The 72,089-nt window shown below is 40.2% G+C and overlaps 1 long non-coding RNA gene across 1 annotated transcript; it reads left to right on the forward strand.

The window, feature by feature from the left end:
- On the forward strand, positions 27,800-54,009 carry LOC110397067. Its single transcript, XR_002437516.1, has 3 exons — positions 27,800-27,866; positions 29,364-29,405; positions 52,833-54,009. It is a non-coding gene; the product is annotated as an uncharacterized LOC110397067 (long non-coding RNA).

Raw genomic sequence — 72,089 nt, forward strand, 5'->3', positions numbered from 1 at the left:
ATTAATATTTTTCTGAGCTTCAGAAGTAAGCTCTGATCTGATGCTCTTTTGTGTCAGTCCCAACATGGAAGAAGCACTGTAGACGACGATGCAGGCTTTTGTTTCTAATGGAAAATCTAATTTGATTTCCCTCTTTAGGTAATGCAGCTGGGGATAATTACATATTTCTGTCACATACTCTCGAATGCTCCCTGCTCTGTGGGAGGGTAGGAGGTGCGAATGCAGAAGCTTGACCACTCTGATGGAATATTAAAACCCAGGGAAAAACAGCCACTAACTCCTGGCTGGTGACTGTATTGTGGACTCTGACCGTTTCATCCTTTCTCTTGCGTTTGTTTAAATAAAGACCAAAGTGCTAGTCCTGACAAAGTCTGTCAGGTCTCTCACAGAGAAAAACAGCAATATTTATTTTGAGGTATCTTGTACGTGCTTGGAGAAGGAGGTGAAAAATGGCAGAATACAAGAGGGAAAATTTCCTAAAATAAGTGAGAATGGGAAGAGGGAGAGAGAAGTGACTGGACTGCCAACAATCTGGTTGCTGATGAGGTAGATGACCCTGCTGGGCAGGTTGAAAGCTCTGTGGCCAAGGATATCTTCTCATACCTGCTGCTCTGCAGCCTCTGCCAACCTTACAGCCTTCTCACCACTTCCTGCACCTTTGTGGGGAAGGTGCACCTTTGGTGCTGAGCACTACCTTTCCACAGGTAGCCCTGTCTACCTCCACTACCACTCAACCCTCTGCAAGCCCTGAGTGCCCTTGCCCTTCTCTGCACAATACTCTTCTGAATTTCAGATCACTCCTTTTCTTAAGCTTCTCAAAGAGCTATGAATTTGAATACTAGTGGTTAATAGATGTAGTATCACAGAATCGTTTGAGTTGGAAGAGACCCTAGAAGGTCATCTTGTCCAACTCCCCTGCAGTGAAAAGGGACACCTACAGCTGGGTCAGGTTGCTCAGAGCCCTGTCCAGCCTGACCCTGAGTGTCTTCAGGGATGGGGCATCCATCACCTCTCTGGGCAACCTGTGCCAGCGCCTCACTACTCTTATCATAAAGAAGTTTTTCATTATATCCGGTCTAAATCTCTCCTCATTTGGTTTAAGACCATTTGTCTTTGTCCTATCACAGCAGACCCTGCTAAAGAGTCTGTCCCCTTCTTTCTCAAAGCTCCCATTTAGATGCTGAAAGGCCACTATCATGTCAACTCGAAGCCTTCTCTTCTCCAGGCTGAGCAGCCCCACCTCTCTCAGCCTGTCCTCATAGCAGGGGTGTTCCATCCTTTGGATCATTTTTGAGGCCCTCCTCTGGATGCACTCCAAAAGGTCCACATCTCTCCTGTACTGACAACTGTACACATCTGGACACATTACTTTAGGTGAGGCCACACCAGCACAGAGCAGAGGGGCAGGATCACCTTCCTCGATCTGCTGACCATACCTCTTTTGATGCAGCCCAGTATATAGTTGTCTTTCTGGGCTGTGAGGGCACATTGCTGGCTCATGTCCAGCTTGCCATCCACCAGTACCCCCACATCCTTTCTAGGCAGGGCTGTGCTCTATCCTTTCATCCCCCAGCTTGTATTGGTAGTGGGGGTTGCCATGACCTAGGTACAGGACCTTGCACTTGGATTTGTTGAACCTCATGAGGTTCTCCTGGCCCCACTGCTCAAGCCTGTCTTGGTCTCACACACCACACAGCTGGGTGTCATCCTCAAACTTGCTGATGGTACACTCAATCCCACTGTCAATATCATTGATGAAAATATGAAAGAGTATAGGTTCCAATTCAGACTCCTGAGGGACACTACTCATCACTGATCTCCATCCAGACATTGATAGACCAGTACCTTCTGGGTACATATACTCATATGAATGTATATATTTACCAATCACCACATTTAACTGGTGTGTTTGCTTTATGTATAATGCAACATGGCTAAAGTTTTTACATTCAAAGTTTAGCATCTTGAATAAGTCAGCAAAATGTCCACCTGTACTGCACATTGTGGCTCATGGAAATGGCCTCTCTTAGTCCATCTTCTCATGTGTAGTAATAACATAAAAATCCCTACATATAGGTACATTAAATCCAGTCATAAAACAAAACAGACTTCTTGTGTGTGCCTGAGCGTAAGCACAGAAAATTCAGTAGTCGTGCTTACAATCATCAGCACACTTCTAAACATGACCTTGGTGGATCATTGAATTTGCGCTTTGGTACATCAAGTGTGTTTCTTGAAAATTTTCTCCAGCTATTCAGGAAAAGCCTCTCTACCCGCATCTTTCTCTTACAAAACACTGAAGCTGTATAAAAGAGTTAGTGATCTGCCGCAGGGGCATGTGTTTCCAACTTCAGCAGATACTTCCATGTTTCTTCTTCACAGTATTCTGTGCCGTTGTATTCCCACTATGCAGCGACTCAGGAGTTCTAATACCACATTAGTTTCCTACAGGCTGCTGTCAAAACAGTATATTAAAAGAGGGAAAAAAATAGGTAAGCAAAGTATTGCAGATGGACTGAAGAAATAGCAATGCCATTTTCACTTATAAAGACCAGGAAATTAGATTACCTTGGGTGAAAAAGAAAGGCAAGGCTTACAAAACCCTGGTGTCATTGTAATGGGTAAAAATTCTGCTCATTTGGATTTTGTGCAGAGGATAAATTACAGGCACTCAAGTCATACTTATGGCACTATCCAATATACTTGGAAGCTGTAACTATACCTACCCTTGAATAAAATTTCATATGTTTACTCTTCTAAATAAATAAGACTGCACATTTCCAAAGGCAGCATATGCCCTTTTTTCACCAGAGAGCTGATCAGCTATTGATAGCAATGAGCAGATGAGCTTTCAGCCTTCAGTAGTTGTAGATACGTCATTATAAGGTGAAAGGATTATTGTGTAAACCTACTACCAGTGTGAGGTAACCTATTACTCCAGGTGAGGCCATTCTTCACATCGGGAAAATGATCAGCTGACATCTCCATACCCTGATGTCATTTCTAGTCATGTCAGATACATAGCACGGGTTTGGACTACTGGTCAGTGACAGTTGGTTGAGTTTTCCAAAAGCAAGGCTAACTTGATTGAACATAGACTGGAAAGCAAAAAACAAAAACAAAAAAAAACAAAACAAAACCAAAAAAAACGCATAAAACAAGGAGAATATCTGTGAGCTTTTAAGCTCCTCACTCTCTTCAAATATAAGTAATGTTCCAAAACCAAAGTCAGGACATAGCAAAATATGACTGCAACAATCTGGTCATATTCTATGGGAATTACTAAGTCACAGCCTGAACCAATGATTGAGCACCTGGTGAAGGAATACAGCCAGCCCTGGGAGCACAGGTGAAAGAAATTCACTTGTGCAACTGGAAAGGGTGGTACCAGCTTCCTCCCACCCCTCATTTAAGGGGTGGCTGTGGGAGAGGTTCTTCCTTTTAGAGTATTCAGCAAGCCACCATTTTTGGGGCAGGTAAGCAAATCTATTTTTCTTTAACTGGGTTGTGGCTGTCATCCTTTTTTGGGTAATTTAGAATTGTTTATCTGCTATTGCATTTCCCTACATCATATTCTTAGAAAGACTACTGGGTTATCTGTCAGAAAAATACTGTGGCAATATTTAGATTTGCAGAAAGCATCAAATATAAGTAACTTTCACTTGTATTGTTTTTTTTCCTCAGTGAGTATCTCTGTTTTGAGGTATTCACCACCTTCTAGGGTAAGTTTATGCCATTTAATTTTCAGGATTTCTATTTCAATTCCTAGGCTTGAACACAAAAGCAGTTGATTGGCTATGGTGTTGATATAGATTGTTCTAAATCTAAAAAAGATCTGGCTAAGAAATGGAGTGTGACAGCATTTGGCAGTGAATAAAATAAAGTTTCCTTATGATCTTCAGGACTAATGTCATTCTGATTGCCTTTCTCAGAGAAAACAGGACTACTCTTATTTTGCTACTCATCATCAAACTATAACTGAAATCATTCTTTTAATCTGGAATAGGAACTGTCTGTGTAAGCCAGAAGAAGATTTCATTTGCGAGATACACTTCTATTTTATATTTTTGATGGTAAATAGATGAATATTTACTTCAGAGAAAGAATGAGGTTCATAGAGTCAATGAAGGAAGGAAAGCAGTTTAGCACACATACGCTGCTCTTATTTTTCAGTAGGAAGTATATGGAAAATGGAAACTGAGCAGTTCATGGCCAGAAGCACACACCTACTGACAACTGCAAAAATTTTTTCCTCTTTTTTTCCCCTTCTTCTCTACTAAAAACTCATTCCAGAGTAAATATTAGATTAAGTTGATCTCAGCTCTTCATAGGATCATTCAGTGTGGAAAAGACCTCTAAGATCAACTAGTCCAACTGTCAACTCAACCCTACCATGCCCAATAACCATGTCCCTCAGTGCCACACCCACATTTCTTGTATGGTGACCCCACCACCTCCTTGGGCAGCCTGTTCCAATGTCTCATGAGCTCAGTGATTCCCAGCAAGTCTGCTGGCACTGGCAGGTTTGCCGTCACCAGCTGAGTCACAGGCTGATTGTACAAGAGAAATCAGCTGCGCTGCAACACTTACACAGATTCAATTTCCATATTGTGGGTCTTAAATGGGAAACAGACTGAAACCAGATCCCTCATGATATTTTGATGTTTGCCTGCCAGTGACTTTGGACTGAGCTCCACTGGGAGTAGAGATAGCCATACTGCACCATCATACCATGTCATCAGGAAATCCTACTGCAGGACTCAGAGGTCTGGGGCTTGTAGCCTCCTTCATTGTAGCCACCTCCAACTGCAACTCATTAAGTTTCCTGATACAAGTGAGAAGTCTATGAATATGTATGGTTGCCTTCTGACATGACTGTCTCAAAGTCACAGAGGACATGCATCACATAACAGAAAGCTCATTTTATTCAAACCACAGGGTCATCTGTGATGCTTATACCACCTCTGCCAACAGCACAGTCCCCTGAGTGAGTGCATGCCTGCAGCAGCCCCTCCACAGCCAGCCCTGCCCTGCCCTGAGGGTTCCTGTCCCCACCACTGAACTGGTGCCTGTCTGCTGCTGTCCCTCCCACCGTGGCTGTGCAAATGCAGACTGAGCCCCATGCCCTTGCCAGGGCTGCACTTCAAACTGGCTGGCTCTGGCAGAGGAGTAATAAACAACTGTAAGAGCTTTTAAGGTACATTGACTTTCAGAACTGGTAGATGCAGGCCTGTTTCATTTATTTATTTATTTGGTGCGCATAGTAAGGAACTTCTTCTCTCCTTTTTCTGGCAACATTGCAGAGTAAATTAATAATATATTATTGATAGGAGACTTTTTCAGTTTTGTTAAAGCAAAACAAACAAAAAAATCAACAGTGCATGAAAGTGAATTAGAAAATACACAGATTGGAGGGTTGATCTTTTTCCTGGTGGAAGATGATATCTGAAGCCCCCATATAAACACATTCTCTTTGAGGACATTTGCATCTTTAGACAGGGACAAAGCACTGAATTGAATAAAACTAAATTCAAGGGCAGTTTTGAAAATCTGGCACAAAAAAGAAGTCTGTCTACTTACCCTATAGCTGAGCAGCTTTTGAGCCTTTATTTGAATATATTCAGAGAAATACTTTGGCAGTGAAAATTAAAATGAAACTTAAGAAAAAATAATCTAAGTCTACAGGGCTGAGCATTGTGTGTGGATAGATTAGAGTTAAGGCTCATTTGCTATAGAATAGCTAGCATAATGTTTGCAATGAAAAGAATAGAGAGGATCTTGCCCCACTCATTTTTTTGAATAGAGGTAGTTTGGGGAAAATTTCTAATGAATCCTATCCAACCATAAAATCATGTAGAAAATGAATTGTATCTTACAATAAAATAAAAGTGAACCAAATTACAAGGTTCCTATATTCACAGGACAAATTAATTTCATGTTTAGAATACTAATTGTCCACCACAGCGCCTGTAGCTATTTATTGTCAATGTTTTGTTTGTTGCCGGAAGATCTTTTGCACACAGCAAATGACATGGTTTTGGCTCTAGCATCAAAGAGAAAGGAAGAAAGTCTCTTGGGACAGAAGGGAGAGCTTCCTGTGTGCTACCTGGTCTGCTCCCTGGGACAATTCATATAGAAAAGCTTTTGAAGGGTAGAAAGAAAGGGAGCCTTGATGGGGACAGTACTTGGCCCTCAAAGACACCATCTGACATGTGTCCTCCAACATCCTCATGAAAGGGAGAAGAGCCATGGCCAATGAGCCACATGTCTCAAAGGAGCGCAGTTGTCTCCCTGAGGATAGTGCATGCTGAAAATCTAAGAGGTATTTGTCATTTGACATGTCTTCAAGGACTAACAGCTCTTTAGTGCCTGAAGGAATACTCCAAAGAGGGCTCAAAGGAGATGACATGAGAGAAAAAAGTGTTTGCACCATGCTGAAACATAGGCAAAAAATACAAATAAATAGAACACCTTCTCCCAAACCAGGATTAAAAAGCAGCAACAAAAAAGAAGTAAATATTTGCATAATGATGTGAATGCTGTATATACATATAGTGAAACAAACAAACCTAAATTAACAGCAATTTAAAGAACTGATAATTCAGTATCTGAGACTGAATGCTGAATTCCATAAGAAGTTATATTAATATCACTGTTTATAGGAGAGAGAAATAAGAAGTTACTGTACCAGTAGGGAGTTTAGAGCAGCTGTTCTTCCTGAAGAGAGCTTATTTTGAAATGCAAGGCTTTTCCTGAGTTGCCAGTGGCTCACTCTGTCTCCTGAACTCTGGGCATATTGTTGACTGATGAGTTTAACTGCTTTTGCTTGATACCAAAGCCATCTGATATTTGAAATTAGTTCTGAGTTGCATGACTGACTCTATCCTCCCCAGGACCTTTTAGATGTACAGTCTCCACTCTTGATGATTTCTCCTCTGAGTTAAAGAATGACCTCCAGCAGACAGAACTGTTTGGGGTCCCTATAACATTGTTAGTGTGACTGGACAACAGTGCTGAAAATGAAATTAATGGCAGAGGCTCCCCCTTTCCAGAATCTTTGTCCTGGCACTACATTCTCCCTGTACTGAAACAAAGGGAGTGATGCCAGGCAGCCTCTCAGATGGGACAAGTGAGACCTGAAAGAGCTGAAGCAGAGGGCTGTGCCTAGGCTCCCAGCAGAACAGGAGGTGTGCTTATCCATCTGCATGCTCTCTGGGAAAAAAAGAGGGTCCAAACAGAAGGAGGATGTGGACTGAACAAAGAAGCTATAGTCATCTGTGGAGGGCTGAATGCTGCAACCGTCATCCAAGGATAGTCTGGTGCTCCTCTTTCTGAGGGGGAGAAATTAGATATTTTGGTGTCTAGAGGGGAGTGCATGGCAACAGTTTTACTTGAAGACAAAATTATGGGAAAATCTCTGAACTATGTGGCAGTTAGATGCAGAGGGGACTCTTTATCAGGCTAGAGGGAAACATCGGCATGTCATGACCTATTTCATTTCAGTTCCTTCACATTTGTCTATCTTTTATTTTCCATCTTTTCTTTACCCTGCTAAGATCATATTTGAGAGGGTTTGGACCAGCTCCAAAGCTGTCTCACATCAGAGGAATGTTTTTTTACTACTGACTGAGATGAAGGTTTCACTGAGAGAGTGCATATGCCTCTTGCATTTTCCTCTTGCTTGCCTTTTGCCTGAATCCACGGCTTGTTCCATGTGATATACCGATGCGTTATGAACTTACTCACTCATCCCCCGATCCCTTTCTTCTAGGTATTTAAACTGCTGCTCTCACTCTATGAAAAACCAATTTTAGACACTTTAACAGGATTTCCTACAACTTACAAGGTTTTGTGTTTAAAACATGTGTCTGTCAAGGAGGCTTAGTTCTACTGTAGTGGGATCTGTAGCCTTATAGTAGCCACTCAGTCCTTCTGACACAGTATTGCCCCTCACCATGCATGCAGATCTGCTTGTATGGCATGCAGGCAACTCCAAGGCACCTCGTGCAGCTGAATCCATCCAGCATGCTTCTTGACTTGGAAGTCAATTCATCTGGAGGGACCTTCCCTGATACTTTGAAGTCATGCAAAAAAAAGAAGTGAGTTTTCATAAAAACAGGTCTTAAACAGATGAGAGAGAGCTCCTTCTGAAATGATAACAAGGATTGCAGAAGTAATGGAAGACTACTGAGGAAAATAACTACTGTAATCCCTAGAAAATGTTGAATGATTACAGTGGGATCATTTCTGAATAAATGGCGTGAACAGATCAAAGCTAAATGGGAAGGAGAAGTGGGATGGGTGCAAGAGAGACTTGTTATATGCAGGAGTGATGGCTTCCTGCATTTTGTTCCAAAGGATTTGACCCTCCCTACCTGATGCATTTAGGCTCTGAAAATTTTCTTAAAGAAAAAGGATAATCTGCCTTCACCTTCAGAAAGCAGAATAGCAAAATCTCTTTTATACCTGCGCTGAAGAAGAATACAGTACTTCTCCTCAATTCTTCTGTCTTTACAGGAATAGCACAATCTAGAGGGTTTGCCAGGTGTGAAAAGATGGATGTACAAGGAGAGACAAGACCTTTTTAGGAGGATACATTGCTGCACATTTTCAGAAAAGAGTAGAAGCTTTAGAGTGGAAAAGAACAGGAAGGGAAGCAAAAAAAAATAAAAATCAGGACTTTGTTTGAAGAGGCTTCACCCAAGGTTTCATTAAGAGTGAAAAGGAATTTATCCTTCAAAATATTCAGGCATACGTTAAAGTGTTACCTGTGCTCTATGGTCCCACTACAGTGGGAATTAATAATTCTCTTTGAACTCTGATTTCTGCTTTTTTTCTGAGTGGAGATACCATTTACTCAGCAAAAACAAACAAACAAAAAATACAACAAGTAAACAACTGTCACTTTGGAGATAAAATAATTTAACTTAGGTAGAGGCAGCCTAGTTCCCCAGTCCAGCTATGCCCAGAACTCAGCAGGAACCAACACATGCTCTGTGAGGTGGTGGTGATGGTGTGGGCACATGTTTTGGGTGACATGAATTAAGAGCACAAAACTCATAGCTTACTTTCTGGCAGCTTTTTATGACTAACACTTTACATCTAAAATGATGTAGGAGAAAGCTGCACAACCTTATTCAGCCAGTCTCTCTGTAAAAACATGTTTATGCAGCAAGACCCACAAGAAAACATACTACAAGCATTCAACAAGATGAACTCAAGACCTTTATAGAAAATTAAGGAACTGTAATCTCAGAACTCCTATTTTACCATGATAATAATAATTGTGCCCTGTATGTTTGAGGTTACAAAAGAGGGAAAATATCAGATTCGGTTGAAACATTGCATCTTGAAACACAGTGCAACTAAAAAGGAATTTTATAACATAATTACATTCCCATTAATATGTTAATCTCTTATACACAGACATAGGGAAGCAAATACATTACTTTCAATAATTAACTCTGTAGTGAGTTTTATTGCTGGAAAAAAGATTTCTCTATGGCAGGGTATTTAACACTTTAATTAAACTCCTTTTGATAGATGTTTACAGTTGCTTCTATTTTTGCTGAAAACAAACCCATTCGATTAGGAGAAAATGTAATTCAATCAGGAGAAAGAAACGATGCCCTTCTGAAGGAAGAACTAAGGTTCCTTCTCCTTTGCTGTCTCAGTCAGTGTAAGGCGATGATACAGCATGTTTTAAGAGACCTGCATCTCTTATAAACAGATTCCATTTTTCTTTTTTTTTTTCCATAATTTCTTTTTGTGCCAATGAACCTTGTCATTGTATTTGACCTCCTATTAGAAGGTTGCTTATGTTTTAGTGAGAAGAAGTGACTCAGAAAGGATGCACAAAACATTTAAACGCTTAGGTAAAATCTGCTAAAGGAAGCAACAGTAATGGGAAAAGTTTTGACGTACATTTTGAAAAAGGATAAAAGTCCCATAGATAGCTAATGTAGGACTCCCTTTCTACAAGTTATCTAGATGACACATGTATGAGATCTGTGCTGGATTATTTACATGGGAAAATGGCTTTCTGTCACTTGAAACAGCTCTGGATTCTTCAGCAGCAATGAGAGATGAGAAGTGAGGCTATTTGCCTTAAAAGAAATAAAATAATTTCAGAAAAAGCTCTCTTTCACTTGCATTAAAAGTGTTTTATTGGAAAAGTAAATAAAGCCAGAAGTCTAGGCTATGCTGTCCGCTCGCTAATAAGGATTTTAAGTGCTGGGAAATATACAGATGTTAAAGCAAATACCCCTAGCCCCAGCAGAGTCATCCTGTGGAAAATTACAGTGTTCTGAAGCCTGTCTCTGATTCCGGGACATCTTGGGTGGGGATATGGGCCAGCTTGGTTACCACTAGGCAAGAATCTCTTGGTTACCACTAGGCAGTGAATATGCAGATCCTGTGGCATTGGCAAATATGATGATTATCACACAGAGACTAGAAATCATAGACTACAAGTCCACCTCCTGAGGCTGGACAAGCTTGAGTGCTGTGACACAAACACAGGCAGGAAATTTCTGGATGTAATTCTAATGCACATGCTGATGAGTTGAATGGATGGGAAGAGAGAAGATGGGAAATCTGGGAGGATAACCCTTCATTCCAAAGAGAAACAACAAAATCGGTAAACACAAAAAAATTTATTTCTGAGTCCACCATTAAGGAGGGGGTGAAAGAAGAAGTGGTGAATTTGGGTGAGCCTGTAGAGGGGACGGTCATTGCCAATAATCAGTGATAAACTGGTACAGTGGAAGAAGGGCTGTAAGTGACACTGTCCATGCAGCTGCATGTCAAGCTGTGGTTTTCAGTTCTTTTCTGAAAGAGACAGCATGCAGAGGGTCTCAGGAGATAGTCTTCAGGTTTCAATGGTATTCCCCTGTGGTACCTGTTCCATTCTGATCTGGAAGTCACACACTCAGATTGGTGTGGTCTGCGTTACATGCTAGTGTTATCTGTCATTGTGTCTGTTCTTGAGGCAGAGCAGACATGATCCCAGGGCCACCAAAACACTGCCACAAGCTGAAGTCAACATAATGGGAAAAATGACAACAAGGCAGTTGCCTTGTTGCCAGGTGCTCTTTTTCCTGACAAAGCAAACCTGAAAATGAAAGCTTTGATCAGTGAGACTGACCACTCATCTACAAAGACAACAAGACTAAACTAAAAAGTGACCAGAAGTCCAATGGTACCTGTTCTTTCTGGGGTCTGTTCCATAGCTATGACCTACTGATCAGCTCTAGGTGATTCTGTGTCTTTGTCTCCATGTGCTCTTCCACTGCTTATTCAAGGTAGCTTTGCCCATCCTTACTCCTATAGTACCTTGCTGCAATTGGATATTAGGAAAAATTTCTTACCTGAAAGAGTTGTGAGGCATTGGCATGGATTGCCCAGGGAGGTGGTGGAATCACCATCCCTGGAGGTGTTCAAGAACCGTGGGGATGTGGCACTGAGGGACATGCCTAGTGGGGAAATATTGGTGGTGATGAGTTGATGGTTGGACTAGATGATCTTAGTGCTTTTATCCAGCTTTAATGTTTCTATGATTCTACGATTCTATGAACTTCAGTGGGATTCCTTGTGGATGTAGGATGCTGGTCTGTATCATAACTGTATGTTTCATTTCTCTGTTTTCTTATTTTCTCTTCTGGATGTCATGATGAGGAATTCATACACCCATGAGTAGTATGAAACTTCAAATTCCTGTTTTAATTTTACAGGATGTTCTGTATCTTTATTTATATCTGCAGGCGTAACACAGAAAACTGCAAACACTTTTTTTCTGAAGAAAGCTAGGCAAAAGTTGTATTTCACTGCCAGGATGCTTTTAACCAATTCCTGTGGAATTTCCTTTGCCTGTAATAAGATCCTCAATAAGGAAAGAATAAGGTGATTATCTGAAAATAAGATAGGCTTTTACTTTGGACTTGGAGGGTACAAAACCAAGAACAAACAAAAGCCAAATCACCACAAAAAGAGCAGTGTGTCTTCTCTGTGGGAGAAGGAGGAAAGGAGAGGGGGAAATGGCAGCTAGCAGGCATTTCAGTGATCTTGGGGTAAAATGCAAGTTAAAAAATCCAATGATCCGGACATCACAGCAAGTAAGGTTGTCCTTTGTTCTTTCACACCAACCCTAAGTACCACTGAGGACAGGCACTGCAAAAGCCTTCTCAGTTGTAAAGTCCGGCAGCCATCCATGCTGAGGTGCTGCTGCCTCTGCCTAAGATCCCGCATGCTCCCCATGCCTCGCTGTAAGCAGCACTGCCAACTGGACTGTCCATGTTGTGTGCCAGCTTAGAAGCTTGAGGAGAAAGTGGAAGTTATACCACAGGCAGCATGGAGGGAGGAGGGACACAATATTTGCTTTCCTCAAAGCAAGAGCTGCGACCCTTCATATTCCCCCCTTGTACTTCTTCGTCTGCCTCCTCCTTTCTGAAGGGCAATTAAAGCCCTCCCTGAGGAATTTTAACACAGCCGCTGCGCCCCCTGCTGTGAAAGTGCCATGAAAGAAAGTTCAAAAGGCCCCTGTGGCCTCGAAAACAGCTGAAGAGACGGAGAAGTTTTAGCATCGTTCAGCTCTGTTCATAAGGGCAACTCTTTGTGAGTGCTTTGCCATTGCAATGGAATGTCATTAAACACATTTTAAATAAATCCTAGCAAATCTTTGTGATAGAGAATAACAAAAGTGAAAACCCACTGGTATGATGAATTCTGATTTATCAAAGATAACCATGGGTGTTTTTTCAAGAAAGGCCAAGTGACTATTTTTATTACGTAGGAGGAGGAAAATGGGCAAAGAGGTGCTGTTCCTAAACATCATCTGGACAAATGATGGAAGGAGGTCTTATTCTGGAAGTGAAGCATCCTAGTCAGAAACTACATTGAAAAGAAAAAAAAAAGCATTCAGTTGCAGTGCATCTGCAGAGTAATAAGCAATTAGTATCATTAGCAACATAACCCTGGCTCTCTTAGTGGCACTCCTAGGCTTCCACAGCTTTGGCTACATCATATCAGCTATATCCCAACTCTCCCACCACTAAAATGAGAACAGACTAGTAGCAGTACCACTGCTGGACACAAGTGAATGTTCCTGAAGCTCTCCAAGAGCTTCAGATGCAAGAAGAGGACTGAAGTGCAAAGTTGCTAATTATTTTAAAACCCCTTATTGTCAATATTAATCAAAGTATTGAGTTGATTCTCTATAATCTAACCAAAGACAATTGAGTTTTTGTGGTGGGAAATGCTTTAAAGTTCACTGTGCTTGCATGACAAATTTACTGTATGCTTCCTGCCTGCTGGCTCTGTGCGTACATGGGTGAATTTCTTTTGCTGTTTCTACTAATTGTTAGAACTACTCCCAGTGGCTTTGAACAAATGTTGTCTCAATCCTGCTGTGACTTCTTAATGCTGAATGTTTGATATTGCAGTTTACTAGGAGACACGGATACAGGAATAAAATGCTATTTGAGAACCTGCCTGATTGGTACAGAGTGGGACTACAAAGACAGAGGCTGACGTAGAAAATGTATTAATAGAATCATAGATTATCCCAGGTTGGAAGGGACCCATAAGAATCATTGAGTCCAAATCCTGCCTCCACATAGGGCCACCCAAAAATCAGACCCAATGTCTGAGAGTGCTGTCCAAATGCTCCTTGAATTCTGGCAGCTTGGGACGGTGCCCACCACCCTCTGGTGCAGTCCCTTTTCCTAGCCCCCATCCGCCCCTTCCCTGACACAGCTCCATGCCATTCCCTTGGGCTCTGTTGCTGTCATGAAGAGCAGAACTCAGTGCTGCCCCTCTGTTCCCTGTAAGGAGCTGTAGGCCACCATGAGGCCTCCCCTCAGCCTCCTCTTCTCCAATATTGAACAGACCAAAAGGGAAGCTTTTAAAAATTGTACAAATAGATTTATAAGCAGATCTAGAATACGCATCTGTTGGAAACAAAACAAAATATTCCTAGAGAGAATGAGCTAACTCCTGGGAAAACATTGCTTGTTTCATAATCTTCCATGGATGCTTTGATTTTACTTCAGAAAAAATTCAGTGCGAAAGTAAATAAGTCTACATTTCATTCAAACGTTGTCAGTGGAACAAATGATTTGATGAGAACTGACAAAAGCCAGCGGATTCAAATGCCTTGACTCTGCTCTCACTCCTAAGTTCATTTGTGTGGCAGCAGGCAGCATGTGGACTGTCAGCCACAAGGCGATGTTTCCTTGGTACTTTATCATTTTGATCACGTCTTACATTTCTGGGAATGACTTGAGCCAAAGCTCTAGCCTCAGACAGCCACACACAGAGCCTTCCCCGCTACCTCTCTGTCAGCACGGCCTGTCACTGGTTGTGCTGGGCAGCTACAGAAGGACCAGGCCTGTGCTGAGCAAGGGGCGGCCTGAAGGAGGAGATGGGTTTGGAAATCACAAAGCACAAGGCTCCACAGTACTGCAAGAGTGATCCCACTTGGTGAAAGTTCCTGACTTTTTGGAAGTTGGCATCTGGAAACATCCAGATCCAAGAGCAGAGATGTTGACACTGATTTCATTTTCTATGCCAGCTTCTAAAAAAAAAAAAACACCAAAAAAACCCATTCCTGTCATTTATTTCTAGTAGAAAATCATCAATATTATTTAAGAGAGAAAGCCACAGACCACAAAATAGTATGGGTGAAAAAAGTTGTGATGATAAAATGTTTTTCATTTTAAAAACAGCCTATTGCTTTTATTCATTCCTGTCTCCCACTCAATGTCACTTTTTTGGGAGAGAATAATAAAACCATACGCACATTTCTCACCGCTATTTAAAATTTTGACACTGTATTGGTCCATGAGCTAATATTTTTAAAGCTATCTAGTGAACACAGCCTCAAGCATCCCTAGGAAATCTAATCTTATGGGCTCACTTTGTTATTCAGATGCAAAATGTTGATTGGCTAAATCAAATTGTAAGGACTCCAAAGTTCTGTCACTTTATTTTAAGTTCCCACCTATCTCACGTTCAGCTGGTTGGTCCAGCTGCAGAGGATGCTTTGTTTTCCAGGCTGTCAGCCTGGCTCATTGCACTGTCACTGAATTTCTTTAGTGACAAAGAAGCAACAGCGACAAAAGGTCTGTGATTTGTTATGAACTGAGCCCTGTCTCTGATGTAAGACTTCCTAGAAAATGGCAGGCTCCTTAAGTGAATCTAAGAACTCTCTGACGTTTGCTTCTGGCAGTGCATCAGAGATATTTTGGGGATAAAATCAAGAGATGGATGGTACAAAGTTTGTCATCCAGGTCAAGAGACCAAGTAAGATTGAGGTATTGACCTAAGTTACCTAGAAAGCTTTTTGAAGCTCCTAAGAACCAACGGTAGAAGTGAGCTGATTTATTTCAGGAAAAATAGATGGTTCTGTGTGTTTCCATCCAGGAAGTAGTGTGAATCTCTCCATGGCACAATGGAGCCCAGAGGCAAACCTATGCCTGCCTCCCATGACCTCTGAAGGATGAGAAAGGCCATGCTGCTGCAGGACAAAGGGATGCTCAGCAGCCTGCAGGTGGTTGTGAGGGGGTCAGTGATGGCTGGAAGGATGAGGGACAGATCCCTGCACCTCTTTCCAGCTCTGCTGACACCTCTCTAGCAGAGCTCGTGGAGATCAGAAACACCTCTTCACAGAACAGGAAAAAATACATTCCTACACGGTAAATGTTTTAGTGAATTATTTTCCCCAAACATTTCCTGCTGGAGTTTCTGCTGGTAGAAGAATGCTGAAGTTTGGGAAAATACAAAGAGCTATGTAATTCAAACAGCTCTGCTCTTTCCATGACTGGACTTGGCCTGGAAATTTCTTTGCTGTTTGCTTGCTATTCTTGTTATATTTCCATTGTGATCATTGCAAACTGAGAGAATGACTTCCCATGAAAGAAAAAAAAAAAAAAAGATAAAAGAAACCCCCAGATTCTGTTGCAGAGCAATGGATGGTGCAGAGAGGTTTAAGGGCAGTATTTAAACCAATAATCTCTGATGAATTTCTGTTCTGTTTCATAGTATGTGATTTAGGCTGTATTTTTTCCCTGTATTTTTCCATTGCTTCAAAGCTGAGTATTTCACCCTACATTCTCCCAGTCTATCCACTTAGTTCAGGGCTGAGTCTGGTGCATATAGATACTGTGTCCATGGCAGTCTCTCTTGTGTATCTCTGCTCTCTGGTGGAGCACTTGTCTTTCCATGGCTGTTTACAAATTCATATTCCTTGGTACAGGCTTCTCTATGAAATGAATGGAGCAGATCCCCAAGAAAGCAGGTCAAAAGATTACAAACTATAATTTGAGATATGAAAGCAGAAAAATAACTGTTGTGTGATGTATTTTTTCTTGTCTAGTAGTGTCCCTGTAGTGAGACACTACTTTACAAAGAACATCTAAATAAAGCCAAAAGATCAAGTCAGGTGTTTGCTATTGGAATCAGTAATCATCAAAAAATGTCCACTGAGACATGACTTCTGATCTACAGTTTGAAATAGCCACAGGTTAAACTGAGACCTTAGATCAGATCATGCCTGGAATGTAGGCTTTTCAGAAACAGAATTCAGCCTTGCAAGTAAAGAATATCACTAACAGATAACTGTAAAGTCAGAAAGAACCTCATCAAAGAATAAATATATGTCTATTCAGTTAATGCTACAGTGTTAAGTAAAAACAATGCATGAGCAGGTGTTTCTCCTATCTCTGGATTTTTATAGCCCATGGAAGTTAGGTGACACTTTGTATTAACTGCCGAATCACTTGTCCTTCAGTGGTACTCAGAACAGCAACATTAATCATGATAAGTTCTTTGTCAATGCTTGCATGAATGTAGTGGGCAGCTGAGTGGGAAATGCATTCCTTTCCAGCTATCACTGGTGTTCAAAGCCTAGAAGGATTCGTGGACAGTTCAGAACTATCTCTGTTATAAACAGCTCCCACTCATGCACAGAGATCAGATGATGAGAGTAGATGTTGCTGCTCTGGCAAACTAAAGTTAATAAAATCAGCCCGTCTCTGTTGTGTGGGCTTGGGAGGAAGATGCAGGAACGCCATCCAGAGGGATCTGGACACACTTGCAAGGTGGGCACACGAGAATCTAATGAAGTTTAACAAGACCAAGTGCAAGGTGTTGCACTTGGGTCGAGCTAATCCCAGATGCGAGTACAGACTGGGAGAAGAACTGAGAGCAATGCTGCAGAGAAGGACTTGGGGGACCTGATGGACTAAAGGCTGAACATGTAATTGGTAATCACACCAGGTTAACAGTGATAATCAATAGATTCATCCTGGTGATCTGAAACCCTGAGAACACTTGCATAGGCAGTAAGGCCCTTATTTGCCCCCTTATTTTGGAAAATACTGTGTAAAGCCAGAAGTGAGATAATGGATAGATGGACTCAGTACTGCACTGGGAGCAGACAAAATCAGTTTGGTATTGCTGGTGAGATATACATGACATCTGCTGATCCTGATCTCTTCAGTCTGAGTGAAATTAACCCCTCTTCAGACTATCAGCTCAAAGCCTTTGGATTACTTATAATATCAGAGATAAGGCTTAACTGAATATTTGAATGATTTGCAAATCTTATGTGTGTGCTGTGCACAGCAGTGAATTTCCTCTCAAGGACTAGTTTGCCTATCTATGGATGTTCCGTTCTGGCTCTCACTGTAGTAGGAGTCTCTCTTATCAGCTCTCTTCCCAATAAGTAGGAAGAAACTACTCCTCGCCAAGTACTATTCATTAGCACATTTTTTCAAGCATCGAATATCAACGCTGTGTGAAAAGATAGGGATAGAGTATGTTTTTAAATTGCCTCTCCCCTGTTTTGCAGAGGCTCCTGTGGAGGCTTTTGAAATGGCAGGATGGATCTCATTGGAAACTCAAAGCAGCTCATCAGTACAATTCTTTAGACAATTATGAGCCTGCACCATTCTACAGTTACAATGGGGAGAGGTTTTGTAATCTCAGCTATAACGTTTTCCTTGTAAAGCCATGCAACCTGGTTGGATATAAACTCCAAAAGAGAATTTAAATGTTTCTTAGGAGTGAAATGAAACATCTGTCCAAATCTAAAGCATTTACAAATGTGTATATATATATTAAAGTAAAATATAAGGCTGAAAGTTATTTTTCATGAGAAAAACAAAATTTAAATTCTTTAGAAAGTGCCAGATTTATAACATTTATCTCTCTGCATGATTCTCTCCCTCTCCCCATTCCACAAATAGAGAATTTGGTGTAACAAATTGAGTCAAAGCGTAACATCAGTATTTTCAGATCTTTTCCAAAAAGTACTTACATTGAAGAAGTTTGACCAGTTTTGCTGTTACGAAAATTTTATTAGAAAAATGGGTCAGGTGCAAACTGAACATAGTAAGCAGTGATTCACATAAATAAAGATAAATTATTTAATTATATTAGAACTATGTGAGTAATTTAATTCACTTAAATGAAAAGCGCTTAGTGCATCCTAGTGTTAACCTTTGTACAGAATCTGGTAATTTCCTATCAGGCTCTTATGAACAAAGATACAGGGTGATATCCCAATCCTTTTTGGGGTGGATAGTAGGTTGTCTTTGTGACACAGCATACTGCTTAGGTAGGAAAGGAATTTTTTATTGTGAAAGATGTATGTAAAACCCTTCCTGCATTACATGTCTGAAGTTCTTCAATGCTAGTAAACGGAGTTGATATATCTCAATGAATTTATGTAGGTGCTAATTATTAACTAAAGTAGTAATCAACAGTAAAATTGGTGTCACTAATTAGCTCTTATGTATGTTTTTCCCATTTCCCAACCTCTTTAAAAATCTTTGGAGTAATGAGCCTCACAATACTTCTAATAGGTATGTTAAGATTTTGTTGTTCTGTCTAAATGATAGAAAGGAAAACAACAGCACAAGGGCATCTAACGGCTCATTCAAGGTCATAAAGTTCTTGTCTGAACTAGGTTACTATATGTGAGTTTTTATTTCCTGTTCCCATCTTCACCACAAAACGGGACAGTTTCCCCAAAGCAGCATACTGTGTGATACTGGTACATCAAAACGATAAGGCAGATAAGAGGTTACTGAAAACAGGAAAGCAACGAAGTGAGAAAGGATGAAATGAGGCTTGCAAGTCCAACAAGAAATTGGCTAGGGAACTTTTCATCCCAGAGCAGCAGGGCTACCCATTGTGTAAAAGTAAATCTTTAGTGAAATCATTATGAGCAAGCACAGGGAGGCAACAGTATGTAGACTGCCAGGTATTCACAGCTGGTCACTCATCCAAAGTGCTGAGAGACCTAAATCAGCTTAGCTTCTAAACAGAGATGAAATCAGGCACCTGTCGACTGTTTACTTTCTGTCAGACAAGTGGGTTTCTGTCTGTCACTCCTGGCAAACGCTGGCTGCTCAAGTGTTAGATATTTGTCACACTGAGGGGCAAATCAGTCAGAGCAGAAGGCCAAAGAGGAGCTGTCCATCTTCCCTGGCTAAAGACCACCTCCACACCTAGCTGGGGTTCTTGTGGTCCTGGCTGCAGTCCTAGCTAGCATCTAGGACTGAGGTCTCAAAAACAGCAAATGCATTAGGACACGAGGAAGACCTCCAGAACCCTGGCTGCTGGGATACTTTACTATGCTACCAGGAAAGAAGGTTGTGCACATCATTTCTTTTCATGCTACATTTCCAAGTACATATAACTGGACTGAAGGTCTTAATAACCAATTCTGAACTTTTTCCAGGCTAGAAAAAAAAATGGACTGCCTGGGTGGAGCTGTCTGTCACAATTTCAGCCCAAGCTGGGGCAGGATGATGCTACATTTGATGTGCATACAAACAGAGTGAACTGCGGGATTAAATGGGATGGGTGGTGCCTGCGAGCACCAAGGGAGGAATCGGGGAGTCACAGCGGGTGGTGCCTGCGAGCACCTGGGAGGAGCAGGGGGGGTCACGGGTATACAGGGCAGTCACGTGTATAAGTAGCCTTGTTGCGCAGCATTAAATTGGCATTTTGGCGCTACATACTGTGTATGTGTCCCATATAACCCTGCACACGGAGGTGCGGACAGAAGGGAAGCCTTAGTACGTTGCCGCAGGCAACGGAAGACCAAAGATGCCAGATAATTCTGATATTTCATGATTTTGAAGTGGGTCACTAAGATGTATTTATATCTATTAAGAAGGCTATTGAATTCTATACACATTTTATTAGTATTACTGTGCTATTGCTAATAGGCAATACCCTGATAAAAGATTTTTGTTCAGCGTCTGTGAACATGTCATTTCCTAGTTTACACTGTACAAAGAAGTTTCATTTACTGAAAATTGAAAAACTGAGGAAAAAAAAAACTCGCTCCTGTAATATGGGGACTTTTCAACTTTAAAGCAAGACTGTTGTCCACAGCCTGACAAAGAGCTTTACCTGACTTAAAAAGCATCTTAAAGGGTTGCAGGCTCATCCTTCTTTTTCTTCCAAAAGACAGCACCTTTAACAGCATAGTGCTTATAACAGTGGCTTGGTGCTGATTCAAAGGGAGGATTGGGACCCACTGAATCCCTACATCTACCACCCCATTGCTTTCAGAATTCTTTCAAATGAGCATTCATCTAGCTCAGTTTAAGAGTGCTGCCAAAACAAAAAAAAAAAAACAAAAAAAAACCAAAACAACCAAACAAAAGAAACACTGCTAAGGTCTGAGGTAAATACAGGAAAACAGTTGCATTTATCTATCGCCAAAATAATCTTCCTGGTTATATACCAAATAGATGAATAAATGAATAAGTAAAAGTACATAATTCCATAAGAAGCAGTGTTGTTGAGGGCTATAGAAATAAACGGAAATGATTTCAAAGCATCATTCAAGGCATAAAATGAAATACCAGAAGTCAAACTGCAGGGCTGATTTAAGGTAATCATAATGGAGTTTTCAAATATATTTGCAGTTGGAGTAAAAAAAAATAATAAAAAATTGGACCACTTAGAAATAATAATAGCAGTGGATTGGGAATTGGATGCGGAAGCAGCAGACTTGTGAAAAAGATTCTTTATTCTTTGCTTCTATCTCTTCTCATCAGGAAGGAGGTGTTTAGCCATGACCGGGAGCAGATCCCACTGCCTGATAGAAGAGGCTTTAGAAAGTGTGTAGAGAATTAATGCCAAGTAGAAAGATGAAGTCTGAGATTCCTTAGAGTCTTGCATACCAATGCTTTATCTCAAAATTCACAATGTGAAAATAACAGGACATATCTAATGATGAATCTCTTCTGGCAGCTAGCATGGTAAAAAGTCCCAGCAGCATAGCACTTTTCTGGGAACCACTTCAGCTAGCTGTGATGAATACCAAAAGCTTTAGAGAACAAACCAAGCCACTTGGAAGGAGTGGATCTATTCCTCTTTACTTGCATCCGAAAAGAAGCACCAGTACAGGTAGCTTACATGGCACTTATGTAAAAATGTATCTATGGGAAATACCAAGGACCAGCTGAAAATAACCCCCAAGGGAGGTCATACTTGTATTCGAGATGAGAGGCTCCTTGAGTGTGGCAGTTAGTCACCTTTCATCTTGGAGGTTACATGAGCACTGATCTCTCTCAGGGCTCTCCTTTCACAGAGATTTATTTCCTATTTTACCTCATTATCTGTGATCCTCGTATGCTTAGATCAAATCACAGCTTAAAACTTCTCACATATGTCTGGAGTGGAGGTGACTGGTTGCAGGGAAGGCTATGTGCAATTTGAGCCTTCAAGTTATGTGCTTTTCCCTCCATTAAAACCCTCCAAAACCATTCTGTATGCAGACCAAGAGGTCAGGTAGGCATACCAGTCTTTGGACCTGCTCTTCTGGCATCTTACATCCTGCTTTTTGCCTTCACTTGCCTCCAGTGCACTAGGAGATGCTGTGATGGGTATACAGAGTCCAAGAGCCAGAGAGGCAGCAGCTCTTCACTTACTTACGTTTGCAGAATGTGCTGCTAGAAGCAATATGGAGATTTTAGTAATTTGGTGTCTGTAAGAAAGGTTAAGAACATGAGAACAGACATTACTGAGTCAGTGCAAAAATCAGCCTAGCACGGCATCCATTCTCCAACACTGGTTAATAGTAGAAGGCTGAGGAGGAATAAGAACCAAAATAGAAGATTATCAAGAATTCTGTTCCCTTTACTGTCCCACTCTCATACTTTTCAGGTTAGAGTCTTACTGATCTGAGAAAAATGTGTTTTCTACATATTTATTTAGCCTCAGTAGGTTTCTTTTCCAAACAATTTCCAGTTTCCCCTTGAAGTCATATGACCACCCTTTAGCAAGGAGCGTTAGAAGTCCACTGTTTTTTGGAATAATTTTTTTGTTTGCTTTAAATTTTACTACAACTAACACTACTAAACACCTCTAGCTCTTGCTTTGATACAGACAGCCAGAAGATAATTCATTTTTTCCCCTCTTTGTGTCACTCACGATAGATTGCTAGTTACCTCCTTTTCAACATCTCTTCTCCAGATTAGAAAGTTCCATCATACTCAGGTATTCCTCATGAGGAAGCGTTCCAATGCCTTTTACAGTATTTTGCAGATGCTCCTTTTATGCAAATTTGAAATGCAAACTATATTCTACATGTGGCTAAACTATGGATTCATATAATGATAAAACAGTGTTCTCTGTTTTGCTTCCTAATGTTCTCCTAGTACTGTATGGTTTTCTTTTTCTTCTTCTTTTGTTTGTTTGTTTTGGCTAATTTACATTGAGTTAGGGTTTTAATAAAACTACCTGTTGTGACACTAAAATCCTGAGATATAACTCTCCTGGACATGGATGATGACATTTTTCTGCACCAAATTTCCCTTGCTGTTTTATTGCTCAGTCATTCATCCTTGTAAGGTCGCTCAGCAAGACTGAGTGGCTCGTGATATAGTAGTAGAAGTTATGATCAAAGCAGAAGTAAAAGCCAGCAGAGACTTTCCCCAAAGGGGTGACTGCTTTTGGATTCCTGCATTGCTGTGTGGGTAGAGTTCAACCCAGTGCTTTTTTTAGTTTAAATATTAAATAAGAGGTTCTAGTATTGAGTAATAAGCTACACACATTCCTCCTTTCAAACATCTAATGCAGGGAAGAGAAGCAAGGTGAAAGTATCCAGAACATCATTTTTTTCTGGACTCATGATTTCAGGTTTTGAACCATATCCTTTCATTTCTAGAAAGATTATCCAATCATTCATTTTGATTGTTCTTTTCCCTCATTTTCAGTGAAGCCAACGAGCAAAAAAATAGCACTTAGGCAACCTTAAGTGGTTACTCTGATATTTCTCGGTATGCTCAGATATTTGATTTGAGAAACAACCTCACTGAGACACAGTGGCATACTTTTTGTGGTTTTTTTTTCTCTTTTTTTTCTTTTTTCCTTGGGTCTTTCCCTGAAGTAGCACTGGAACCTGTGGGCAGTAGACATAAAATATTGCATTCCTTTAGCTTTATAACCAAATAATGACAGAAAACTGAATGCTACTGACCCCCGTAATTGAAAGCGAGGGATAGAGAAGTCCTCTTTCTACCATTTTCTGATTTTCTTCACTCAGTCAAACAGGAAACATGACTGCTCCATGCAGTGTTTGCAGAGTGCTAATACTGAGCCATTTGATGATCAGTGACAAGTGTTTCCATCAGTCCTGTCAAACTCCCTTCTTCCTATCTCATGGTCCTGACAAGTCATAGATCAAGGTTGATGCCTCCAGCAGCTCAGCACTCTGAGCCCTGAGCACCCAACAAAGGTGGCTGCAAGGTATGAGAATGGATTGTACGAGGATGGATCCACCAACAGCCTTCAGTCACCTTGCCTGAAATGGAGATAATTTCCTGTGACCCCAGTGAGCTTTGGTTCTGCGCCTCTCCTGCCATGCAATTTCATAGCAGTGAGAGAAAAGCAACATTTCACCTTCACAGGAAATCAAATTTGTCCATTTCCAATGGAGACATGTTTCTATATCTGAGATTTCATAGTGGGAAAATGGATGGTTTTGCATCTCTGGACATTGCATCCACATCTCATCATAATTCAGCATGCAGGCAGTTTATCTCAGCAAACAGCATAGAAACTCCTCCACCTGATCTATAGTTTCATAGGAAGATTTCCATATGCCCTTCCCCCACCCCTTCCCTTTCAAAGCAGGTAATTAGAAGTATCAAAGGGAAGTATCAATGTCTCATTACATTCTTCATTTATATGAATATAATACACCAGGAAATTATTCAAAGCATGAAAGAAACAGGAAAAGCAGCCTAGCAGTAGTCTAATCCAGTGCTGCAATTTTGTAGATAAGAGAATGGATACCTAACTCTTAATAAATAATAAAAAAAATCATTAATGTAAGTAAAGAATTAAAATAATGGATACATTACATATATTTCTACGATTAACTGGTTGTGTAACATTTTTTTCAGTAGGAATAAATTAAGGACCTCAATAGTATGAGCATTTATAGCTGTTTATAGCTTGCAGTACCTTGAATCAGAGTCTTGTCCTAATAATTACTCATTTTTCAATGTTGAAGTCACTTAATAACACTTTTGTCAAATTAGAAGTTTAATGTAAAAGGAAGCTTATTATCAGCGAGCCAGCACTTGTTTCCAAAAATGCTTGCTTGTGTGTTTTACTGAGGCAATACACTAGAACAGCTAATGGGAAAGAAAGAAGAGACAAAAAATTGCTTGTAATTGGACAGCGTGTCTGGGAGTCAAACCCAGGTCTTCTGCTTCTTGTAGCTCTGTTGCCAGCTTCCTTTCGAATGCAGGATTTTCTGTTTGTAAAATAGGGATACCATTGCTTAAACACATGCAGGGAAATGGACTATTTGTAGGAGTGTTTAACACTCATGAGCAGTTCCGCCGATATCAACACACCACCACATTTGGTGAGCTAAACCTAAGAATTGCTCTGAGAACTTAAATGCATAGATTTTATCAGCATTGTTTAAAAGGTATTAAATGCTTTAAATCTGCTGTGTGTATTAACTACAGAAAAAGGCCACGATGAAGGAAAACGAAGGAAACGAACAAAGGAAAGCCATCTAATTAATAAAGACTGTCCCAAGCTAGGCAAGAAAAGCAACAACTCAGCACAGAAACCTTATGCTGGGAAGCACTTCAAAATGACAGCTCTTTTCATTCACCTGTGTCAAAGATGCCAAGTTGCCAAGTTTAAAGAGAAACTGAAATTATATGGCTAAAACTGCATTTATTATAATATTATAGGCAAAAATAACACAAACAGAGCAGAATGTACCCAAAGTGCTTGTACTTAAAGTAATGTTCTGCCACTACTAATTGCAAAAGTTTTTATGCTCTATTTTGAAGTTGGCTTCTTAGAGATTAAATGGCATGATCTCAATAATGTAAAATGATGATAGATCAGAAAAAGCAGACAATCAAGCCTCTTGCCCTCCTTTCAGTTCTTGAGGAGACAGCTAGAGAAAAAAAGGATGACAGAAAAAATAGCAAAAAATAAAGGAGACTTTTAAAATGCAGTTTCAGGTTTAATGATTGAGTGTTATCTCAAGAAAGGATCTATGCATGTAATTTTGAATCACATTTAATTAACTAATGGTTTCACAGACCTTATATATTTTCAGAGGAAAGTGTAAATTCTTCAAGTATGGTTGACTGAAGCATTACAACAGCCTCCAGGAGTCAATCACAGGAGCAAAGGCAGGACTTGGACTGTCCTACAGAGGGCCGCTCTGACTGGAAGACTGGAACACCCAAATGCAAAGCTGCACAAATGCCCAGGAATGCAGAGTCCACCTCCATGCTTGACACAAGCCAAACTGGTCCACACTGGGACCTGAGGTGCAGACATGAGTCTGCTCCCAGGGAGGTACTTAAATGTGGAAGGGAATGCATGACAAGAGAACTATAAATCCCCATAGGACTACAGGTAACCATTCACAAGTATTTTCACATCTCATTACAGTGGATTCCCTAGTATTTATAGACCTGGTATGACAAAGGCAGGTATGGTAGGACCTTGCTAAATGAAATGGAATATGATGGACTTAAGACCTGGGGAATTTGTCCTCCCTGGTCTGTTTGCTGTTGTTTTCTTTTGCAGATCTGACCTATGCACTTCCAGAATAGAGAGCAAAGTTACATGGAGAATAGAAATAGGATTTAAGGAGCCAACAGGACAGACCGAATACAGAGGGCTTGAAGACTAATGCACTGACCTATATCTAAGTTATGACCAGTCACTTTGTTCCTCTCCTTTTTCCTACACAAATTCATCCTAGCCCACCTTAGTGTCTTCCTTTCCAGCCCTTGTTCTTCCCCTAAATATCTCAGACTGAGGATTGAGCAGACTCACAGCCACCCCTAATATAGATAATGTTTTGTTTTTCCACCATGATCCCTAAATATCTAACTTAACCTCTCCAAGGTTAAATAAGTACAGTCACTAAAAAGTTATCCTCACACTCTGGGTGTCCTTGTTGTCCATACATGCTTGCAGACCTCACTTCCCAGTGGTGGAATACGGTCAAAGAACCTGAAGACTCTATTTTATCTGATGGCTGGCAATGAAGTGCACACTGATCGCAGAGAAAAAAGCTGCCATATCATAGTGACAAAGACAGAGTAAATTCATTAAGAAGCTGCTCAATAGGTTTAGTATGTTACATTTTAAGCCACTGCATATTATTGAGGAAAAATTGACATAATATTATGCATAGTTCATTAGAAATTATTGCTGTCTGAACTATTGTAGGGTGGGAAGCCTATAACAGTGCTGTGTTAGGTAGAAAGATTGTTATTTTTTCTGACACGCAATATTGAACAGGGCCATTAATTAAAGTATGACAGGGTATGTGTGGAACTATTTGCATACTCCTTTGAAAAGTGAAATAGCTCTACACTGAATTTCCACCATCTGGAAAAACAGAAAAATGTCAGTATTATCAGTATTGTCAAACCACCGTAGAAAGGATTACAGAGATGGGAGTGATGGAGGAAGCACTGTTATCACTCGCTGGGGAGCTTTGTTCCAAAGCAGAAAAAAAGAGATGGTTCACCTACAGGAGGAACTACTGGACAAAGAGTCTCTGCTTATACAAAGCTAGTAAAGTGAGGCAGGAGGAATAAAACAGGAAAAAACATTGACACAGCCTAAATCATCAGTGTGGCAGGAACTCTATAGCAGTGGTATCAGGTAGACCTGAAGAATAGTAATTCATTGCCCTGTTGAGACTTTTGTTGTTGCTTTCATTGTACACAGAAGACTATCACAACGCGCAAGGGAATTCACAACAGACAGAAGATTTTCTATCCTTTCAATAGTTACATTAGACAGGGCTAGGGAACTTTCTTCTACTGGCACTTCCTCCTCTTAGTCATAAAACACTTCTTGGAACCACACAAGAACACAAATGATCATAATGCAAAAGAAGTAACACAGCCAATATTTTTTTACCACTTTACTTGTGTTACAAGAATTTCAGGCATACTAATTAAGATATTCTACAGAGAAACTATAAAACAACCCAACGCACTTTACAGCCTGGTTTATTGCAATGTATATAGCGGGTCAATCAGACAATAAACAAAGAAAAAAGTCAATTGTAGCTGCCAGGCATATTGGATAAGAGTTACATTCATGCTTGGACAAAGTTTTGGAGTTATAACACTTTTTTTTTAGGAAGTTGTTAGGCTAAGTTCCCAGGGAGGGTGAGTTGATCACCTCTACTGAAATCAGCTGAGTTGCATCAGTAGCAGCCAATGAGAACTGAAGTTGCCAAAATATATTGAGCCTTCAATGCTGCTGTGCTTCTAAGCATTGGAATTGAGAGCATGTTGTTGGAGATGGTGTCATGGTTCAGTAGGATGCCTGTAAGTAATGTATTAGCTATTAATTTTTCTACTCTAGGCAGTCAGATGGTCAGAAATAGTGTAGTGCTGTTTGTGTTTGTCTTGACTCCTGCTATATTGTAGAAATGCCTGAGGACCTGGGGAAGGAGGTGAGGGTGCAATTAGTATTGCATATACACATCTAGGCACTGTATTTAGCTGGAGAAGTGTTACAGGCCCCTATCAAAAGGGTAAAATTGCTAGTGTACTCTCTAGAAACTTGCATAAAAACTGTAAGATAAATTAATCAACTTCTTAATAGGATAAGAAGAACATTTGTTTTCCCGATAGAACATATGGCACTAGCTGAGTTCTCAAGGAAACAAGACTCAAGACATTTCCACTGAAAATGAGCTCAGTTTGCTTATGTGACTTTAAGTCTCTAAGGGAGGGAGGAGTATGGTGTGGAGTAGGCTTGAGGTCTTAAACTAATAGTTCTTATTACAAGTATTTTGTCAGATTGGATGACCAGGCAGGTGAGAGACTTCACTTATGTTACTAAATGCCTGTTTTCAAACATGCTTAGAGCATGGGAGAAATATCTCCCTCAATAGAGCTGCCTCTTAAAACACCAGCGTCATGTGCAGGACAGTCATCTGAAAGAGACAAGGTTTTGTTCACCCCAGGGCTCCTGGGATGACTTTATGTATCTGTTAATGAAGTAATTGCTGGAAACTTAACTGGAATCATTTTAGGGTTTATGAACAGGCAGAATACAGAAGGCTTTTCTTTTTGGGTTGCTTCACACTGAAACCTTCTATTTTAATACTTTTTACAGCTTTACATTTGTCCCATGAAGATGAGTGTGGGGGGGAGGGCAGCTGTTAACTAACCTGCCTATTCCCTTTACTAGACAAGCAAGCAGTTTTTTCTAGTTGTTTTACCAGAGTATACTAGACAATAATTCCTAAGATTGCTCTTTTGTAGATTGACTCTTCCTGTAAGTTATGAGTGAATAAGCGCTAATGGCTTTGAGGAAGCAGTAGAGTGGAAAAAACCTGCTTTCATCCAGGCAATTTGAACTACTTTAATTACTCAGTCACTCTGTCCCTTGTTTACTTACATCCAGGTGCAGATTTTTGACATCCTCACTAGGCTACTAAAGCTTTGCAGCTGAGGGGGTCACAAGACAGTCTTATTCTCCAGTTGTTTAGTGTGGGAACTTCTCTCTACAAGACCCTTAACAAGTTGTTCATGGCTTTCTTGTGCTCTTGAAATTAGGAAGTGTCATTTCAAAATGAAATGCCTTTTGAATGACAACATTAGAGTTCTCCAGTTGTTCCTCACTCCTCCAAACTCAAAGGCCTTGCAGAACATGACCGTAAAGAGCTTCAGCTGCATCTTCCTCTCTAGCTTAATACTTATCAGAAGAAATTCCAGTTTACAGTAGCATAGGTAATTGCAACTTGTAATAACAGAAATAAGAGACTTGGGTTTAGAACTACTAGCTGTGGTAGAAACTGCGTATGTTACTTTCAGAAGCTGGCATGGCAAGAAGAGAGCTGAAAGTGAAGAGCTCAGGTATGAATCTACTTTGTAATATATATGCGAAACCAGTGTGTTTTCACCCCAAATTTTACCCTTCCTTTGTACTTATTATGCTCTGGTGACTTCAGTAGCAAAAAATGGTAAAGATACCCCAAAATGTAAATTATCTAGTATAGAAGACTATCAGGGAGCTCGGTGAGACTTATCTTAAAATCCCTTGTCCAAGACAATTCTCCTGCATAGAAGGGATCTCTGGAGGGGAGACTTCACGATACTATTTCCATATCCTTCATTTATACTAGTATTAAGTGATAGGGGTTGCAATCTCTTAAAAGTACCATATCAAGAAGTCTATTATTGTTTGGATTCTTGAGGATATTGTTGCTCCTAATGAGCTTCTAATTCTCATTAATCAAGGAACTAAATCTTTTGCTGATTTATATTGTTACTGGGCTGCTATCTTTAGAGTTAGCCTTCAATTTACTCAGCCTTCACCCTCCTTTCCTGTGTTTTCCTTCTTTCTGGGTTCCTTGGTGAGCTGTATGATGCATGCTATTAAAATTGGGATAGACACATTGATTCTGTTCTCCATCCCAGTTACTTAAGTGCAAACTGGTTCTGAACCTTTCACTGACCAATCTGAAAATGTGTCTGTTTGCTTCCAAGCTTTATAACTATCCATAGAAGGTCTCTTTTTGTAACCAAAGCCCTGAAGTAAGCCTGGAGAAGAACTTGCAAGTGAGAGCAAATATTAAAATTGCATTTGTAGCTGCTCACTTTAAAACCTGCACTACAGTAAGGAAAAAGGGGAGGAAGAGTGCATAGGAAACAACCCTATAACAGTTTCTGTGCTCTTATTTTGACTGTTGCTTGGCATCACCAATGGTAGTCCAAGATTAGATAGGCATTATTTTAGTATGCTTAGACCAAACCATCATTAAGCTAAGTGCAGCAGGAAGCTGTAAAGTTGTAAAATCCTGAGAGCAAAATAAACAATCTAAACCACCCAGCGCTGCCTATCCACAACAACTGCTGGATGTCAAAGGTCATTTTGAAAAACTTCCCTGTCCTTACATCAAGCTTATCGCATTGCTTTGTGTTCTTAATATGCTGTTTGAAGTTCTAATCACTGTTGCTTTGCAAGAACTGATCAGGAACTGGGTGCTGCATGGCTTTTGTTTCTTGTGTGATACCCAGCGTCAGTTCTGCACACTCCTTTCTCTGTGTGGCTTGAAGTTGGCATCTCTCATTACTGGCCTCTGCTTCATGTCTGTTTCAGGCAAGATGTCTTCTAACAAATACATTGTGCATCATTAGCCATAGTGGAATACCGAAGCTTAATCCCTCCTCTTTCTATATAACATTTATGATGTGATTCCTCTTTCAACAGAACTCTATTGAACCGATTAAGAGGTTATACTATGCTCATAAATCTTCTACTTCTCAGCTGCATTTGATAAATTGGGCTTGGCCATGGCTGGAGAGGCAGCTGACTGCCAATTACAGAATACCCATCCTAAGGGCAGCATCTAGAGCGTGGAATTGAAGGTGGCCAAACCTGTAATTTATATGAAATCTTTGATGCTCTTGTAACCAGTTCCTACAATGCTGCCAGTTTGTTTAACAGCAAGTAGCATCCTCTCATTTGGTCAGTCTCCAGGAAAGATGTCCTACTGCAGAGTAGAGAATGCTGCAGATGTATGTTTCTCTTGCAGCCTTGTGAGCATCCTAGCCAGGCTGTCAAGAGACCAGTGGACATGTATACTGTTATATGCATATACAACAAATAAAGTATGTTCTGATAATCCTGTAAGCTATCAGTCTGATCTGTATATCATTCTTCTTTTTGACAGTAGTGTACATGATCCCAGGCATGGCAAGTAACTTTACAACTTTGATCCAAGGCAGAAAACAAGATCCCAAAATACTGGGGGTGGCCTGAAAGCTTATTTTTGTGACCTTCTAGACTTTGTCTTTCCACCTCTTTTATTATTTGAAAAAATTGAGACGGGCATGAGGAAGGTATAAAAGATTGGATAGATATTAACTCATTCAGTTGAGAAGTATTTTATGGAAGACAAAGTACATGTTGTTGTTCATGTAGATATTTAAGATGAGGGACACTCTGCAGCTGTGTTTCAGTCAAGAGTTCTAAAAATTTAGACAGTGTGTAAGATTACCTTTAGATGTAATTGAAGGGGAAAACTAACTGGCAGCTAGCCCGTGATGTGTAAAGGCACTGTGGGAATTCACCACAAAGCAAATTTTGACCAGGTTTTGTGGTTTAACTCTAATCTTTTGAATAGTATTTTCTACTCCTTACTCTGTACTACAACATGAAAAGGCATAGTTAAAGCTGGCATTAATCTTCCTTTCTTTGCCCTAATCCTTCCAGTGTAGGGCAAGGATTGATAGGCAATTCCATACACTGCTTTTCAAATAAATTTTCACCATTCTTAAAATATATTTTAGTGCTCCTTCTGCTGATTTGTTTCTGTTTCTCTAACTCTGTACATGCATCAGTGAGTCATCCTCTGAAGAGGTAGTGTGGAGGCTTGCAGGATTTCTGATATCTTGTCCAAATTCATCCCTTATGTAAGTCCTAAATTGTCAGTGGGCTGCATCTCATGAAGGATTCTCCGAACAGGTTAACAGAGCTCTGCAACTCTAATATTTTCATCACTGGAGTCCTGTTGAGCCCTGCAGGTAGTTACCAACAAAGTCAGAAATACAAGAGCTGAGTGATACTTCACAATCCTGGAGATGTGGAGTTTAGTGCAAGAGATGGTCAGTATCCTTCAGAATGCAAAAAGGCCATGATTACTTATGTTCTCCTGAACTCCTATTGCAAACTGAAGAGTGTAACTGCACTTTGAGGTGGAAGTGACATTGTTCTTCTGAGACAGAACACAATCCTATCCGAAGAGAAACACTGCTTATTGATGGAGCTTTGCACTGAAAGCTACCAAAGAATCAGTACACACAGCTCTTGGTAGGCTTGTCGTGTTAGTATCTGCTGCAGTGACTAATGTCTGTTGTCACATATTCCCAAAAGGAACAACGTCTCAGGCAGTGAACTCTTAAAAAAGAGACAGGAAGCCTTTGGCATTCTTGTTCAAACAATTTGGCACTTTCTGTGACTATAACACCCCTAAATCTCATTTCTGCCTGGCCTGGAAACAGGAAAGTGAGCCAGAATGGCTGACAGTTTCGAGGCTTGTGCTTCTTTGTCCACACACAGTATCACTACTAAGGTTTGAGATTGCTTTTTAATGTGTCTGGTATCATGGTAAGCTGAGGTAACTGTTAACTACTGATCTATTCAAGACAGTGTTACCAATCCATTTAATCATACAGATAACTCAAACTACAAAGATGATTTAGAACTAATTTTTTTCTTTTCAGTTCAGATAGGTTGCTGTTGTAAATTGTCAGGTAGGAGATATCTGTGCTTAATTTGCAGTGGGCTTGTGTTTAATTTTTCTCCAATAACCGTCAAGTTTTCCCCACGCTTGCACGGGCTATACTTGTGTCAGTGTCTTCTAATTGAAGCAAGTGGCCTGCCCCATCTCATGTTCCACGTAAGACATGGACTGTGTGTAAAGTGGGTCAGTCCACAGGGAGGAAAATGGACTTGTCAGTGCAAGACTCTTTACTTCCCTTAGTGATATTTTGACTTCCTAAACCTTTGGAACCTACTTATCATATCCACTTTCTTACATTAATTATTACTCCAAGCTATTAAAATATATTGCTATTCCAGGATGTCTTTCTTAAGTGTGAAGATGGAACATCACCTCATCTTCATTTTTGAGACAAAATGACCTAAATTGCTGTTTTCTGATGCTTGTGTCAATGCGAGCATGTTTGTGCTTAGGTCTGATGGGTTGGATGTGAAATGGATGATATTTGTTGGGAGGGGGAGGAAAAACAAGCAGTGAAATCATGGTGATGCATTGTTATTCTATTCCTCTGTGAAAATGAGAGCGGTGGGAATCAATTTGGATATAATTTCAAACAAATTAATCTCAGCTTGTTTGCAAGACTCCTATTAATTTCAACTAGAAGAAAATTCCCTTTTACCTCCCCAAAGGAGTTGTTTCAAAATATTCATATAGTATTGAAACGTTTGTAGTGTTTACGTTGCTGACATACCTCTTTCTTTAGTGAATGGAGACAAGATAAATACACAGATGATGAGCCATAACTGATGAAAAGGAAGGAAAGAATTGAAGCAGAAGGATTAAGGAGGAGTGGGGGAGCACTGGGATATGAGTGAATTTAGGCTGAACGTAGGGGGAACATAGAGGACTTTTTTTGTGGGGGGAGTGGTAGTGAGAAATGAAAAAGATGAACAAAGCAGTGTAAATGGAGAAGAACAAATGTCTAACCAACCTAATATTTTTTTTGTTAAAGACATTGCTAAACGTGGCTGCAGAAGTGTGAGATGTTTGCCAGGAAGCAAAGACAGTAAAATTAATGTAGCAGTGATATTATGTTTAGAGACAATAGATGCCCAGTTATCTTCTTTCATACACTCACCTAAATCAGCTGAATTCAGAATTGCATGTTGTGGCTTCAAAAAAAAAAATTCAAGGAAGGAAATCAAAGTGCCAGAGGTCTGCACTGCTTCAAAATGACTTCTGGTGTGTGGGGGTAACAAATTTGGTCTCTGCAGTATGCAGGCTCAGAGCTCAGGGAGAGGAGCTCCTTTCTAACCAGTCTGTTGTTGCACTTAAGCTGAAACTGCTTTTGTTGCAAAAGCCCTTATTTATCACGAACAGGGCTATAGCTCAGAGTAAGGATTTGCTATATCACATAACTTCGATTCTCTAACCTATAACATTATTCTGGTACAGCTTGCATGGAAATCTATAGACTATAATGTAGGTTTCCTGTTATCATGTGGGGAATTCACAACTGAACCTGGAATACTTGCATGCATCTGTTTAAAAAGTATCTGAGCATCAGATATTACCACCTTACTCATGCTGAAGATATTTGAATATTGTGTTAAAGCCAGGTTATAAGAAATGTAAAGTTTTGTACCACAAGTCTGTGTGAACAGCATTTAAAAAGTTAGTTGTGTGTATGCAGTTGGCTGCCTGCCATTTGCCAATTGAATTTTTTTGGGTTGAATTCCTTCAACATGGTAGTTGTTTCTTTTTTGTGTGTGTCAAGTGTCTTCTGCTCTTTGCACTTCCTTGGCACTGAGTCCAGTGAAATTAACAAAGCCAAGGGAACAAGAATGTCTGAAATCTTTGTGGCATTACAGGTGAAGACTTAATTTGTTTTCTCCAGAGAGGCAATCTGGACATGCACATCAGGATCTGTAAGAAGTTAGCTGAAGTGTTAGATGTTTGCTTGCTTTATGGTTGATGGCTCCAAGGACTGCTTGTTTATGTCTTAGGACTGTCTGAAAATGTTAAGAGATTTTTCTGGGTTTTGTTGCTTGAGCACAGATATTACTTGAAGTGGAAACAAAACATTTGAACTACTGAAGTGAATGTGAAACTTTCTGCAGAAAATCTGAATAGAATATGTATGCATAGCTTCAGCCAACTACTATAATATAAAGGCAGAAAACTATTGTCTGTGGAGTTGGGGACAGACTTAACTACTGAAACCAGTGGGGTAGTATGCAGGTAGTGATAGGATTCCTGAGTTCTAGCATAGAGGACGCTTGTACTGGAAAACCTTCCTACTTTCACTAAAACCCCACACAGACCCGTTCAATCTTAAAGCAGTACACAATCTGTATAAAGATGTGTTCATCAACAACATCAAGATATGCTTAAGTTTTTCCCTCCTTTTCTAAAGGAAAATGCTCGAAACTTAAAAAAAAAAAACTGTCATCCATTTGATCATTGCCGTAAATGATCTTGAAATGTCCAGTGCCAGAAAGCTATAAAAGAAGAAAAAAGTTCTTTTGTATTTCTTCAGCTAGTCAAGAAGGAAATAAAATAATTTGCTATTACAATGACATATAAAGGAAACTGCGAAATACTGAAGTGTATGTAGTGGTCTGAACACCTGAAGATCAGATGAGTGCCAGTCTTCTAGATAGTAACATCATGGTCTTTCTCCCTCACCTTACTTACAGTAAGAATGATCTTGTTGCACTGACTTTCCCTAACTATGTTCATGATATGTTGTTAAGCTATTGACCTAAGCAATAATCTTAACTCTCTGTACTTTTCTGGAAATAGTTATATCTCAGGACTTTGAAAGAAAGTGTTAGCAACTGTTAACAAATAGCTAGTTCACAATTTATAGCAATTTTTAATGTAGAATTAATTGTGCTAATGGTCCTGACTGAGATGATGATTGGATAGTATCGTTTGAGATTAGGGTTACTTGGCAGCATAGGATGCTCATGGACAAAATTCTTCATGAATCTGGCTGAGATACGACAGCATAATATGAATGGCTACTTCTATTACCATATACACATACGTATGGACTTGACTCATATTCCTGCTCCCCTTCTTCCCTGCCGGAGAAAATGCAGTATTATGGGGGTACCTGCTTTTGAGTATTGCCCTCAAAAGCTCCTTTGATTACTGTCCTGAGGTTCTGAAGTATAAGGGACCAAACAACTCAAGGTGTACTTCTACACTGTGAGATATAAGCCATGTACAATAGGTGTTGCTCTTTCAAACTATGTACAGTGTTTGAAGAGGGTGGGAAGAACTCACATTTTGCTATAGAAGATAGGTAATGTTACCCAACTCAGTTCATTGTACTTATCCTAAAGCAAAGATTGATACCATTTGATGTAGTTCCTGAAAGCAATCCTTTGCATCACAGATGTACTTCTTTTGGCCACTAACATCTTTCTTGTCCTCCTGCTGAGTCACATTAAGCAAGGTATAAAATAAAGGTCATAATCTGACCTAACTGCCTCCCTTCATCTGAAGGATTGCAGCAGAAGACCTCTGTATCAGGATTCAAGAGGAGCTGAGCAGGGAGTGAATTTACAGAAGGAATACGTGCCTCATTAGGGATGATTAATGTAAAGGAAGAGCTCATTTATCTGCGGACTACAGTGCTGAAGATACTATAGGCAGAAGGGGAAAACATTTGGCTGGAGCAAAGTTCTTCACTGCAAAAGGGAGGGAAACATCAGTAAGTAGTGAAGAATGCAGGAAGATCAGGGACCTTTCTACCATCTGCAGGGGAGCTGTGTTAGAGGCAGAACAAACATGTTCATTACAGGCCTTTAAAGCCTTGTGACTCCTTTTGATTCCATCTCTGGCTGAATAAATATGGACCATCTGCCCACTGGCATAGACATCCAATGGAGCACCTACCACTTCCAAAGTGTTTTCTTGCCCTCATCTTCATCTGCCCAGTTTGCCAATGACCCTGCATCATGCACTGCTTGCTAGCAGTATTTGGCAGTCCCTTTGCTTTTGGACACTGACAAGGGGCTGATGGTCTTATCTGTGTTCACCTGATATCTCTGATGCTTAGGAACCAAAGCATTTGGCAGATGTGATTGAAAAAGGATTATCTATCCTGGCAGTTCTGCAATTGTTATTTCTCCCAAATATTCTTGGGAATGTCTTTGCTAATGCTTTTCATGTATCTCAAGGTATAGAAGTACAGTAGTTATTTCTGGGAAGGCTCACAACTAGCTCTCTGAATTCTCAGCAATGAATCATGATAGAGAAACTGAATAACTGTCTACAGGACACTTTATTTCCGGCATCTGTCTTTATAGTACTTTGCTGAATTTGCTCTTTGTTTAGTTTTTTAAACTAGTGCTTACTGGTGAAGGTGAACTAAAGAGATTAGATTGATCAGAAGCTTGTTAGTATCTCCTCTATATGATTACCGAAGTGATTTAGGGAAATGAATTGGAATAATCCAGGGAATGATCAAAGGAGAAAATAACTACATTAGTGCAACCAAAATGTCTTAGGATGAGTGGTATTTAACTGAAATGAGTCAAATGATGATGTCTTGTATAGTGATGTTTATAGGTGCCCATTTGTTCTTTGTGAAGTTTTCACACAGGTACTATTTTGATGAAGCATTGAGTAGACAAGTTTCCAGAGGCAGTTCATCTTCAAGTGAATTCTGACAGATTCAGCTTAAGGGCATGACCTCTAACCTGGTGAGGCCACTCCAAAAGTGAATCTGATCTTTCTTTTCAGATTATTGTTAGGGGAAAAAATCAGGGCCATTATGTGGGAGAAATTTGTGTTACTGTTGCTATGCAAGTCTCTACTGCTAGTATCTGCAATATGTTACCATATCTTATCTGAAATACTTAAGTATTGGTTTTCTTTTCTTTATAAGTTAAGAGAAGGTTTTCAGGTTGAGAGAAACATGGTTATATGCTTCTTTTAGATTTTTTTGTACTGATATATTTTAAAAATAAGCAATTTACTAATTATTTCAGGAACTTGAAAATACATAGAAACATCCTTCAGACAACTGAAACACAAATATTCTACTGGGAAACTAATTATAAGAAATGCTCTGCTAACTTGGGTCTTAAATGCCTGTTTTGACCTGGTGAAGAGCTCAGTAATGTTGCAATAAATGTGAAAAAATCCTGCAGCTGTTGGTGGACTTGGAGAACACGGAGATGAGTTGAAGAGACTTGAAGCTGGTGGGTTAAGTTCTGCTGGAGCAGCTCAGAAGCATCTGTGGAACCAAAGCCTTTCATACTTCTGTAAGCTCATGCCTGAATAGGTCAGGTAAATATGAAGCAAGATGCACTCTTCTGCTCACCTGAACGTGACAGATAATAGGAACATCACAGTATAGTTGCAGCTTTCAGTTTAAAGATGTCTAATTCGTGACACTGAGGGTTAGCTTTTGTCATGCTGGATCTTGATGGCTGGACAATATAGAGGTCTCAAAGATGGAGCTAGAAGTGCCCTCTGCTGCCGAAGTACTTCAGAGCTTTGGGACTGAGTATTTAGCATGTTGGGACAGAAAAGCATCTGTACGCTGTGAGGAGCCACGTGGCAAGAGATGCTGTATATCATGCATAAAGGACTCTAGCGGACAGGGTACACTGAAGAAATGGGCTTTGCCTGATATTTGTCTGCATTATGCTTAGTCTCAGGCTGCTGCTTCTGTAAGGATATGAGCTTTCATGAGCATCTGCCACCACTAACTAAATCCAATTCCTAATTCTAGAGAGGATATTGGGTCAAGGTGGGTGATGAGGAGCACTGTTGAATTCAGCACATCTCATTCAGCATCTGAACCTGACTGTCTCCTACTGTAAATTTTGTCCTTAGCTCTGGAACTGACTCTTGCTGAGCTGCTCTTTTCTACGCACAAGACTGTCAGCTATTTTTTTCCTTTTCACATATGCTGCTGCTTGATTTCTCTTGCTGTACTGCCTTTTGTTCGTGTAGGTAGCCAAGAGGGATGAGGGGGACAGGTGGATGGTTATCGGTGGTGCAGAGGAAGCAGACATGTTGACTGTAAAACACTATAAAGAAACCAAAAATTCTGCATTTATACTTGAGAGAGAGAGGCTGCTCTTTTTTTTTTCTTAGTAACTGTTTAGCAAACAGCCCCAGAACCAAAGCAAGTGCTAGAACTCAGGAACCCGTTGGCTTTGAGGATTGTTTTGAAATGAAAATAGAAAGGAATTGCAAGCTGTGTGTGTCTCACAGCAGTTCAGAGAAGGATGTGGCCACAGGCTGGGGTCTGGCCCTGCATGCCCCTCAGAGGGTTTCTGTGGTTGTAGAGGGTTTTCCCTTCTGGGGCATTTGGCAGCTGGTGTGCCTTTGGCCAGGGAGCACTGGCTAGAAAGGCCCTGCTTCCATTTCACTTCCAGTTGTTAATTACTGCCAGTGGACTGTCTGCTCAGTTGCTGGCAGCTGTGTGCAGGGCTTCCTGGGCACGTTTAACTGCCAAATGGTTTCTATGACTGTGTAAACTGTTCCTCATGGGCAGATACCAGAATAAAGGAAAGTAATGTTGAGGTATAAGCAAGTGAGGACAGATCTTGTTTAAATATTTCTCTCATACTGCAACACTTAGCATTTCAGAAGGAATGCAGTTAAGCTGTGTGTGGGTTGCGGTGCTTCAGTAGACCTTCCCTGTCACTGAATTTTCTGAGAGCTGCCAGAAACTATGAATGTGTGAGAGAATTTTGTACTTCCTATACTCTCCTCACCTTTCATAAGCCAACTGAAGGCTGAAAGAAACAGATCTGATACGATACTTTGTGTAGGGAAACAAGGAAAGACAACTACATGGTTCCTTTAGGAAACAGCTGTTAAAATCTGGAGTATTTTTCTGCTATGTATAGTTTTTTCCTTTTGAATTCAGGTAGAATCTTGGCATTGAGTTCCCCAGCCTGAGTTTATGCTGCTGAAAAGATTCTCCTTTGTCCTCTTCCACCTTTCTTTCCTTTCTGTGAAATGGGAGTAGATCAGATATTTGCATCCTTTCTTGTTCAGACTTTGCACTATTCTATGAACTCATACTTTTTTGCTATTTTGTTTTCCAACCCAAATCTTTTCTATTTATATGGATTAGTCTTTTTTTTCCAAGCAATTGCTCACTCTTAGCACTACTGAGTCTCTTCTAGTTAGGAGATGTCTTGACATGGGCAACACACTATTCCAGGGAAGGCTATGCTGTTCTAAGTTCTGCATCTGAGGGAGACATAATAGCCTACACAAGATAAACAAAAGAGTTCAAAATTGGATGTGACCCAGAAAACTGAGCCAAATACCTTCTGCTTCAGGGAAACTTGGATTCAGATCTGAAGTCTTTTGGCTTGTATTTGGAGCGTGGTCAGCAATTACTTCCACAACTGCTGAGCCCAAGCAAAAATTTAGCAGAGGGTTATATGTGGCTCCTTTAATCTGCTTTAGAAAACTGTCCATTCCTGTGTTAGCCAAGGACTGAGGAATAATAAAGTCACCTCCAGCTCCTTAGATCTTACATGGAGTAGAACTCCCTACACTAGAAGAAGCTTCCATTTGCTTTTCTTGTGTGAGCTTACCCCCTTGCACTGTCTTTATTTCCTGTGTTTTGTCAGTCCACTTAATTTGTAAACAGAGCTAGAGGTCTGTTGGAGAATAATAAATCCTTGGTATCGTGCCCTTCCTCCTGTGAAGGAGCATTCTGTTCCTGAACCCTTGTGTTACCAAGTAAGTGAAATCTTCAAGAGAAGGTAGTGTTTATATCTAAAGGTGTTTTGCTTTCTTCATGGGGAAAAAAATCTAGAAGAAGAAACTCCCAACTGACTTGATAAACATTGAAAACTGAATACAGTAAAGGAGATAGCAAGGACTGGAGAGAAATGCAGGATGTCAGAGATAGAAGCTTGAACATGTTACTACTGAAAAACATTTTTATTTCTTGCTAGATCTTTCTCTTAAATCCCAACAAGCTAGAGATGAGAGGAAGTGGTGAGCTATCTCTACTGGGCCCTACCAATAACAGAGCATCACTTTCTCAGCTCTGATACTGAAGCATTGACAGGAATTTGCTTTTGTCACATTTTTTTTTGTCCTCTGAAACATGTTCCCCACTGCTTGCTATGTTTTGAGTAATACTAGTGGAGCTGTTGGTGGGGATACTTACAAGTGTGAAAGAGGAGTTGTGATTACTTATAGGATGCCCATATTCTTACCTTGTTGTTGTCACTTCTCATATAAATAAGGAGTCATATTAGCCTTATAACTGAAAGACTAGTTTATCATATAGCCTTGCCCCCTACAATTTCCACTAGAAAACATGGAAGAGAATGGAAAGCAAAGTCTGTTAGTAGCTGAAACTGGAATTTTGTGTTGCCAGAAAATGCCTAAGATCTTAGGTGTAGGAATATTTGTTGAGCTAATACCATTTTCTTGTTCAGAGAAAGCACAGAGTCAACATTCCTAGAAGAGAAAGCCTGGATACTAGAACTGCATAAGGAAGACATTAGAGAACTCCAAAAACTAAAATGTGGTGAAGGTCTTCATTTGTAATGTTTCCGTAAAGGCTTCACACTGCAACAGAGGTTGTTGCATTAATCTGCTGGCTCAGAAGTACCTTATTTAATTTCATTTTGGTTGCACAAGCTTTGGGCAGGGCCAAACTTTCTACTACATTTTCAGTGGCTGCTGATACCTGAAGTAGTTTCAGGTATCAATGTTTTTCCTAATTACTTTTGAGAAGTGAAATTATTTCCTCAGGAGAAGATAATACACTAAGAAACTCCTCATCAAAGAGTGCCTAGGCAGATATACTAGGAGTAGACCAAGGAATTAGTGGCAGAAACAGCCCTTTCCTCCTGCAAAAAAAACTTTAGATTTAAGGACAAGTTAAAAACTGAATTTATCACCTTTAGTATTTCTTTATTGGTACTGCTGGACTCTCCTCCAACCTATTGCTTGGGACAGATCCACTTTCCATTCCATGGGACCCTCCCCCATAGCCATCTTCTTACATGAGGATGTCCCCCTGGACTCATGCTCTTCACAGCCCTCTCCTGAGGGCTTTCTATGAATACATGTAATCCACAACAAAACAATTTAGACTCAGAATCAAATTCCCTCTCAAATTCCCCGCTCAAGTAAACAGTTTAACTGGGTTTTTTTGGCTGTCCTTGCTTCCAGGCAGTTGGTACTTAGCCTTTATATTTTTTATTGCAAGGGAAATACTTTTTCCATGGTTGTATTTTCTCAGTGGAAGCTGAGATTGCCTATGTAGCGCTGAAAAACTTGCACTGGTGATTCAAGGGACTATGGCTTTTTTTTAGTAACAGTTGAGCAGACTGTGGTAGCTCCAGGCTGTAGTTGAAGTCCAGAACAGGAAGCAGTGGTGAAAGGCATTGTTTAAATATACCCTTGTTTTCTTTTTACCCCCTACCTGGTAATACCTTATTTCTTGAGGCTGAGATCTTTCCCTTTCTAATGAATCTTTGTGTAGATCAGAACCTTTTGGATTAGCTGCACTTTCTGTTGTCTAAATTCACAGCAGAATCTTTTCCTCTGGGGGCTTTTTTGTCTCATTTTACTTCCCCGCGATAAGGGTTGCGAAGGCTTTTGAAATTCCACAATGCCATGGTGTAAAATATCCCATAGTCAAGAGCAGAACCTGGTAATCCTAATTCCCAGTCTCTTAGAATCTTCATGCTAAGACCTTGAAAAGTAATCCTAAAGGTATCTTGCAGATTAGAGAAGCTAGACTTCCACTTAACATAACAGCCCCCCCACCCCTGCAGATTTACAGTGTAATTCCTTAAAGGAAAGCATTTCATACATATTAAGCATAAATGTTGTAGGTCACAAACACAAACTGATTTTGGTATGGCAAAGAATGTTCACAATAATCTTTGGAACTGATGGCCATAAGAAATAAATGACTAGCAGTATTAAATTAGGAGTTGGGCTTCATCATTTAGTACATTTATTTGTTGTTGCCCTGTGGAGCATAACTTGTTGGACTATTCATTTTATATTGTATTCACAGCAGGTGGATTTTTATTTTTGGTTAGTTAAAGTTCCCAATTTGCCATTGATTCTATTTCAATATCTTGACAGATAGCCTACATGTAGATGTTTACTTATGGAAGCATGTAGGTTAATATTCTTGGACTCCTGTTTAAGTATTTTACTTAGTTATTTGTTAGCTCTGTTGCCTGAGTGATTAACAAGAAATTGTGGAAAAATAAACTGAACTGCAGATAGGAACTTGCAAATGAACCAAGAGATGAGTTTGTGAATTCATGAGGAAAGGGAAGGAACAAACTTTTTCATGTGGGAATACTTTAAAGTTGGTACCTTTATAAATGCCACACAACTGTGTATTTGCTGTGTATTCAGCCTTATCATGATTGGTGTTAACTATGTCAGCTATTTAAAGAACGATCTCCTGTTTTCATGCTTGAAGCCTGGTGTTACTTGCTGTTCAAACTGAAGACTGTATCTCAGCCTTAAATATTTGTTTATTGTCCTGCATGTTATGTGTTGCATTGTTTCTTAAGGATGGTGGACCTAAGGTGTTATGATGAGAAAGGATAATTGGCTTCTTAATAATATTGCTTGCTTGAGGGGTGGTTAGTTTGCATCTGTTCTGAAAACGTTGAAGCATGTCAAATAAGTGCAGTTTTGGAGAAATTGCTTTTCCTGGTGTGATAGCTTTTCAGTGGATAAACAGTTTTCTGTTCTTCAAAGCTGAGCACTTTACGCCAACCCCATATTCCAATAGGAATTAAATATTTAAATCATCTTTTCATTCTTCACTTAGTACTGGAGAGATAGACTTGATAGTCAGGCTTGCGTGAATGAATTTGTTTGTTCTCAGTTATGTTGCTTGAACTGGCTATGAATGCTATCAAGCTGGGTCCTTGAACAGCAGAATGTAAATTGTCGTCATGTATTTTGTCAGTTGCCAGTGACATATCTAGAATCAGAGAACCATAGGATTTGGAAGGGACCTGGTGATAATACAGTCCAACCCCCCTGGCAAAGCCTGTTCCCTTCAGTAGGTTGCACAGGAGTGTCCAAGCAAGTCTTGGATATCTCCAGAGAAGGAGACTCCACAACCTCTCTGAGCAGCCTGTTCCAGTGCTCTGTCATCCTCACAGTAAAGAAATTCTTTCTCATATTTGTGTGGAACTTCTCGTGTTGCAGTTCTTGCCTGTTACCCCTTGTCCTTTTTCTGCACACCACTGAAAAGAGCCTGGCTCAATCCATTTGACTCCTACACTTTAGATATTGATAAATGGTGATGAGATCACCTGTCTTCTCCAGATTGAAGAGTCCTGGGTCTCTTGCCTTTCCTTGTAGATCTCTAGGTCCCTCATAATCTTTGCAGCCCTCTGCTGAACTCTCCTTAGATTACTGTTTTTTGAACTTGGGAGCCCAGAATTAGACACAGTACTCCAGGTGTGGCCTCAGCAGGGCAGAATAGTGGGAGAATTAACCTCCCTTGGCCTGCTGACCATGTTCTTTTAAATGCACCTGTCAATGGTTTATGGGCATTAGGCCTGATTCCGTGACGAAGGGGATGGGGGACCCATGGGCCCATGTCCTGGGAAAAAGGGGAAAGGGGAAAAGGGTAAGGAGATGGCCCTGAGAGCAAAGAACAGCGGCAACAATCTGAGGAGAAACAAATTAATTTACTAAATAAAATATCGGAATGCAAAACAACACACTATAATACAATATAATTACAATTTAAGCTGATAAATCCAATACAGAGAGAGAGAATGTCCCAAAATTGAGGTAGGCCTTACTCTACTACCGACGATAAAACGGCTGGAGAGCGAGGTGCTGCCAAGACGAGAGACGGTGGAAAAAGGGGCGAGGTCTCGTGATCTGCAAGTTTTTATACTGCGAGCTTCTATCTTTTCCCTCCGGCTGGAAAATGCTAACAGAGGAGCAAAGTACTGTGGGGACTGTAGTAGTCCTTCTCTTCTGAGAACTAGGTATGTCCACTTCATGATGTTATGCTGTGGAATACCAATAACCGAAAATCACAAAACCATGACAGCACCCCAGGACACAATGGACCTTCTCGGCTAGACAGGCACACTGCTGAGTTATGGCCAATCTGTTATCCACCAGGACACCCAAGTCCTTCTCAGAGCTCTTTTCTAGCAGGTCATCTGCTGAAGTGTACTGATGCATGTGGTTATTCCTCTCCAGGCACAGGTTCACATGCTTGTTGAGGCCATCAGGTTCCTCTCCGCCTAGCTCACCAGCCTGTTTAGATCTTGTTGAATGGTAGTGCAGCCTTCTGGTGTGTCAGCTGCTCCTTCCATCTTTGTATCAGCAAGCTCACGGAGTGTGGACTCTATCTGTTTATCCAAGTCATTGATGAAGATGTTGAACAAGACCAGACCCAGCACTGACCCCTGGGTAACACTGCTAGTTACAGGCCTCCAGCTAGACTCTGTGCTGCTGATCACAACCCTCTGAGCTCTGCCAGTCAGCCACTTCAGTTCACCTCACTGTCCGGTCATCTATTCCACGTTTCATTACAAGGTTGTTGTGAGAGATGGTGTCAGAAACCCTGCTGGAGTCAAGGTACACAACATCCACTTCTCTCCACCTTCTCCCCAGCTGGTGATGATATCACAGAAGGCTGCCAGGTTAGTTAAGAGTGACTTCCTCTTGGTGTATCCATGCTGACTATTCTTGATAATCTAGTTCTTTTGCACTTCTGTGGTCATGACATCCAGAATAAATCCAGGGTTGCAATCCTACTTATTGCCTTGCCTCTTCAGTACAAGATGCTAAACACCACTATCTCATGGTCACTGCTTCCCAAGCTGTCCTCAGCCATGACATCTGCAAGAAGCTGGAATGGGATGTTCTTCAGGTGTATTAGTTGTGAAGTGTAGAGGCTGATTTGGTCCTGGCAGCACAAGCACTCCCCTGTTTCTGAAGAATGGAATTATCTGCTAGAAGCAATCACATAACAGCATACTTTTCCAGTCTGGCTTACTAGTTTGGAGTGCTTTTATTCTACACAGCAAATATCCATCAGAGCATTCATAGAACTGTTCCTCTCAATAGTGTGGTGCCTCACAAAAACCTGCTTTGCTGTACTGTCTGCTTCAGAACCACAACTATAAAGGTAGTAAACTCATCAGGATATGATGGCCAACATGTACCTCTTTTCTGCAGTCCTAAGTACTGAACCAGTGAGAGAGAGGAAAGCATGAAGAGCTTACTAGCCTAAAATAATCTTTTCTAGTAGGAGGGAGGAATTCTCTCTGAGGAGAGTTCCAAAGCTCTCATAGCGTGCTCACTTTAGGAGATGATTTTTGTTAACTTTAATACTATGAAATATATATAGGGAACAGAGTTGGTATGTGCTCACTTACAAAATGAGTGTGACTGCATTGCCTCCTATATGAAGGCAGAACAGTAAGGAAGATAGCGAGATGGAGCCAAGCAACAGCATAGGGCTTATTCTTTGCAAACCAATAGTTCTTTATCTTGATAGCTCTGTTAAAATATTCTTAGTCAGTTTTCAGTTCAGTCCAGCCCTTTGCAGACAATGTTTGTTAAGCTGATTAAGTGAAGCTACTGGAGGCCCTGTGAGGAGAAGGAAGGTGTGGGAGCCTGAAGGGGTTTTGCACCACTAATGACAGCACCTGGCAGCTGATTGTCCACCAGCCAGAGCTAATCCCTCTGCAGGCAAGGAGACAGCAAGACTTTATCAGGCACTCTGTGTCATGGCTCTGTCAGCAGATCAGGCAGCAGGGAGGGATGTGACAGGACACTGTCATAGGTAGGAAGGTGAGGACAGATGTGTGTGGCTGGATGCAATTAGCAAACTCTCTCCAAGAGTTTCCAGCACTGGAGAGAGTGGCAGCCAGTGAACTTCCCCTGAGGGGAAAGATGAGGAAGACTGAATGAATTACTGTGTGGTGCTGAGCCACCTGCCAGGTTAAGCCACAACACTTGAGCTCTCACACAACTACTTTGTCACTGACAATCAAAATGGAGGATTAAAGCTGCTAATAATCCTTGATGAATATTTGCTACTCAAATATCAACAAAAACAATTGGGATATTCCACGTAAATGTTTACTAAAGTTCCCAAAGGTAATTCCTACAACAGTATTTAATACTTAGTACTTTATTGCTTAATAATCTGTAAAGAAAATATAAAAGGTTCACAGAAAGTTGCTTCTTGCTGAAAATAAAGATAAGTGATTTTAAGATAAGGAGTCATTTTACTAGCAATCAGTATTAGAAGGGTGGAAATACTGGGGGATTTTGACTCTGTTAACAAAATAGTGCTTGCTTCCCTGGGCACAGAGCATGGAGAAATAATGACAGTCAAAAGCAAGTCACCTCTTTGAATGATCGCTGGCTTAAGCTTTCCACAGTTGGTCCAGGACTCCTCTGATCCTGTGATGACAAATTCTGGAGAGGACTGAATGATTCAAAAATGAACTTGGGTTGACTGGAAGTGAGTCCCTTGGCCAGGTGAGATTGTGACACTCTGCCGCTGCCCCAGCTGCACAGACCTTGTTGTGTGAGACCTGGTGCTGTAAATCTCCTGCTGCTAGAATCAGTTAAAATCTGTGCAGCAGAATTAAACTGTGTGGGGAAAGTTAAAGTGTCCAGAAAGGCTGGAGCAAGTAGGAATTGGTCAGGGCCATCTATGACACTCAAATTGCAGAAAAACTTACTGTAGAGATTCTGAAGTGAAGTAATCTGACAAGATCAGTATCTCAGGATCTACCTCAAGGTGGGGGGGGGGGGGGGTGGAGGGGAAAGGATGTGAGAAATATCTGAAGTAACACCGTAACACCTGAAGTGTAATTATGAGTATCAGACCTGCTCTTTGAAGAGTCTGGTTGCAAATTAGTTTGGAGAAGAGAAGGCTCCGGGGAGACCTCATTGTGGCCTGCCAATACTTGAAGGGAGCGTATAAACAGGAGGGGGATCGACTGTGAGGGTAGATAGCAATAGGACAAGGGGGAATAGTTTTAAGCTGAGACAGGGGAGATTTAGGTTAGATACTAGGAGGAAGTTTTTCACACAGAGGGTGGTGACTCACTGGAACAGGTTGCCCAGGGAGGTTGTGGATGCCCCATCCCTGGAGGTGTTCAAGGCCAGACAGGACGTGGCTCTGGGCAGCCTGGTCTAGTGGTTGGCGGCCCTGCACTTAGCAGGGGGGTTGAGACTTGATGATCTTTGAGGTCCTTTTCAACCCAGGCCATTCTATGATTCTATGAAATAGGCATAAATGGATGAGTTTAAGATGTTCTGCATAAACAATAACATGTTGCTGAAAGGTTGCTTATTTCTATTAAACCAGAGCTCTAGCAATCAAAGGGAACTGAGTGCAAAACTTCTATATCATTAGAGCTACAAAAACACAGCTGTGAAGTTCCCTTTTCCTTCTGTCAGCAGAAAAACTCTGGAAAACACTTAATGTGAGCTTGTGTCAGAGCCCTTACCATCCCCACCTGGAACTGAGTTCCTCCATGCAGGAATAATTGCATCCATTGACATCCATTGATGCATGCTGAACATTGATGGAGAACTGTTGAGTCATGGCTTAAAGCACTGATTGAGCACCTGGAGGAAAGACCCAGCCAGGCCTGGGAGCACAGGTGGAGGCAATTCATTGAGTGACCAGGTCACTCTTAGGGCTCATTTAAGGGCTGACTGCCCCTGAGGAAGGCGCTCTTTCGGAAGATCCTTCCTTGGTGAAGCTTTTCCCTGTGAACCCAGAATCTTCTGATACAGGTGAGCGATCTTCCTTTACAGCACCTTTCTATTGTGCTGGTCCTTCCACCTCTTCTGTAATCCCTTTTCTGTTGTGTTGATCTTTCCCGATTGCTACAAGAACAAACAGTGGGTGTGAGCATAGTGAGGTGATGAGTGGTGCTTTTCAGCAGTGATGGCAGCAATGTGAAAGAGAAGCCATGTTCAGGATGGCTGTGCAGATTGTTATGAGCTCAGCGTGCAGACTTCGGTTCGTAGCTGGTGCAAATGTATAGCTAATGGTGATGACTGTGTTGAAAAATAGGTTTGTAGCTGAGAATTTGCTGTATCAGAGTGTTGTTGTGCACTTTGTATCTGAAGCTTCCATGAAAATGAATAGCAGGCATTATTTTTTTTTGGAACAACCTACATACTATTTTGTTAGAACTATTGCAGAATTATGTAATAGAAACAAGTATACAATAAATAGAATGTGTTGGCAAACCATTCATTTCTCATAAAACTGAAGAGATTTCGGAGACTTTAGGCAAAAGATATAGATTGGGATACTTTCATTGAATATCACCTCTATAAAAGAGATAAATGAAGTGTATTGGGCTTACATAGCAAGGCTTAGGAGAGAGGAGTAAAAAATGTAAGAGAAACAGCCCTGCAAGCACTGAAGTCTGTGCAGGAGGAGCTCCAGGCCTGGAGCAGTAACTTTAGCCCAGGAAAGACTCATGGTGGAGCAGGCTGTACCTCTGCAGCCCACAGGCACTGTATGGAGCAGATTTCTGTGTGCATGCCATGGAGGGAACCCACAGTACAGCAGTAGATGGGGCCTGAAGGAGGGCGTACCCCATGGAGAGCTCCTAAAGGAGCAGGCTGCTCTCAAAGAATGGGGCCTGGGGTAAGAACCCATGTTGGAGCAATTTGGGAAGATATGCGTCCTGTGGGAAATGCACATGGGATCCGTTAAGGAAGAACAGTAATTAGTGAGTGATCTCCCTGCCCTTAGCTCAATTCTTGAGCTCTTTTTTGTTGTATTTTCTTCCTCCTCCCTCTTTTGAGGAGGGAAAGAGCAACATGAAGTTGTTAAGTTTAGCTAACATCAGGGTGAAACCACCACATCAAGATAATTTATCTCTTTTCATTGACAGAAATTCGATACAATATTTAAAAAATGTGAAGGGAAATAGGATACAAAATCTCACTCATTCTATGGGAAACAGTGGCCTACTCACCATTTGTACCTAAGAAATATGTGGAAAACTTAATTTACTGGAGCTCAGTGATGTGACTTCTGAAGCCAAGTAAGTGCTTTGAGAAGTTCCCCACTGAATTTCCAGTTTTCATTCTGAGTCTGTTCAGATTTTCTGAATCTGTTTTCTTGCCAGTATGAGCAAGTAAGTGCTATTGACTTTGAGTATCAAAAAAACTTCCAATCTGTTACCTTGTTTTAAAAAGAAAGTTCAGATTATAAATAAATAGAGCCAAAGACAGAAAATCACAGTAAAGTGCTTGCTGTTGCTGCTGTGAAAGAATCAAGAACATAACTATGTCTGGTACTGGACAGACATGAAGTCTATTAAGCTCAGGGTTGTGATTCTCTCATTGAAGATAAAAAGTGCTTTATTCCAAGATAATTTAATGGCAGTAAATGGAGGCGAAGGTCAATGTAATATTATCACACAAAAAAGAGCTATAGATAGATCTGCTTAACATTCTTTTCTGTTCAGGCCTTCCTTTTCATTTATACCCTATTCAGGGCCATGATAACTGAGCTATTAGTGGACATACATAGCTCATCATTTAAACTTGTTCCTTTATCCGGGCACGGGACAAGTAAAAAATTATATCTTTTTAAAAAAAGTGCTGTGGGGCTGATCTAGATAAATGTTTATTTGCCTTATGTATGAGTCATAACTGCTATTCTAGCAGCACATATGTGGTTAAATATGATGTACTGGAAAAAAGTGGCTATATATTTTGTATATGGAGGCCACATCTTACCACTGCATTTGAGTACTCAGAATGAGTCAAAGATGCGGATGATCTGGTTGGCTGTGGGTTTTGTGGACTAAATGATGGCCAAGTTTTTCAATTTAGAGAAGCTTCCAGTGCTTTCTGTTAGGATATGCTCTGGGACCAGAGCTGCTTAACAAATTAAGCTGTGTCCACAAAACCGGAGAGTAACATCATACCATCAGATGATGTAACAGATTTCATCAGAGTTTTATTAAATAAAAAAAAATTAAGATGGATGAGAAGAACTGCGATAAGAACAGGCTGATATGAATAAATGGGTGAGGAATCATCAGGATGAGTTTCGTGTTAATATTTGAAAATGAAAATGTGGATGGGTAGACTGAAGTTGGAGGTAAGTCTGTATAACTAAATAAAATTAAGAGAATATCAATTTTTTCAGATATTTACACAAAATACCATAATGATCAAGACAAGTTGAAAAAGCAACTACGCAGATGGGAGTGATTGGGAAGGAAACAACCAAAACAGAATATGTTGTTACTTTGTGCTATAGGTGTGCGGCATTCCCACATCTTGTATACTATGTAGTGGTGTTCAGGTTGTAAAAGGATGCTCTAAGTCACAAAATAAATGACTGAGATATACATCTACAGAATCAGAAGGAACATGACAGGAAAAGTATGAAGGATAATAAATAACCGTTCCATTTTCACAAATGAAGAAGCAGGGGAAAACTGAGAAAATAGCAAGGTTTAAAAAGGTTTAAAAGAAGTTTTCAGTGCTCTTCTGTGAACACAGACCCTGAATATCATATTTCAAGAAACGGGATCATATCCTTTAGAACAGTAGTTATACTCAAGACTGGTCTGAATTCATTTTGCCCAGAATTTGGGCATTAATTAAGTCTCAGACTTTTCTTTTGGACTAGGCACTCCATAATAAGAGTGGATTTTTTGAAATAGTTGGAGGATACCATAGGACAAAGAAATAGTGAGAGGTTACTACACGGCTGATGATGACACATGCTGTGAATTGTTATGCAGACACTCAGCATAACCCAGAAGAAAAATCTCATGGCATTTATTTCACTGCCCATCTTTTTTCTCCTCTTTTGTTATAACATATTAACAGAACAATCCCTTGAGGAAGGTTCCTCATAGGAAGATTCCTCATAGAAATCCTCTGTGTTCTTTGTCTCTTCTGTTATTTTCCTTTCCAATGTGAAAAGCACTTCCATACTCTCAAGGAGCTGACCCCATCTGGAGGTTCTTCAGCTTTTAGACAGACTCTGAGGTGCAATAGACTTACATTCCCTGTTAGGTCTGAATTCATCCAAATCATTTTTTCTAATGGAGACAGAGAAAAGCTGCAGCTCATTTCCTTATTTATGTAGCTGCCTGTTTCAACACCTTTTTTGTAACTCTTAGATGGAAATGCAGTTGGTCTCATTTTTTTCCCCTTGGTTCTGCATCTGAGGTCAAAGGGAAAACCTATTCAGGCAGAACAGCAATCACCAGAACAGTGACTGAGTTTTTAAAAGCACACTCCAAACCCTGAAGAGTTCAGTGTTATTCTATAACACTACTACTACTTTTCATCAAAATGAGCTCAAATTTTTCTGTAGTTTAGAAGGAGTAGTATAAATTTACACCTGTTGAGATTCTAGTCCTGAGTTTCATCTCCACTAACGCTCCTCTGTGCACTTAACTTGTTGGAAGGAATGAGCAGGCAGTATGGAAGAGATGTGCACTACAACTGTTTACAACTGATTAAGAAATAGCTCCAGTGGATAATTAAGACACCCCACTTCTTTTATGTCATAAATGTTAACTTTTAGCTGTAATAGATTTCTCTGAAGAAAGATTTCAACCAGCAGTGCAAAACAGATTGATGTGTTATAGCTCACATACAATATTGTCTGGCACCACTGTTGTAAGCATATTTATAGACTCCATAACTGTGGTTTTATTTTTCCTTTGTTCCTTGTCCTATTCCTTGCATCTTTGTTGCACATGCACAGGAGGCCCAAAGAATAATAATATTAAAAAAAATCCTCCCTGACCTGTCTGAACACAAAATGTACTATAAGACTACGATATAATCTTCTAGAATAGAAAATGTTTTCAGGTCATGAAATATTACTAACATATTGTAGGTCAAAAGTTGATTCAACTCTTTTGTCATGTGGCACCTTAATGCTAATAAAGTTTCATATTTTATGTAGTTACTTTTGTACATTTGTAACAGCCAGCAATACTGTAATGAACAGCGCCCATGCATTTTCAGGTCAATGCAAAAGGGCTTTTATTTTTTTTAGCAATTGTTGTGAACCGGTCCTACAGCTAAGCAACTGAGTTTTGCCCAGGGGCTGTGAAAAGTGGAACCAGAACACTGCTGTGAGTAACAATAGGTGCCCAGAAGGAGACCCAAGCTCTGTAAAAGTAGCAAATTTGAGTGACGTCCAGAATGGCCTCTGCGTGGAAGAATGTTCCACCTCAGTTCTCCTGTTCTCCTGTGCCGCTCTGGAAGCGGGGTACTTCAGTCCATTTGAGATCTGCAGCCTTGAACCTCCCTTGTGTGGAAAGCCTGGGGAAGTTCTGATTTTGGTGATCAAGAGCGTAGGAACAGCTTTTTTTACACAGCTGTATATTGCTGAAGAACTGTTACTGAAGTGGCGCTTTTACAGTCAAGAAAACTACATTTAGATGTTTTGGATTGGATTAAACACTCTGAAACTTACTGTATGTTCCAGTAAATCAGTAGTCTCTGTCATGAAACTGAAAATTTGAAGTAGTTATTCTGTATGTAGCTAATAAAAGCGGATTTAACTTGTAGTACATAAGCTTAAGTAGCCATATTGAAAATACTGATTCACTGCAATATTGAGTTTAATATTTGCAAGTAGAGACATGATGGAAACAAGCAATGAATTGCTATTTATCATCACCGGTGTATTATTTGTCTGGAAACTGTATGCTGCTGTCCCATGCTAGATGCAGTTTGATTTGAAAGTGGAAATGTACTAGTGGTTAAATTGAGGGATTTTCAATTACCTTTCCAGTAGAAGTGCTCATCATTGATTGAGGTGAGGGGGTTATCTGCTCAAATGTCTATCTCTTCAGAACATGATTTCCTCTCCACAAATTCCTTCAGAATCCTTGTCCAGAGTCTGAGCTGAAAGAGGAAATTTGTGTTAAGTATACAAAATTTTAAATATCCCAAACCAGCTACATCAGTATGGAAATTAATTCACCCTCAGCTAAAGAGAAAGTAAAAAATCCAACTCTGAATTTCTTGTGACCAGTTAAAACAGATTTGTTACGTAACTGTGGGACTGCATGATTTTACGCCTATCTGATAATTATCAGCTTTTCCTTCTGGCTAATAGCCTGCAATTTTTTTCCCCTTGCTCCTTGCAGGTGGTACTTCAAAAGTAGCAATAATACTCTTTGTTTATAATGTAGACTTTGAACATTGCTGATATCTTCCTCTGCTCTCAGTTGTGTGTTTGTACATCCCATTTTTTCTCTTTAGTGTAGCTATTTACAATTTAGATTGCACCCTGTCATGGTTTTGTGATTTTTTTTTTTGTTGTTGTTGATATTCCACATCATAACATCATGTAAAGCACTGGGATTTAACGAGTGAATGTTCTGGTTCTGTGGACTGCCGTTTCTGGGTGCTTGGCTCTCCTGGGGGAGGGGAGGACCTGCATTGCCCAGGGTACTTTGTGCCCCCAGGGGAAGGTGGAGCTGCGTCGCAGGCACTCTCTCTTTGTTCCCTGCAGAGGAGCACATGGTCCCCGGGCAGTTTACAGAGTAAGGCCTCTGTTTTGGACACTCTCTCATTTTGATTTGTTGGCCTCAATTCCAATGGTATTGTGTTGTATTGTGTTATTTTGAATTCTGATATCCTATCTAGTAAACTAACATTCCTCCTGAGATTGTTTTGTTGCAAAACAGTTTTTTGCTGCTGTTTTGTTTTAGGCCTGCCTACTATTCCCCTACCCTGCCACCTTTTTTTTTCCAGGGTATGGGTCTGCAGGTCCCCTGCCTCATTAATCATGGGACTGGTCCAGATTAGCCTGTAAACTGCTGACACCCTTTTTTCTCCTCTTTTCTTAGTTTCTTTTCCGGGCCTGTGGGCCTGTTGTCCCCCTGTCATGGACACAGATCCAGAGATAATTCTGTGATATAATCTCCTGAAATAGTGATGCTATCATTGTACAATCTTCAGTGCTGGAATAGTGCATCAGCCTAACTTAAGTATTCATGGAACTTAATATTGTTAGTCATATATAAAATACAATGTAATTTTAATGTAAATAAATATACATAAGAAAGGAACCATCTTTGGCAAGTTCTGGTTCCAACCAAAATACCACTAAGCTTAGTGGCTGGATTTCTTTTCTGAATGCGTGCATCTGTCTTCTGAAATCAGATACTCTGAAGCTATGCATTCATTTGACCTTAGCTGTAAGAGCTAAGCCAAGCCTTCTCCATGTTGATTTGAGTGAGAACCTGAACCTAGTATTTATCTGAAAGAAAACTTTCTGTTTGAACTGTTCCTTTAGCAAAGCCCCAGACCATTGTTCCTTATTAATATTAATCATATGGGGAAAAAAATCAAGTCACAGCCCTAGTGACAGCACTTGCTTTCTAAGTCATTTGGCATGCCTTGCCAAACGTTATTTATGGTAGAATCTTTTAACTACTTTTCTGTCAATGGTCTGAATTAGATCTGTTCATCCAGCGCAGTACAATGAAGTGTTTAATATGTCATTACATTAAAAAAAAAAAGTCAACAGATCATTTCGGTTTTAATTTAAGTAGAAAAATGTCTCAGCTTTTTAGCTTTGTTTAGCTTGGAGTTGACCTGTGCTGCAGATTTTTACCTTAAGAAAGCATCTGGGATGTTCCTTAAGTGCAGTGTTAGGTGAAGACTAGTGGGAGAGAACAGCAGGGACTTTCATGAACATGATCATTGGAAAAATGACCTATAGGTTCATCACTTCAAATCCAATGTGTATTTTCATGCTGGATTGGCCTATGCTTCTCGTGTTCATTTCTTCTTGCAAATATCGGTTGTATCTTATACACTGTAGTTGCATGAGGGAAAGGGCAGATTTTTGATACCTGGGGTTAAATGTGGAGGATGGGGCCATGAGGGAGGTGAGTTTGGCATTTTGAGATTATAGGGCAAAGTTCTCTCTTGGTGTTTGAATGTTTCGAAGATTGGGAATAGATATGATAATTAAATGTTTTCTATAGGCTTCACTGTCAACAGTGCATTATAATAACAAATAGCTCTTAAGGGACTGAGATGCTGTTATTTTCATCTGTGCATTTGGACAGGCTGATGTTACCCGACTAATTACAGGTAGTTCATGGTTATAGGATTCTTGTCTTCAAACAAACAAATGTTAATTAAATATTAAATGTTTTTAAGTAAAATCTTAAATTATCTGAGCATAATAAGCAGGGTAAGGATTCCTCAGAGAGTAGAGTTCTTGCAAGATGTATGCTTACTGTTCAAAATATGTAGTTTTTTATACCTAAAACCAGCATAGTTATTATATAATAATTAGGTATCATTATTTCCACTTAGAGAATGAATTTTAAATAAGAGGTTTAATTATTTGAGTCAGACAACTTGGCTCATCTCTTCAAAATTTCCATGAGCTGCAGGTATACTGGTAAAAACTCAAGTCTTTCAAAGAAGAAATTTACTGCATGAACATAAGTATGCAATTCATAAAGGAAATTATGCTTACCCCATGGCTAAACATTACAAATTATATCATCATAGTAATATGAGTAGTTTGAGATCTATGGTTATAGGAAAAGTAGTTACTGTAGAGGCAGAGAATGTAATAAACATAGTAATGTGACTTTGTTGTAGAGATAGTCCTCTTGGCTTTTTAAATTAAACATTTTGGAGCCCAAGGACCTAAAGGTCTGTGACTTCTTCATTTTCTGTAATAATGTTGAAATTTTAATCACTGTTTTTTAATTTGAGTGTTCTGAACATCAGGGAGTTTGCTTCTTTTGTGCAGCCGTAATGGGAACATGCAAGGATCTACTGCAGAGGAGACTACTACTGGCAAATAAATGCTACATTTCAGTGTAATTAATAGCTGCGTCTTTGAAACTACAGGTTCCTCTAAACAAAGGCTTGTCACTGGTCTGTAAAATACTATGTAAATGATAAAATGTTTCTTAAAGTCTTTATTAGGTAGAAGAACCTCAATCTGAAGACTTTTGGGTGTGCTGGAGAACCCTGGTAAATGAGCTTGTGCCTCTCTTCTTGCCCATGGGGAAGCAAAGCTGCAGCAGAACTCCCAGTTGCCTCACTCTTAGGAAAATCTCTTTATAGAGGAAATACGGAAATATTAAATCAATGTCTGCAGTGCTTATGGTGCTGACATTCAACAAAAACAGTTTTGTAAATAAATATGCAAATCTGAACACTTACAAAGGGAAGATTTTTTTAAAGGACTTGGCATGCATACAGTTCCCCTGCCATTGTAATCAGTGATAAAGTATTTACAAATCCTTTATAAGTGTTTTAGAAAATCTCACCTTAAATTTCCCCTGCAATTTCCAAGATTAAAATCATGTGACTGGAATCTCCTCCTGAGGAGTGAGAGAGCATCCAGCACATACATCCTTCTATGTATGTGCTGGATAAACCAGGGGTTCTTTCTTGGGAGGAGCTGCCACTGGCAGTAGCAGAGATTTTGACCTGAGAACTGTGGATATTCCCCTTTGACGATAAGATTGTGAGCTTGATTTCCATTTTTTTTTGCCCATTTGTGGGGAACTTTCTGAGTTTTAAAAGGAAGCTAAAGAAAATAAAGCTGTCTGGGATTTTAGAAACCTGTAGAGATGGCTAATACAGTTTCATGTCAAATGAAATGTTTTAAGGATGTGTTTTACCAGTAATTAAACCTCTTTCCATGGAAATAATAGAGTAGAAGTCAGCGTATAAGTAGATGGGGCCAGACTCTTTTCAGTGGTGTGTGGTTAAAGAACAATGAGAATGGGGCAAAAACTGGAATACAAAAAAAAGTTCCATGCAAAAAACAAGAAGAACTTCTTTACAGAGTGATGGAGCACTGGAACAGACTGGCCAGAGATGTTGTAGAGTTGCCTTCTCCTGAAGATAATCAAAACCCACCTTGATGCTTTCTGTGCAAGCTACTGTGGGGAACTGCTTTAGCAGGGGGTTGGACTACAGGATCTCCAGAGGTCCCTTCCAACCCCTGTGGTTCTATGACTTTTTTTGTGTGTGTTTAAAAATTCACTTATTCCCTATCAACTGCTAAGTGTAACTACTGTTAATTCCACTGACTTCAGGAATTTTTTCAGGCTTATATCAATGTCAGGATTTCAGGAGAGTTTGGTTACAGCGATATCAGATACTACTCGTAAACTTTTTTCTTGCCTGGAATTTACCTGACTGTAATCTTTGAGGCTGAGCCCATGAAGCAGTATAGATGGATCTGTGACACAGATCTGCAGCAGATAATCAAATGATGGGCCAGCATGCAGACGAGAGATGTTCCTAGAGAACACAAATGCTAGAAATATGAAATTGATTCAAGAGACTTTAGACATATTTCTTTATTTGTGGAGCAGAAATTAAAAAGAAATAAATAATAGCTGTCATGATAGCAACGGGTTTCAACCTGACCCCACTGGTACCAAGAGGAGTGCTGTTGATGCCTTTCTTTTTGAAGAAGCAGGCTGATAATGAGAATTGTTACCATCCTCAGGATGTCTGTCCTCTACTAGGACATTTCAGTACGCTTACGTGCCAGCAAATCATGCATCAGAAGGTCTGAGGAAAGACTTCCTTTTTTTTTTTTTATGTGAATTTTACTAGTGATGTCAGCTTTGTTTTTGCAGTCATTATGTATCTCATTAATATTAAATTACTGCAACAAACTTGACAAGAGGAGATACATCCTTCTGGAGCATTGCAAAAACTGTTTGAAAAAACATTTGAAAGGCTGGGAAAAGGGGAGGAGTGTGTGAAGTCCTAAGTGTTCTCAAATAATATTTTTTCAAAGCAATTTCTATTAATCCAGCATGTGCTAATCTAATCCTAATGAGCTTTACACTACAAGTGCCTGCATACCTCTGAAAACAGAATAGACTCATATTAGGAAGAAGACTTAGGCATCTAAAATCAGCTGTATGGCCCAGAAAACTGCTGTTCAAACCTCACGCTCTCTATTGGACTAAGGCTTCTACAATGCCATGTGCTTTGCTCTTTTGGATGCTCAGATCTGCACCCATTCTGACAGCTGAAATTTTCAGCAGGTGTTTCCTGCTGAAAAGATTTGAGATCTTAAAATGAGATGTTCCTCTGACTGTATTAGTGAAGGACCCAGTCTGTCATAGAGAAAGCATGTTCACTGCTCTGAGTGCTGCACAAATCACAGTAGTCACAACTGGTTTCAGTCATTGAGCAAGAATATGGAAATTTGAGTTGATGAAAAATACAGTATTTGTGGCAATAAGACTGGATGGATATTGTCCTGAACTCTGGTCCATACCCTTATATTGTACTGAAAAATGGCTAAAAATGCAAAAATAAAAGACTGTTACCCAGACAACTCTCTCACAAATGAATACTAAATGCTCATGTTCTCTACTTTCTCCTAAGCTCATTCTTTGACAAGCACTAGCAGAACTAGCTACAACAGCCAACAGGAGAGGAGGAGAAAGGATCATCATAGGGTTCGTTTCACAAGCAAGCAAATGTCTTTCATGAACAGACTCTGACTTAAGCTGGTTGATCGATACCAGGCTCTATGCTTACCATTTTCTGGCCGTTTTAGCTCAGGAACTTTTGTGGTGATCTCCAGTCTCTTGTCTCTGGTTGCTGCCCCGTTTCACAGAGTTATTAATCTTCAGATGAAGCAGAATTGGTGTTACATCTGATACCTTCAGAGTTTGGATTTCTGCACAACATTCAGTGTCACAAAGTTATAGCTATGAATTCACTGCTAGAGGACCCGCTTCCTGCATACTTGTTATATGTAAAAATGGTACACAACCCTGCCCATGGCAAAGAGGTTGGAACTAGGTGATCTTTAAGGTTCATTCCAACCCAAGCTGTTCTGTGATCCTTGTTCTGAGCACGTCCCAGTTTGCAGGAATTGGATGTGCCAGAAACCAGGTAATGAAATTGGGAGACTGTGGTAGATGTGTGGTTATTATGAACAAATTTGTCTGCTTCATTACTTCAGCTTGGCATTAGAGATTCTTTTGGAGATGATGGTAAACTCGTAGGAGCTTTGACAGCTAAAAATTTAGAGAAAATAAATAAAGACTGAGTGAAGGTTTGGTAGAGGGCAAGGTAATGGAATGCTTCTTGTTTCCAGGCCACCAGTTCAGTTTATGACTGGAGATGGTGGCTTTGTTGTCACTCCCCCAAGTGAAACAGGCAGATCTTTCTCACATCTGTTTCCTAGCTCTTCCCAATCCTCAAGCACACTGGCATCTCTGCCCTCCCTCTCTGTGCAAACTGCTGAATTTTAATTCCTGGTTAAAACAACTGCTCAGGGAGTGCTGGGACCTTGCCTTTTCCCAGGCAGTGCTGTCGTTCAGACACCTTTCGCAATGAATCGAGCCAGGAAACTTCAAAAAGGCAGACACGAGCTGAAAGTTAAATGGATTTTTGCTTTAGGTCCGGTGGGCTAAATCTGAAAGTCTTCTGGGCATATCTCCTTGTTCTCTGCAGATGGGATAAGGTTAATTCCCTGCAGGTAAAGTCAAACCCTATGTATTCATTCTTCAGACAAAAAATATAAAAAGTTCACTGTTGCTTTAAAGGGGACTGAATCCATCCTTGCCTTTGACAGCAGAAGTAATGCAGCAGACTCATTTTCATATCTCATTCAGAAAGCAGATGAGATGCGAATGAAATTGTTTGACAGATGAACACCCTTGAGATATTTCCATTTGTCACAGTCTGTGTGGCTTCTTTACAACTACCACTGAGCTGCAACAGTGCAAAATACTGGCCGATAAATCTCAGTCATTCTGCTTTCTTTAATTCTTGAAATATAAAATACTCTGTTTCCTAATTTTAAACATGAAAAGCATCACTAGAAAGGAAATCCTTCACTGGGGAAACAGATTGTCTTTCTGATGTTGCTTTATGGTCAGAAAAAAAAATAAATCATGAAATGAAAGGGAGATGGAGGACTGTTTTCTTTCCTTCTTCTTTACCTCTTTGTTCTTTTCTGCTTCTTTCCTCCAACTCAGAATGAGATGAGCTTGAAGGAGAGATCTCTTGTGCCTAATCCCTCCCTGTTTTAGAAGATAATGGTTTTGGTGCATTGAGCAACTCAGCACCATCTTTCCACTTAGACAACAGGCAGGGGGTGACTAAAAGATGTTAGATGTGAAACACAGGAGAGGAATGACTCCTCAAGTGGCATGTGTCTCTGCCTTCCTGTTGCAGCTCTTGAAGCAACGGACACCTCTGTTACTTTAACACTAAGTGTAGGCTTGCTAGGAAAAACATCAGAGGGAAACTATCTGATTTCCGGGCAATTAAAATAATTTTGCTGCAGAAGTCACAAGATTTCAACCCTTTCTGAAATCCATTGGGCTCCATCTTAGAGTGAGACAGATTCTAACTTCCGTTATTCTTACTGGGCCATTTTCAAAGACTATCATATCGCCATTGGTTAAAAAAACTAAATTTCTTTTGACATAAACTTATGTCTGTCTTATATGCCTTTGTTTTGAACCAGCATGGCCTTTTAACCTTTAGTGTGTTTTCCACGAATATATGTATTTGTTTTCTCAGAGCACTAATAAGCTTACAAGAGAAAACATCTTGTTTTCTCTCATTTAGTCCTCACAACTCCTTGTTTGTTTTTTTTTTTATCTCTGTTATAGAATAGAGGAGATCAAATAAAAAGCATGTGGTTTTTACGTGGAAATCAAGTTGGGAAAATGATGGATCATATTTTACCCATTTACATCCTGAACTTTCATCTCAGTTTTTTTTACCTCATTTTTTCTTTTTGTACAAAATCTTCCCCACAATTGATAATTTTCATATGCGATCTTACTCTCTAAACAAAATAGAGCCAGATAAAATTTGTTTTGCCTTTGACTTTCTATTTTCCTTCTGTCATGGAGGAATCCTACAAGTTTCACCTAGAAATTTTGGCTTCATTCATCCATTCAGACTATTCCAGTGTGGTTTTGCTTTCTGCTGTCTGTTCACCACAGAGTTGGCATTAATTGCTTTGGTGCTGCTATGTGTACCATTTATTAAAACAGTTGCAGTAGATTTATGAAAGTAGAGCGCCTTTGATTTTTACTTTTTGAGAGCATCCTCACAGACTGCTTCGCAAATTTTAAATTGCTCGTTCTGGGGAGGCATGAACCCTGGTTGATCCGGTTGTCTGTACACAACCCTCCCCAGTTTCTGCATCCTATTCCTGTGAGAGCATCAGGTTTTCCAGAGTGTCAGTAGTTCTGCTGTGTTGGGGTCTCTTTGCATAGTTCTGCATGGTCGAGGAGGGGGTAAAATGACAATGAGAAAGGAAACCTTGGTTTCAACTCTTGATGTGTTTTAGCCCTGATATACCTGAAGCACTTATTAGGCTGCTCCAAACTCTGCCTTTGAGGCAAACTCTTCAGTGAACTACCAACCAGTGGTGAGCTAGGATCTGCCCTGCTTTTTTCACCTGACTAGCATCTGCTGGACCCTCTGTTCACCGTGCTTTGGGAAATAAAGCAGAGGTGGTTCAAACCACCACATTTATAGCTACAAGAGCAAAATTCCTATGTAGTATTTCTGAGAGTTCATCTCTAACTGCCCATTATTTTAAGTTGGTTGTTTGCTAATAATATAATTTCACCTGTATCTAATGTTTGCAAAAGAATGTGTGTTTTCCATATTTTTCTGATGTTCTCCTGTAAGCTTAGGACTCGTTGTTCTTGCATGCATTGAATAACTTCATAGATGTTATACATAGAAATATCTACTGTGTTTTTTATTCTCCAACTGACCACAAGTATATTCAGCTTACCAAGATGGTCCTCCCACATGTCTGCAGGACCAGACTTTACAGGACGGAGAGCTGTCCTCCTTTCTGTATATAATGGTGAGCATTTATCCGGGATGTAAAAAGGGTGATTTTAGTACTACCTCGAACTCTGAGGTCTTCTTTAGTGTTTCATGCAAGACATATATGAGATCAAATATACATACAGTCTTCAGAATACAGACAGGATCGTAGGACTCCTTTGGGACCTGATTTAACTTGTAGTTCCATTCTGTTCCTCTTTTTCAGTGCAATTAATTTTCTGATGATGATAGAATCATTTAATAGGAAGGGTTTAGCGTTCCTACCAGATTAGCCTGTAGTTGAGTGGTTAGCACATAGTCCTGACAATGTGAAATACGAGTTTGTGCCTCTGTTGTTCTGGAGAAATTTCTAATATACACAACACAGTCCAATAGGGTATTCAATAAAGAATACTGCTTCCTTCTCTTGAGAATATGTTTTAAAATAACGTAGTGATTTAAAACTGTGTTAGAACATATGCTCCATTTCTGAAAGAGATTACTTATGAGCCTAGATACCTAAGTAAGGTTTCAAGGCTGCAGATCCTCACCTAATTTAGAAACCTCTCCTCTCTCAGCTGTTAGACAGCTACCCCACATGTTTGTCCAGGGTCTTACTGAGACAAGGGTTTCTACATGTATGCTGGCTTTTGTAAATTCCTTTCAATGGAGCCAAATTTGGAATTTCAAGATATACTTTTGGAAGAAAACAGAAGTAAAAAAAAAGATATGTAAAAGTTATTCATTATAATGCCTGGCACTGTGACATCTAATTGTCCCTGTGGATATATCTTCTGTTATATGGTTGGATGAGTTACACACAATGAACACTGTGTTACACTTGAATTAGCCAGTCCTTGTTTCAGCGGCTTTGGTGGCATAGAAAAATACATTTGCATCATTTATAGGATTTATTCCTGCTTTATTACTTCCTTTTACAATATGTGCAGTAAATTTGAGCTGATACTGTAGGTATAGTGTGAGACCCAAAGTGGTGCCAGGGCCAAGGTAACAGGGAGGAGATTTAAAAAAAAAAAAAAAAGACTGAGAAATATTTATACTTCCTCCTGCTAAATATTGTGCATATGAAGTCTCACCAGATGCCCTTGTGACTCCTCTAAAATTGCATTGCTTATTAATCTCCTTACCTTTCATCCTTTGTGAATTTTTCATTGTCACTACCAGCCTTCTGATCATCTGCTTTGTGCAGCTCAATCCATCACGAAGAAGGTGAGTGCCATGCTGGAGAGAAGCAGACCCTGCTCTTTCCCTGCATGCTCTCTCTGGTGACTCTACCAACTGTCCTTCCTGCTTTCCTGAATGTCACTTACAAGCAGTCCTGGCACAGTGCAGCTGGGGACCTTTTCTGTTGCAGAAGATATTGCTGTAGCTATATATGATGGGAACAAATAGCATGTGGAGATGTCTGTGCACTCAAAAACCTTCTTTTCCATTGTAAATCCTCCAACAGTGAGTTCCTTTCAAAATCCAAAGTGCTGTGCCAGTGAACTGATTCGCTTTCCAGTTTCGTCTTTTGACATATTATTTTCTTTCTTCCTGGGCATTTATGTCCCATTTTCCCAACCCAAGCTTCTGGAGTCCCTTTTAATACACTTCACAGGTGCTGCAGTTATTGCTACATCATGTTAATTTCATTACCTTACTTTCATCTTAGCTCCCCACAAAATAAAAGCAACTCTTGCAATTTCTCAGCAAAAATTAGCATGGAAGATACTAGGAAGATCAGAAGTATAACATCCGTATGTGCCTGTACAAGCTCCTTCTACCTGATAGGATGCACCTCGCATTCTGACAGCTTTACTCTTTTTCTTTATTCTGAACAATTTCTTTAGTGAGGAAGATGATTTCAAAACTTTTTAAAAGCTCCCCTTTGCTACAAAAGGCCCCACAAAAGATTTTGAACATCCAGTATGAGATTTTGTATTTGTAACTTATTTAGAATGGCTGGAATTAAATGGTAACAGATTTTTATATGTATGTGTTTTAACATTTAATGCATGTTAATTATCTTGACCATCCTCTGCAAACAAATCCTTTCAAAGATTTCATGTTATTCAGTAAACTTATTGGACTGATGGTTCATGTGATGAGTAGGAAAACCTTTCTTCTAGAACTTCTTTCACTACAGCATCACTGTGATAAAAACGTCCCTCCTTCCCCTAAATGGATTGCTCAGAAAACCTGCAATAGGTTACACATCTGCTTGAACTGATAGCGCTTCCATGTGAAGATCCCAAAACAAAGGACTTGTGGGGATGGTAGAAATGCACTAATACAATGTGGTTAAACAAATGCTAATGACCGAATTTTCTGTTATCTTAAGGTGGTGAACCACAAGTGATTTCACAGGAAATGCGTTTGCTCTTGTTACCACCTGATCTACTACCTACCAGCTGGGTAGCTGTAAGACCCTAGCAGAGACCTCCTGGGTTTCAGACTCCTGCTCAATTCTCCTCTTCTTTAGAGTTGATGAAAGAACTCTGACTTGCTTTTATTTTTATGTCTTAAAGTCTTGTTGTTTTATGTTTTAATATTTCACTTGATTTAGTGTTCCTCTAAATGGACTGCTACACAGGCAGTGTAAAAGCCAACTGTCTTATGAATAGAATTAAGGTAAGTAAGATGCTAACATAAAGGGGGCAGAATGACATCAGAAACTGACTATAAATGCAAGAAATTAACGATTGTTGACAAAGACAAATTGAGATTGAAGTCACTGCAGAGAAACTAAAGGGAAAATAGTTTTTATTCAGAAATTGTCTTAATTGTAGGATAAACAGTCAAATTTGCTTAACAGAGGGCAGGTTAGTTGCTGGAAATAAGAGTGGGATTTCTCTATTAGGCTCTGTAGCACAAAATGAAAAAATACAAAGTTCCTTTGCAGGTGGTAGCAAGAAAGGACTGGAAATAAGGCCCTTTCTGGATTCTGTGGGTAACTTCCCTACCCACAGGTGATCTTCCAATACGTTAAGGCAAGTTACCAAAAAAAGGTTTTGCTCTTTTCCTGTCTGCGTCAGGTCATGTTTTTTAATTATCTCGTTGCTCAAACCTCATGGCTTGTGTAATTTACAGCTCATGGCAGTTCATCACTGAAGTGAGCAATGCCATGCTGCTGGAGTGCTCTCTGTTCTGATTCCATGTCATCCTATGAAGCATCATCAGATCTCATCATGGCTGAAGTGCTTTAGTGAATCCAGGGCTTGTGGGGAGAAGGAACATTGCTCTTTCTACATTTAACTAAGCCTCCTCCAGGATCAACAAATAGCCCACAGTATTGTTCTAGTTCACAAAGATTTATGTTAGCATACAGTAATGCACATCTTGGGCCATAACTATCATTTTCTTTGATGAAGGAAATGGCTTAATCTATTTGCTTGTTCTTCACAGACATTAAAGTGTAGGGTCTGATACTGACAGGTTGGTTTCTTCTTTGGTGTGTAGTCTGCAGAGTGCTTTAAAGGCATTCATTCCTTTTAGTGTTGGTCTTCCAAGCAAAATTCCATTCCTCTTGCAGACTGGACATAGGCACATTGCTGGATCTGTCTCTCTCAGGGCACTGAAACACTTTTGGGGTAAGAATGGTTATTTGGATGACAAAAGTGAAGGTTAATGTTTAGGCAAACAGTGTGACTTTTGAGAAGAAACAGAAGAGCACTCATTTTCATCATCACTCCACATAATGTATACTGTTTTTCTCAGAACTTTTACCCAGCACTTGTTATAGATAAATGTTTAAAGAAAACATGGCTCCTATAGTTGAAAATGTATTACGCATTCATGATTGCTTAATTTCTGCAGCACTTCCTTGCTATAGTTATCAAATTGTATGTTATGCACTATTCACTTCAGTCTCTCAGCAGTCTCATGGCTCATGTTTAACGAGTTTTAGCACACCTGATTTGCCATCACATAAACTGAAGCAGGGTTCTGGTGATTCAGGTCAAATATCTAATTCTGGCTAGGTTTCTTCATCTTGAACAGAGAGTTTTCACCCACTTATCTGTTCATCTTTGCAATACAGAGATTTATTTTTCTTTTTGAGGAGGTTTTTGTAATATACAGGCATATTCTGCAAAGCAAAATAATAGCTTGTTCCTTGAGTAGTGCGTGTGACAGATCCTTGTATTTGGCAGTGCTGTCTGTGATGACTGGCTGACTCAAGTAGAGTGCTGTAGAGTAGCAACTTCCAGCTAATATCACCCCTGGGATGGGACATTTATAATGTTTCTCTCTGCATGGACTCTTGGCATAGCAGCACTGCAGTACTTGCGCTCATCAAGGACAAATATAGTGGCTCTTACTCTCCACTGTGGGTTTTTGTAGCATTTGTGGATTATTGATACTTCTAAGGCCTCCTTCTGCCTACTGGATTTAATTTAATTGACCGATTGCCCAAGATACAAGAGGAACAAAAGGAGGAAGGAAAAGGAAGGATGGGAAGATGAGTTATCTGCTAAGTTCTCTTTCCCTAAGATATTTATTTCCTTTATCCTTAAGATACTTATCCTTAAGTTTGTTGTGTTGGTTTTTATTTTTACTTTCTTTTTGTAATTCAGATTGTATGTTTATTTCCTGTTTTGATTTTCTGTGCTACCCATACAGAACTTTTATTATTTAAGGAAATATCACAGAGGCGTATGAGGTCACTGTGTTGTTTGCCAGTTTTCTCTGCAAGGAATTGGGTTATTGGATTTTATTTTCCTCTGCTTTTTAAAGCATCTAGCTGCATACTGAAAACACCGGCCTTTTCAGGCCAGAAGGAATACAATGCATAGCAGAGCACTTCTGGCACTGCTTGTCCCTTTATAGTGGAAAGTTGATTTCCAGAGGCATGGGTTTGGCTGCTCTTGGAAGCAAAATGGACTTGATCTTAATTCAGCTCAGGACGTTTTCATTGGCAGTCTCAGTCCTAAACAACTATTTAAAGCTACCCAGATGCCTTGAGCCAAACACTCTCACAACCTAATTTTACAAAGCTTTGATCTCTCATCCTGGGCTGCCTTTTCATTGCTAAAATGAATTAAAAGTGAAATTGTCAGGCACTTTTCTTGATATTTTAGATGGACTGTGGTACACTACATTGCTTGCATGCTACCAGTATGTTTTGATGAGGTTTCTGTCTCTTCATTTTCCCCTCCTATGGAAAGCCTAGTCTGATCAGATTTCTTGCAGAGGGTGTGTGTTGGGGGGGTAATCCAGCACAAAAATTCCCAGCTCTAGGAGTCTAGGAGACGGAACGGGTGTGGATGTCACTTTTGTGTTCATGACTGTTCTTGGCCTGTGTGCAGCTTAGGCTTGCTGATGGATATTTCAGCTCGTGGGGGCATCTTAGTGCTCTGCGCGACAGACACAGATGCCCATCAGTGGGCTGTCTGCTCTGTCCTGTTGTAATGAGGTCCCACAATGGGACCAGCAGACATAGTATAATTAGGGTTGCAGAGCCCTGCTGGCACCTCTTGCTTCAGAAATGGTGGAAGAAGTTGTTCCTTCCTTGGACTTTAACAAGAAGTTGGGCTGAGGCCAATGGGATGAAGTTCAACAAGACCAAGTGCCAGGTCCTGCACTTTGGTCACAGCAACCCCATACAATGCTACAGGCTTGGGGCAGAGTGGCTGGAAGACTGTGGAGCAGAAAAGAATGTGGAGCATTAGTTAACAGCTGTCTGAACATGAGCCACCAGAGTGCCCATGTGGCCAAGAAGGCCAATGGCATCCTGGCTTATATCAGGCTGTAATTGGCACTGGTGGGTCTGCACTTTGAGTACTGTGTTCAGTTTTGGTCCCTCACTACAAGAAAGACATTGAGGCCCTGGTGCATGTCCAGAGAAGGGCAACGAAGCTGTGAGGGGTCTGGAGTACAAGTCTTATGGGGAGCAGCTGAAGGAATTGGGATTGTTCTGTCTGGAGAAGAGGAGGCTTAGAGGAGACGTTATTGCTCTCTGCAACTGCCTGAAAGGAGGTTGTGGTGAGATGGGAGTTAGCCTCTTCTCCCAGGTGACAGCGATGGGATGAGAGGTTCAGCTGGGATATTTGGAAAAAATCCTTCTTAGAAAGAACAGTGAGGCATTGGAACAGGCTGCCCAGGGAGGTGGTGGGATCACCGTCCCTGGAGATGTCCCTCAGCACCACATCTACACATTTCTTGAACATGGTTAGTGGGCATGGTGGGGATGGGTTGACAGTTGGACTAGATGACCTTAGATGTCTTCTCCAATTTTGTGATTCTATTATTCTATGAATCCCTTACTCCTTGCTGGGCTACAGGGTGCTTGGCCTGGAGTTTTGGATATATTCTTTCCAATTAAATTGTTGACTGTAGAGGAAAGGGTTATTAGTGACTTTTCTGTGAGTTTGCAGCTCAGCTGCAGTACTTCTGGACTTCAGCAACTTGCAGTGCTGCACTGGCCACAAGAGGGACCCCAATCTGATCCAAAGATGCAACGCGAACTCGAGAAATGTTCTGCAAACACCCCAGAACACACCTTGGGATAAGGTATAAAGTGGGCCTGTTCCCTTCCCTTAGTGTGCAAGCCATACTCAGGTAATTAAGGCTTAAGCTGTGATTTATAAATGTACATATGCTTTTTAAGGAAGGGAAAACTTGGGTTGATTTTGTGTGTGTCTTCCTCTGGCCTGGAGCTAATCTGATGGTAACAAAAACCTTTCTTTTTAGCACTCTCAGTTACTTCAACATATAGAACAGGCACTTTATCTGCTGCGCAGTGTTTGACAATGGAGAAATAGAGGACATATTTTTCTATCAATGTAATAGAGGTATACTGGGAATGACAACAAAAATTGAATATAAGGTAGAACAAAATGTATTCCCTAGATCATAGTAAACTTTGCAGGCTCAGAAAATGTCATGAAAACCAGGCTTTAACTATGATATTCTTTGCATTTTAAACATTCTCAGAAGAAGAGGAATAATGTGTTGGTTTGTTATTGTTTTGTCTTTTTACCTGAGGGAAAATGTTTCAAAATGTAAAATAATTGTAATTTGCTTTATAAAATCGGTTAGATCTGTTCATGTTGGCGAATTCCCTGTGAGATGTACCTTTCAAGCATGACATGCATCCATTGACAAGCAGCTAACACAGGGTCACTGAGCGACTAAGCCACTGAGAGTGGGCATCAGTAAGACAGTCAGTGCACTGATTCTCTACAGGGAGGTGAATTAATTCTTCTATTCTTTATATTACCCTGACCTAAAACACAGCTACAGCTCTCTACAGATGGAGGAGAGCATACTTGTGAACAAAATCCAGATTTATTAGCCTCCTTATATCATCTCTGCAGCCAGAGGGCATACATTTGATCTATCCTGCCCATCTTTCTCTACCCAAATATGTGTGCAGTTCACTTTACAAAATGAACAAGATCAAGAAGTCACCACATAGTGACCAAAGTTATTTTACAGAGCCTTCACTAATGTAGTGATTTTACTGGGGTTAATATCACATTTCTCCATTAAAGGCAAGAAATCACGTGGTGGAGACCATGAAGTCTTTACTGCCACTTCTTGCATCCTTTATAGGGCTGTTGATAGAGTTTATGTGGAATGCTGTCAGGTTGCTTCATGCTCTTTAGAACTAGTCTCTGCATGGGGCTTCTGTTGCAGAATTGTATCAGTTCTGCTATGTCTGGTGTTGTACCATAGTTTGAGAGCATGAACATTAGCAATTTTGAACTGCTGAAATTTGAAATACGAAAATATTTACCTGTATTTAGAAGGTGGAGAGAGCCTGCTTGCTCATCATATTTGATGAGAGGTTTCTGTGTGGAGTACTTCTCAGGATATCATCCAAAAGGCCTCCAAATTGACTGCAGAAATAGAGCTGAAATATGTTCCCCTTTAGGAGACCCTACAGAAGGCACAGCACATAGGCTTCAAACCTACTGGGCTTTTGTGTTTCTGTTTTTTTCCCTGCATATCCTAACAACTTCTTTGTACTCTCTCTGAGTTGCCCATCCCTTCTTCCATAGGAAGTAAACTCTCTTTTTCTTTTGGAGTCTCAGTAAAAGTTCCCTGTTCAGCCACACCAGTCTTCCTCCCAGCCAGCTCATTTTATGGCACAGGAACAGCCAGTTCCTGTGCCTTTAAGACTTCCTCCTTCAGGAGCGACCAGCCTTTCTGGACCCCCTTACCCTTCAGGACAGATTCTCAAGGGACCCGCCCTACTGGTGTCCTTAATACTTCAAAGTCAGCCCTCTGGAAGTCTAAGGTAGCAGTTTTGCTGGCCCCCTCCTGACTTCACCAAGAATGAAGAAATTTACCACTTCATGGTTGCTCTGCCCAGGACAGCTCCCGACCTCCACATCTCCTACCAGTCTTTCTCTGTCAACAGCAGGTCTAGTAGGGCACCTCCCCTCATAGGCTCTCTTATCAGCTACATCAGAAAGTTATATTCCACACACTCTAGAAGCTTCCAAGACTGCTTCTTATGTGCTGTATTATGATTCTCCAGAAATTATTATATTTGTATTATATTTACTTCAGAATTGCCTCCTTTTCTTTGAGGTATCTTTGGCAAGAGCTTTATGAAGCAGTGCAATTAATGCAGTTGTGTTTTGTGCATAAAGCAGGTCAAGAATAGCAAGGGGGAGAATTCAAAACAGTTTTTAAAATTATGTATGTATATCATATATTCTTGGTATAAAAATGAAGCCTTTCCAAACTCTATCACAGATCTTCATTTTGACTTCAGACTCTAACAGACACAAAAATCGTGACAAGAATTAGACACATTCAAAGACTTGCATTGGCAATGTTATTTCTGATCAGGAAATCAGGTTATAGCTGGAGTTAATAGCTGAAGGGATGAGACTGAATCTCGATCATTATGTGGTTATTGGCCTTTTGGAAGTTTTTTCACCCCATTTTCTTAACAGTGACCCAGAACATGCTGTTTCTACAGGTTGTCTTTGGCCTCAATTTCACTTTAATTACTTCCTACCAAAGGAACTTCCCTTGTTCATGCTCTGAACCTGGTTACGAAACACACATGGTTGTGGTTTCCTTAAATAATTAACACAATTAGGTTTCTGTGCTACATCAGGAATAGCTGTTTGTGTTGGCAATGGGAAGTACTCAATAAGAAACCAGGCAAAGTTGCTGCAACTTTGGGAGAGAATCATAGAACGGCTTAGGTTGGAAGGGATCTTAAAGACCATCTAGTTCCAACCCCTCTGCCGCCGTGGGCAGGGTTGCTACCCACCAGATCAGGCTGCCCATTGGTGAATTTAATTTCTATGGTTTTGCTTTTATACACCTTCTGACTTGATCTTTTTTGAGAAAACACTAGTACGGTTGGAAATGTATACAAACCCAATAACTTTAATAAGAAGGTCAGTAAAAGTGATATTTTTAAAGGAGGCCTATTTTTAATATGGAACACTTTTTGGGGAAAAAAAAAAGGCTATTTTGAGTTTTCAGTAAAATTTCATGT

The sequence above is a fragment of the Numida meleagris genome, chromosome 3 (genome assembly GCF_002078875.1).
Source record: "Numida meleagris isolate 19003 breed g44 Domestic line chromosome 3, NumMel1.0, whole genome shotgun sequence".
NCBI lineage: Eukaryota > Metazoa > Chordata > Aves > Galliformes > Numididae > Numida > Numida meleagris.